The sequence below is a fragment of the Giraffa tippelskirchi genome, chromosome 10 (genome assembly GCF_054371585.1).
Source record: "Giraffa tippelskirchi isolate mGirTip1 chromosome 10, T2T-mGirTip1v1.2.pri, whole genome shotgun sequence".
NCBI lineage: Eukaryota > Metazoa > Chordata > Mammalia > Artiodactyla > Giraffidae > Giraffa > Giraffa tippelskirchi.
In genome coordinates this window covers 21838439-21909304 of record NC_137284.1, presented here as the reverse complement: position 1 = coordinate 21909304, position 70866 = coordinate 21838439, and the positions used below count along the sequence as shown (strand labels likewise).

General features: G+C 41.6%; 4 protein-coding genes and 2 pseudogenes across 10 annotated transcripts; 2 read left to right on the top strand and 4 right to left on the bottom strand.

Moving 5' to 3' along the window:
- LOC145522421 (mas-related G-protein coupled receptor member X2-like) overlaps positions 1–2583 on the bottom strand; it is a 4537-nt pseudogene extending 1954 nt beyond the window's left edge.
- On the top strand, positions 1091–11677 carry SAA4 (serum amyloid A4, constitutive). 3 transcript variants are annotated; one of them, XM_081533638.1, is made up of 6 exons: positions 1091–1274; positions 1437–1612; positions 5719–5835; positions 6248–6342; positions 10849–10987; positions 11370–11677. In XM_081533638.1, the coding sequence occupies exons 4-6, from the start codon at positions 6252–6254 to the stop codon at positions 11530–11532; spliced, it is 393 nt and encodes a 130-aa protein (XP_081389764.1). In that variant the 5' UTR covers positions 1091–1274; positions 1437–1612; positions 5719–5835; positions 6248–6251; the 3' UTR covers positions 11533–11677. The 3 variants fall into 3 exon arrangements, with proteins under 3 accessions (XP_081389764.1, XP_081389763.1, XP_081389762.1); XM_081533637.1 differs by lacking the exon at positions 1437–1612 and having other exon boundaries at positions 5722–5835; XM_081533636.1 differs by lacking the exon at positions 1437–1612.
- Positions 11678–17767: 6090 nt separating this feature from the next.
- Positions 17768–31305, top strand: LOC145523405 (serum amyloid A-3 protein-like). 5 transcript variants are annotated; one of them, XM_081533633.1, is made up of 8 exons: positions 17768–17876; positions 18182–18265; positions 19441–19819; positions 20472–20641; positions 22653–22692; positions 27897–27988; positions 30494–30632; positions 31023–31305. In XM_081533633.1, the coding sequence occupies exons 6-8, from the start codon at positions 27898–27900 to the stop codon at positions 31186–31188; spliced, it is 396 nt and encodes a 131-aa protein (XP_081389759.1). In that variant the 5' UTR covers positions 17768–17876; positions 18182–18265; positions 19441–19819; positions 20472–20641; positions 22653–22692; position 27897; the 3' UTR covers positions 31189–31305. The 5 variants fall into 5 exon arrangements, with proteins under 5 accessions (XP_081389759.1, XP_081389757.1, XP_081389761.1 ...); XM_081533631.1 differs by lacking the exon at positions 20472–20641; XM_081533635.1 differs by lacking the exons at positions 17768–17876; positions 18182–18265; positions 19441–19819 and adding an exon at positions 21523–21564 and having other exon boundaries at positions 20472–21417.
- An 8612-nt stretch (positions 31306–39917) lies between these two features.
- LOC145522420 (olfactory receptor 6M1-like) lies at positions 39918–40865 on the bottom strand. Its single transcript, XM_081531153.1, has one exon. It carries the CDS (start codon positions 40863–40865, stop codon positions 39918–39920), a length of 948 nt encoding a protein of 315 aa, XP_081387279.1.
- Positions 40866–54039: 13174 nt separating this feature from the next.
- Positions 54040–54986, bottom strand: LOC145523086 (olfactory receptor 6M1-like; annotated as a pseudogene).
- Positions 54987–64676: 9690 nt separating this feature from the next.
- On the bottom strand, positions 64677–65624 carry LOC145522419 (olfactory receptor 6M1-like). Its single transcript, XM_081531152.1, has one exon. The coding sequence runs from the start codon at positions 65622–65624 to the stop codon at positions 64677–64679; it is 948 nt and encodes a 315-aa protein (XP_081387278.1).
- Between the last annotated feature and the right edge of the window lie 5242 nt (positions 65625–70866).

The following is a 70866-nucleotide window of genomic DNA, read 5'->3' as shown; positions in this document are numbered from 1 at the left end:
CTTTTCATATCCCCACAGTGTGTTCTCAATAAATATTCAGTGTGTGAATGAATGAATGAATGCAGGAGCCTAATGAAGTTGAGGATTTGGAATAAAAGTTAGTATAGATGTACGGTTAAAGGCATTAGGACACACATTTGTAACACGATGAAGATCTCATTCTTGTGGAGAGCTGTGTGTGTTTAGAATGATATTTCTGCCCAAATAACCTACATTGATCACTGAGGTACCTTCCAAGTGAGGACTCCACAAGGCTTTGCTGAGCACCTAGAATCATTTCAGTGCACAATTTAGGCGTAGGATTTGGGGCTGAGCTGCATACAGTGGAGGAAGAGTAAGTGAGGGGAGGTCAGAGGGCCACTGAAAAGAGAAATCTGAAGTTTGGGGATGTCTGGGGGGACTGTGAAGTGGGGTGCAGGGTGTGAGCAGCAGAAACCCACTCCATATTCTCTCCTGGGGGATCATTGGGAGAGTTTGGTTTGCTGAGTGAGCTTTTGTGCAGGATGAGTCTGTGAGTCTATGAGGGGAAGCGAAAAAGCTGCAGGGCTTGGAATGTAGAGACGCTGCTGCAGAATTCACCCAGAGAAAGAGCATTAGCTCACCTCTGGGGGTCGGAGAGCTGATTGAGTTTATCAGGTATGGTCTCCTTTAATCCCATGAAGAGTCCTATTGAGATAAGAACTGGTATTGTTCCCATTTTACAGAGGATGGAATGGAGCACAATAATGACGAGTGTTTTGCTCCTGGTCTCACACAGGGTGAATCTGAACCCAGCAGGGCTCCTTCAGGGTCTACACTTTTGATCAGCCCTCCAGACCCACCACCACTATGGTGCTGATTATACGTGGATGTGGAGGAAAAGCAGAGAAGTGACTTCCAAAGGAAATCCAAGATGGCACTCAATATTGTGGCCTAAAAAAACCAAAACCAAAACGAAAAATGACTAACATAAGCAAACTCCAAAACACAGAGGTAGAGAAGGCAGTCAAACAGAGAACACAAGATGTGAGTGGAAGTCATTTAGGAACAGATAGCAGAATGCAGAAGCCCTTTCTTGCTTCACAAAGGCTCTGGAATCCAGAAGACTCATAGGGGCAGGAGACCTCCAAGCGGGAAGAGGACATGTCCTCTGCTGTGGCCCAGAGAGAAATCAAGGGCAGAATCATCCGTGTTTCCCTCTCTTAGAGAAACAAGATCCCACAGCAGTGGCTGACCATGGAAGGATGTTGGGGGGAAGCCAGAACCTCTGCCATCCCCGCTTAGGGCACTTAATGGTTTGTGAATCTATTTTCTTTGGTGTGATATATATAGAGAGAACTTATATATATATGTATATAGACCAAACCGGAAGCTCCGTAAGGACTAAGTCTCGCCTGTTGTTCACTATTGTACCCCTGGCACTTAGCATGTTCCTTAAAGATCATCTGTTGTCATAGCCTCACTTCACAGAGGAAGAAGTTGAGACCTAAGGAGTCAAAGGATGTTCCTGGGGTGTCACTGCGAAGAGCAGGCCCAACACCACCCCGTCTCCTGCAACCCTGTCCCAGGCTTTCCTACTGTTCCCTGCTCCGTCATTCATTATTTGTGAGGAGCGCCTGAGAAAAATCTTCATGTAAGAATTTTCTTCAAATATGCCCCCAAAACCTGTTCTCCTCTTCTGTCACATACTCTCTGGCTAACTGCTCCTTCCTTGGTCCCTTTAAACCTCAAGGTGGAAATGTTTCACGACTGCTTGCCTTAGGGGGCTTCTCCATGCATTGTCACTTTCCCTAACCCCTGCCTGTCTCTGCAATTAGCCCCCTCATGCAACACTCCTCAATTATTCTAGTTTGGGCTGTTTCCTCCTGGACCCTGCCAGATCCACAAGAGAAGAAAACTTTGAAAAGCCACGAAACAATGGAATCTGGGTACCAGCAGTCCAGCTCCAGGAAACAACACCTGCGTGTGACCTTGTTCCCTAAATTAATGGAAGAGGCAACATTCTCTCCAAGACAGCAGATCTGAATGGTTGGAATGAAGGGGAGAGTGTGGGGAGATGGATGAGAAGGGAGAAAGGTTCTGGCTGACCCCATTTGGATCTCCCACCATCGGAGCTGCCAGCAAGCAGAGATGCTAGTAGAGAGCTCCATGTCCCCTGCTTTTAGACGAAGGAAACACCATGATCCTCTGCATGTAGCATCCCAATGTGAAACAGAGACATGGAAACTTAGAGCAGAACCCATGACTGGCTTTGGCAATAAGACAGTTCTTGGGATTTATCCTTATCTTTCTTCTATTCTTCTGGCCAGAGGGGGAGAACTGACCTCCACCTGTGCTGAAGGGGATAGCCTCTTAGGAATTGAGCGATGCCAGAGGACACGTCTCTGTCCTCTAAACTAGAAGATGTGGTCAGAAGCTGGAGTGGAGACCAAGCAAGATTTATCAAGATGCCGGACAGACTTGTGATTTCCTGTACAGGGCTTGGGAGCCATTCAGAGACCAGAGCTGTTTGAGATGTGATCCCTGATTGAGACATATCTCCTCATTTGCCCCACTTCCACTCACCTCATCCTGCCCCACCTGGTCCACTTTCCAGTGAGTCATTGCTGTTCTGAAACCTGTCATTGACAACCGTGAGCCTGGGTAGCAATGTCAATCAATGTGAACTTGCACAGTGAGGATTTACAACTAGAGAATACAGTCTATTGTAGGATGATTGAAAGTTCACCATGGCCTGACCCCATTTTTTTGTTTTCTTTGTTATAGCAGTAATGCATTGTTTCAGAATGATTGAGAAATGTATGCAAAGGGAAGTCTTCCCAAATCCCACTCTCCAGAGGCCACCATTTGTTATACTTTCCATTCTTCTTACTTCTTTCAAGTATTATTAACTTTGAATAGTAGAATTATATTTCTATTTTTAAATTTACCAATATTAACAACTGGATAACGAGGCTCCCTTTATGAAATGTGAAGAATGCAGCATACATAACACGTCTTTTTCCTTCCTCCCTCCAATTCACAGTATTTGCTATTTTTTTAGACAAGATAGTCTGTGTATCCAATCTTTGCAGCCTTATGTCCTATGACTTCAATCCATCCTATAGCCTTATTGAACTACTTATCATTTTTAAACATGTGATTTGAATTAGGAACTGTTTCAAACATTCAAACAAGTTCTTCCATGCATTCATTCAGCAAATATTTAATAAGTACTTGTGTGTCCCAGGCATTGTTTCAAGCAATGGATTTTTGGTGTGAAGAGCAATCACAGATAAGATCTTGGCCTTATGGAGCTTACACTCAAAGGCCTGGCTGAGCTCCCTCAGAATGTGAAAGGCTGAAAAGAGAAGAGGTGAAGGTGCAGCAAAGGGTCTTCATCTGTTAGAAGTCTGGAGGAGGAGGAGCCAACAAAAACACTGAGGAGGAACAGATTTTGTGGATGGAAGGAACCAAGGGGAATGTGGCATATCCAAATCCCGGTGGACACAGTTATTGATCAGCCGTGTCAGATGCTGCCAAGTAGTGGAGAGAATGACCTTTGGATTAGCAGAATGGAATCCTTACCAATCTCACCAAGGTGGCTGCAATGAAGAGTGGCCTGAAGGACTAAGTGGAGTGGGTTTAAGAGAGAATATAGCTGTGGAATGGGACTCCTGGACACCCCAGATACCAGTTGAAACATCGCTACAGTCAAGGAGAGCATTGGGACAGCTGCGTGAGCCACAAATATTGTTTAATCAATCAGCTGTGCTTCTGGATACAAAAATAAGTTAAAAAAATTATAGAGAGTAAATCCCAACTACTTCCTCTGAAAAGGAAGAATGATGAAGGCATTTAGAGCATTGAATAAAGCCTCAATAAATAGAACGAGGTAGTACTGACCCAAACATAGAAAAATTGATTCTTGCAACTCAGAATTAGACACAAGAGTATATGGTAATTTAGCATTAAAGGTTGCCTGTCAAACTAATGGGTAAACCAGGGACTAGTCAATGAATGGGATTGAGACAACTGGGTGGCCATCTTAAAATAAAATTGAAAATATACTTTCGAAATGATGTTAGGTCAAGTTCCAAATGTACTAAATATTTTTGAATAAAAAGAAAATATATAATACATAGAGAAAAATTATTTTATAAATCAAAGCAAGGAAAGCCTCTCCAGCTATAGGACAAAATTCAGAAGGCACTAAAGAAAAGATTAAAAAAAGACAAGAACATAAAGAAAATTTTGGTAAACATGAGCAACCATAATCAAAGGGTAAATAATAAGCTGGGAAAGTGTTTGTAACTCATAAAGTTCTAATTTTTTCTATATAAAAAAGTTCTTACAAATTGATAAAAAAAATCCAATAAACCAATACAAATATTAAAATACAAGAAATGAATTCACATTTGCTAGAAAATACAAATAGTTCTTATACAGAGGAAAAACTGTGAAACCAAACTCATAACAATAGAAATGCAAATTAAATTACACTGAATTATATTTTATTTACCAAAATTTCAAAGACCAAGAAGTTTGATAGAGCGTTGTTTGGGAGATGCTGTGGAACTTTTCTTGTGGGAGTGAAGATTTATAGAGCTACTGACAGGAGGCGATTTGCAACATATATAAATAAATGTAAAGAGCCACACTTTTCCCCTATAATTCCTTTTTTAGAAATTTATCATATATACATGTATATATGTGTATCTCAGAGAAGGCAATGGCACCCCAGTCCAGTACTCTTGCCTGGAAAATCCCATGGACGGAGAAGCCTGGTAGGCTACAGTCCATGGGGTTGCGAAGAGTTGGACACGACTGAGCGACTTCACTTTCACTTTTCCCTTTCATGCACTGGAGAAGGAAGTGGCAACCCACTCCAGTATTCTTGCCTGGAGAATCCCAGGGACGACGGAGCCTGGTGGGCTGCCGTCTATGGGGTCGCACAGAGTCGGACACGACTGAAGCGACTTAGCAGCAGCAGCATATGTGTATCTATCTATCTATCTATATATATACACATACGCACACACCGAGTTAAAAATTCATGGTTATTTGCATTAACAGAAGACTAGAAACATCTAAAATGGCCAGCAGTATTGTATAAATTATGGCCCATCCATACAATGGAATGCTGTGTAGCTATTTTTTAAAATAAGCAAAAAACCAGTGAGGCCCTCCAATATATATTTAGTTAAAAGAGTACAAAACAATGTATATTTGTACGAAAGGGATGTACACACACACACACACACACACACAGATTTTTTTGTTATTTTGTTTTAATCTGTATCAAGGGTACTGCCTAGAAACCCTACTTCATGCCTATCCTTCTGTTCTCCCAGAATAATTAATCATTACCTCATATCATTGCTGGTGGAGTTGACAAATCTTGCTTGTCCTGTGTCCTCACGTACCTTAGACAGAAACCCCAAGAAAGAAGTAAACATTTTCTTTGCTAATCATATTGATCACCTCTTAACAGCATAATACCTACGTGTAATCCTGTTGGGGAAGGGGGAGATCCCTTTTCCAAACAGGGATGAGAAGGGAGTAAAGTGGAGAAGGACTTGTGTCCTCCCACACTTGATTCTTCAAATACAACTCTCTTCTGTTCAAATACGACTGAAAAGAGAATAAGTCAATTAGGAAAAACTGCCAGAACACAAATGTCTTGAATGACTCATTCGAAAAAAGCTGCTTGAGAATAAGGAAAATACTATTATTCAATATGCTAATTTGTTTACACAGAAGAATTGAGCAAGAGGGACATCACCGATGCACACTGGATTTAAGACCTCTCTTCCCACTATCACCAAAGCCAGGAGAGATACCAACTGCTGAATTTCAGCTGGAGAAAGGGCACAGGTGAGACTCTCTTCTGGGGAGTAATTCTGTCGTTTTTCTCTTTGGAGAGTCTTTTCTCCCATAACTGATAAATTTCAGTTGGGGAGAAGTGTTTTCTACTCATTATTGGGTCTGCTGGGCAGAGCAGGAAATGCTATGAATCTACTTTATTCTGCTTTATTGGATGACAGATTGGCCACGAGCAAATAAAACACTGATAGAACCCTCTTAGTCTTTCTAGAGATCTGGACTGAGAATTAAGGGTTTATGCTTCTTCCTAAAACCCATTTCAAGCTGTCCTACAGTAATAATTCTAAAAAGAGTAAATAGGAATTGGGAACTAAGCTATCTTTGAAATTCAAAATCACAAAACATATCTCTATCTTATATATCATAGTTGTGTGTCTCTGATCTTCTCTTTCTTTCATATCAGCACAATGAAGCTTTTCATAGGCATTCTTTTCTGTACCTTGATCATGGAAGTCACCGGTGAAGGCTGGTATTCATTCTTCAAGGAGGCTGTGCAAGGTAAGAGCCCCGGAGGATGAAGGGCACACCCAGCTGACCCCAGGATTCACTCTGAGCAGAGGCCACACAACACGGATGTGGATGCTCCTTTGAGAAACCACAAATGGGTGAGAACTGGAGGGTTTCTCCTTCCATGCTGGTCTGACTCAGCACCCGCCATGGGCTTCTCCAGATCCCAGGTCAAAGACGCTTTGAACCCAGCCTGTCCTTGCTTGTAGTGGGCAGCGAGTAGGACTTCCAAGGCAGCCAGGACTTCCAAGGGGTGAGCTCCTTGTTGTTGCTGTTTAGTTGCTAAGTCATCTCCAACTCTTTTGCAACCCCATGGACTGTAGCCTGCCAGCTTCCTCTGTCCATGGGATTTTCTGGGCAAGAATACTTGTGGGGACTCATAAATGACAAATTTTTCAGTCTTGAAGTTTACCTGTGAACTCGGTACATCCCCAAGGGTGGAATGTCCAGTGAAAGGGCAAGCTGAATAAACGTCATGCCCTACTCCAGGGAGAGAGGGTGCCTGGGAAAGAGAAGACCTGTGCTTGGAAAGAGGATCCCATCCTGTACCCAAGCAAATGACCAATGGTTGCAAGGCAGAGCTCATGGAAATGAAGCCCTAATGTCTATCCACCCAATAAAAAGAGCAAATTCCCAGTGATCTGCCACACTAGAACTGAGATAGGGCCAGGAAGCAAAACTAATCTGCCATTCCTTTCAAATTATTATTAAAGATGTATTGATTTACTTATTTTGGTCGTGATGGGTCTTTGCTGCTGTACGGGCTTTCCCTAGTTGTGGTGAGGGGCGGGGGGCTCCTCTTTGCTGCAGTGTGTAGGTTTTCTCATTGCGGTGGCTTCTCTTGCTGCAGAGTGCTGGCTGAAGGTGCGCGTGCTTCAGTAATTGTGGCACAGGGGCTTAGCTGCTCTGAGATATGTGGGATCTTCCTGGACCAGGGATACTTGTGGGGACAATGGGTCCCTGCATTGGCAGGCAGATTCCTCACCACTGGACCACCAGGGAAGCCCCCAACCTGCCATTCTTGATGGGAAATGAAGCTTATTGGCTACTTGAAAATTATGCGGTCAATTGTTGTAATGCTTTGATCTGCATGTATTGTTCTTAATTTTGTTTTATCTTCAGTATTTCTTCTTCAGTGCTCTTCCTTTTTTTTATGTACATCTGAGTTTCTGACCTATTTTCCTTCTCTCTAAAGAACTTCTTTTAACATTTCTTGCAAGGCAGGTCTATTGCCAACAAATTTCCTTCATTTTTTTGAGAAAATCTTTCTTTCTCCTTAACTTTCGAAGTGTAACTTTACAGGGTACAGAATTTTAGGTTGGTGGTTTTTCTCTCAGCACTAAATATTTCACTCTATTCTCTTTCGTTTGCATGAGTTCTAAGGAGAAGTCATGTAATTCTTGTCTTTGTTCTTGAATAGGTAACTTTTATTTTCTTTTGACTTCTTTCAGAATTTATTTAAAAATCATTGCTTTTCTGTATATGCCCAAGTGAGGATTTTTTGCAGGGGAGGTTGAAAGGGTTTTTTTTTTTTTTTTTTTCCCATTTATTCTGCTTGGTGTTTTCTGAGCTTCCTGGGTCTGTGATTCGTCTCTGACATTAATTTGGGGACTTTTCGGTCATTATCATTTCAAAAATTCCCTGTCTTCCTTTCTCTGTTTCTTTCCTTCTGGTTATCCCACACATGTATGTTATACCTTTTGTAGTTGTCCCATGGTGCTTGTGTATTCTGTCCTGGTTTTGGCAATCTTCATTCTCTGCCCTTTGATTTTTGAGGATTCTATTGAGATATCTTCTGTCATGGAGATTCTTTTCTCAACTGTGTCTATTCTGCTAATAAGAATAGAATAGAATGCATTCCTTATTTCTGTTACGGTGTTTTTTTCATCTCTAGCATTAGTTTTTTCTTTCTTAGCATTTCTATCTCTCTGCTTACGTTACCCATCCATTCTTGCATGTTGACTACTTTGTCTTTTGATCTCTTAGAGTATTAATCATACGTGCTTTAAATTCCCAGTCTGGTAATTCCAACATCCCTACCAGGCCTGGTTCCGATGCCTTCTATGTCTCTTTTAACTGTGTTGTTTGCCTTTTGGTATGCTTTGTAATTTTTTGTTAAAAGCCAGACTCGATGTACCTGATAGAAAGAACTGCTCTAAATAGGCCTTTAGTTATCTGGAGATTGGGGAAGCATTACTGTGTGCCGTGTGCTAAGTCGTTTCAGTCGTGTCTGATTCTTTGCGACCCCATGGACTGTAGCCCGCCAGGCTCCTCTGTCCGTGGGATTCCAATAGTCAAGAAAGCTGGGGTGGGTTGCCATGTCCTCCTCCAGGGGATCTTCCTGACCCAGGGATCGAACCCCTGTCTCTTATGTCTCCTGCATTGTCGGGTGGGTTCTTTACCACTAGCACTACCTGGGAAGCCCAGTCCTATGACTAGGTCTTAGTTTTTTTTGATGAGCCTGTGGCTCTAGACTGTGAACTTCACAGGTGTTTGTGGCTTTTTCTACCCTTCAACTGGGGCAGGATGGCAGGAGTGGGCTGGAGCTGGTTATTTCCTTTCACCAGGTCACTTAGATTCTGATAATACAGAGTTTTTTGAGGGAGGCCTATTGAGAACAGAGAACTCTGGCATGTTTCAAAACGGTTCCTTTTCCTCTCCTTCTGCGAGAAGCCCAAGGGAAATTTTTTTTTTGGGAAATTTTTTAACAATATTTTCTGTGAGAATCTGGTTGAGCTCTTGAAGGTAACTCTCACAATATTATGGGGCCCAATAATGGTTGGGCCCCCCAGGAGGTTTACTCTCAGAGTTGTGTCCACCGAACCTCCCACAACTTGTCAATTCTGGTTTGGGTCTTTCTACCTCCACACGGGTTCCCTCACCAGTTTCTGCTCCTGAGCTTCTGGTCCAAAAGGCCTCCCCTCTCTACGTCCACCTGTTCGTCTCTCCAGCCTTGGAAGCAATGCTATGCCCTGTGTCCTCCCCCTCTTATGGATCCAAGAAGAGTTGCTGCATTTTCAATCTGTTCAGCTTTTTAATTGTTACGACGGGGTGCTGACATTTAAGCTCCTTGTGCAGGACTGGAGGTGATGCTATTAATTTTGCAATTGAATTCTTGGTAATTTTTGTGTTGATATTTGACAAATTCAATCTTTCTGATTTTGAACCCATGTGCTATTCTATTTTTCATTGTATTCTCTGAATTCCAGGGTTTTTTTTAAAAAAAGATTTCCATTTAAAAATTTTTTTTTATTTTTATTGAAGTATAGTCAATTTACAGCGTTTCAGGTATACAGCAAAGTGATTCAGTAGTGTGTGTGTGTATATATATATATTCCTTTTCAGATTCTTTTCCATTATAGGTTTTACAATATATTGAATATAGTCCCCTGTGCTATATAGTGGGACTTCCCAGGTGGCTCAGTGGTAAAGAATCCGCCTGCCAATGCAGGAGACACAAGAGAGGCAGGTTCGATCTCTGGCTCAGAAAGATCTCCTGGAGGAGGAAGGGACAACCCTCTCCAGTATTCTTGCCTGGGAAATCCCATGGTCAGAGGAGCCTGCTGGGCTACAGTCCGTAGAGCTACAGTCCACAGGGTCACGAAGAGTCGGACACTACTGAGCACACACACAGGTACTATATGGTATGTCCTTGCTGTTTACCTATTTTATTTGACTATCAGGTTTTAAAAATTATTTATTTCTGTATTTTGGTTGCGCTGGGTCTTCACCGCTGCACGAGGGCTTTCTCTCTTTATAGCGAGCGGGGGCTGCTCTTTGTTGCCGAGTACAGGCTTCTCATTGTGGTGGCTTCTCTTGTTGCTGAGCACAGGCTCCAGGCACACAGGCTCAGAAGCCGTGGCTTGCAGGCTCTGGAGCCTGGGCTCAGTAGTTGAGGCATGTGTAGTTGCTCCGTGGCATGTGGAATCCTCCCAGACCGGAGATCGAACCCGTGTCCCCTCCATTGGCGGGTGGACTCCCATGCTTGTACCACCAGAGATATCCTGAATGTCAGTTTTTAAAAAAGAGTTTTGGGGGGCCATTGCAAAGTTTTTCTGTACATAGTAAAGAATATTTCATCCCTTAGGTCAGTATATTTCAGAGTTTGCGCTTTTCTATTGGACTGTGGTAGCTGTAAAAAATGGAAAACCCTCTCCTCTCACCTCTTCCTTCACATAGTCCCTGATCGTACATATGAAGCATCATTCTCCATCATCACATGCCTTATATGACCATCACCTCTTTGTACACTGCACACACAACCTCGTATCAGACAGCCCAGAGCACCATTCTCCTACTCAGTCCGACCCAACTCACTGAAAAGGTCTCTCCTTACAGTTACACCGAGATCCGATCCACAGTAAGGAATATGCATCTCAATCTATGATTTCAAAGAACCACTTTGTCAAGAGTCAAAATCTGAAAAGTAGGGGAGAAGTCTCATTCCCCCACTTCTCCAATATGTGCCTATGTTACTGCTGTTTTGTCTCCTTACAGGGGTTTCGGACTTGTGGAGAGCCTACATGGACATGACAGAAGCCAATTTCCAGAATTCAGGCAGATACTTCCGCGCTCGAGGGAACTATGATGCTGCTCAAAGGGGCCCTGGGGGCGTCTGGGCTGCAAAAATCATCAGGTAACAGGGGCTCCTGAGGGCGCTGAGCGGAGCTTGTCTGTTTCCAGAGAGTCAGAAGGCTCTGTGGCCCCTCCTCCGCTTGCCCCTTCTCCTGGCATCCGCATGGCCAGCAGAGCCAGGGCAGGATATAGATGCGGAGGTGTCTTCCCTTACTGCTAAGGAGAAAGCGAGGGGTCACTAAAAAAGCCAGATTCAGGGCATTTGAAGAACAAAGAACCAGGGCTTTGGCCAAGAGGGTGCATATTTTAGCCCTTCTTCTGAGGATGGGCTTTTCTAGCCTCCTCTCAAAGACACTGCTTTGTCTGCAAGAGGAGAGAGGAGTCAGAGGACAAAGCTGTCTCAAGTGACCCAGCTGAAATTCTCCTGTCTCCCTTCCTTCCAGCAATGTCGGGGAGTACCTTCAAGGATTCTTACACCAGATTTACCTTGGAAGAGACAGCTATGGGTTGGAGGACCAGGTGTCCAACCGGAGAGCTGAGGAATGGGGCCGCAGTGGCCAAGATCCAGATCGTTTCAGACCTGCAGGCCTGCCGAAGAAATACTGAGTCCTGCTCCCGCTATTCTCCAGGGACTAAGCTATGAGCCACCCATCACTTCTCCAAAAACAGGGAAATAGTGTCACTGAGTTCTGTCACCCCAGGAACTGAGACATGTACCCAGAGGTGCCCAATAAATGTTTGTGGAACTGAACATGTTGATGGAAACTGGAGTCTTCAAGTCAGACTCTGGGGAGAAAGGCCTCCTGCACCATATGGAAGGTTAAAGCTCTGTGGAGGGTGGGCCTGTGACTGTAGGGTCCCAGGAATCCCCGGTCACCTGTACCCCTTCCCTGTGCTCACATGACCCCGTTGAGCCCCGGTACTCTCAGGACTCCAGTTTCTCCTCCTGAGTAAGCCTGAGCTGGGAGAGCACTGGCCATCACGCTGGGCTCCTCAGTGGCTGGGAGCCTGACTCTGGCACAAGCCTGGGCAGCCCCACTGCCCACTTCTTCCTCCCCAGTCATTGTGTTGCTGCTTCAGGCCTCTCTGTGTCCAGACTCTCCACTGCCCAGCCGGTGGCATCCTGACCCCACCTCACTCAAGGCCTTATCCCCAGAGATCTCTTCCCAAATCAAGAAGGCACATTTGCTTTAGGAAGCCCAGTCTCATGACACCTGTCCTGGAAACTGCATCTTTGACTCCAATTATTTCTCATCAACACCAGAGCCAACCCCTGACTCAACTGTTAATTAATTTCAGCTCATTTTATCTAAGAAATCATTCTCAGATGAGTTTCCCTTACCTTTATCCTCACTATCTTTGGGTCAAACAAAACACTATTTTCCCTTCTAGAGTGAATGTCAGCTATGAAGATACATATTTCCAATGCAATTTAAGAGGAGCCTCCTCAGAACACAGACCGATGGCGATCCAAACTCCGCTGGGGTGTGGGAAGCTGAAGAATAGTAATTATAGAGGCCACCACTTTCTTTCATTGCAAATATTCTAACTCTACATGCTTTATTTGATTTACCACAAAGGCTTTGCAGTTCTCAGTTGAAGAAATGAGGCTTAGAGGTAAGTGATCTGGACTTTGCTCAAGGTCACACCTGAGGTAGGTGAGCAGCCAGGACTGCAGGCCGGTGTGTCTGACCCCAGGAGAACAGGGATGTGCTGTCAAGACCGAGAGGTTCAGAGGTGGGGACACTCTCCTCCACGGATCTCCAGCATGAGAGCCCTTGTGCTCAAGAGATGCCTGACTGGTTACAGACACACCACAGCTTGTTCTCCTCACGTGAACAGTGTCTTGCAGAGTCCTTACCCTCAGTATCTGCTTCCTTAATAAATTCCCACATTGAAAACCCAGACTTCAATCCACATCACTTCTCACTCTTACATGTTTTCCTCTTCCTTTAGTCATCAAACTTGCAAGTCTGCTCACCTGCATGTTCTGCTTCCTCACTTCTGACTCACACTAGAACCCACACCAGCCTCACCTCTGTCCCCACCACTCAGCAAAACAGCTCTGGTCACCGCTGACCTCCATGGTGCCAACTGACAGGCTCCTGTTTCGTATCACGAAGGCTCTGAGACACGCTCAGCACAGTTGTCTTCTCCCTCCTTTCTGGTAGGTTCTCTCTTGGCTTTTGTTACCCTCCTTTTGTTTCCCTTTAATTTTCCTTTATCTCCTTAGTTGGGTCTTTTCATCTCCCCAAACCCTAAGGGTACTTCAGACTTGGTTAGGGGTTCTTACCTTTTTTTTCACTTTTTATGTCTATATTCTCCCCAACAAGTATAGCAAATAGTACCTATATGCTGATGGCTCTGAAAATTACACCTCCCCGCTCAGAACCTGATTTCCCAGATCTGTGCTTATACATTCGATTGGCCTCTAGACACCTCTGCTTGGACGGCTTCCAGAGATCTCACACTCAATGTGTCCCAAAGGGAACTCTCATCTGCCTCCAGAACTCTTCCCCCGCAGGCCCCTCCATTTCAGCAGATGACATCATTGTTTCCTCTGTTGCTCAGCCCAGAAATGGAGGAATGTCCTTGATGATTCCTTTCCCTTTACCCCACATCCAGTCCACTAACAAGTCCTGTGATTCAACTTCCAAAATTCATCTCTAGTCCATCAGCCTGCTCTCATATGCATCTCCGTGCTCCTGGACACACCATTTCTCACCTGGGTTCCTGCAACAGCTGTCTAACCAGTGTCCCCATCTTCGTGGCTTCCCACTCTGCTTACGTTGACTGTATCATTTTTCATCTAAACCAAGTCACTTTCTTGTGAGGAAAAGGGCATTACTGATGATTATACATGGATGGCAGGAATAAACTGAAACTGCCTGGGTAAAACAGAGCTTGTATTTACTCTACCTCTCAGTCTAGCAAACAAATCAGATCATGTCTCTTCCCTGCTTAAAATTCTTCCATGGGTCCCCATTTCCCTCAGAATGTAATCCAGCGTGAGCTGTCCCTGGCCACCCTCCAGCATCATCTCACGCCACACCCTCCCAGGCTCCCTGTCCTTCCATCTCACCAACAAGCCAAGCTTTTATTTGGCACAGGACCTTTGCATATGACATTTTCTCTGCTCAGAACATTCTTCTGCTTGCTCTTCACATGACTGGGTGTTTCTCACCTATGGAGGTCCCCTGAGATCACTCTTTCTTGAGAGAGGCCTTTCTGATCATCTTGGCTGATCTACACTGGTTATTCTGTACTTTTTGCCAATTTCAACATGTGGAATCTTTTATTAATTTTTTGGTTCATTCTCCTGATTTCTTTTGGACTTTGTTTTGGTCCATCTTCCTCCCTTTTATTATAGAATCAGTGAGAGAAGTGACCATTTCTTTCTTGTTTATATCTGAATATCCAGTCCTGGCACAGAATGGAATTTCAACGAGTGCTTATTGGAAATTAATAAATGAATAATTGAATTCATGTATTGTTTATTAGTTAGAAGTTTTCTGTCTAAGAAGGTCAGACTAGCTTTAAGAAACAGGAAGGAGCTAAGGAAGAGGGAGACGCTGAGATGAAGAAGGAACAGTAGAGCCAGGGGAAGCAGGAGGCAGGGGATCAAGCCCACAAGGGATGGTGGACCCCCAGGGGAGCAGAAACCTCTCTGGCTCTGAGAAAGAGACCAAGGTGAAGATCCTGGGGTTGGGGAAGCGGCACATGTGAGAGGAGCACATGGAACTTGTGAGAAGCCGTTTGTAGCTGCTCTTATTGCAGGTGACTCTCCCTGGGACTCGTTACACTCCAGGATATCTGCCCATTTTCTTGTCTGTCTTTAGAGCAAGTAGGTAGGAAACCCAAAGCCAAAGGCATGTCTCTCCTCCTGTGTGTCATCCTTGTATCCACAGTGCCTGTCACAGTGCCTCACAGATAGTCGTTGCTTTATGAATATATGTTGAATAAATGAAGTCTGAGAAAAGGTAGGGTTCAAAAGAGGTCACAACTGGTAGAGGGGTTTGAGAGTTGTAGAGAATATGGATGTTGGATACAAATTTGGATGTGCAGAATATGGTAATGAGTCACTTTGAAGTGACTATTAAATCTGTACTGAAAACATACTAAATACCAGCCAAAATGATATAATTTTACTTCATCATAAAAATAGTCATGTATGGATGTGAGAGTTGGACCATAAAGAAAGCTGAGTGCCGAAGAATTGATGCTCTTGAACTGTGGTGTTGCAGAAGACTCTTGAGAGTCCCTTGGATTGCGAGGAGATGAAACCAGTCCATCCTAAAGGAAATCAGTCCTGGATATTCATTGGAAGGACTGATGCTGAAGATGAAACTCCAATACTTTGGCCACCTGATGTGAAGAACTGACTCATTTGAAAAGACCCTGATGCCTAGAAAGATTGAAGGTGGGAGGAGAAGGGGACAAAGAGGATGAGATGGTTGGATGGCATTACCGACTCAATGGACATGACTTCGAGTAAACTCCAGGAGTTGGTGATGGACAGGGAAGCCTGGCGTGTTGCAGTCCATGGGGTTGCAAAGAGTCGGACACGACTGAGCGACTGAACTGAACTGAACTGAAAAATATTTTTTTCTAGTGATGCTTTGCATATTCCCTCACAGATATGAAAATTAGGAATCCTATATGCAAGAAATTAGTAGTCATTGTGGTAGCTGATGAGAAGTCTTAAAGAAGGAATAAATATTTTGAATGTCTGAGGTTCTGTGTCAACTATCTGAGGGGCAAGTTAGCAGAGAACACTGTGAGACTAAAGAAAGGCAAAAGCACACACTGGTTCTCTGACACTGAGACCCTTAGACTGAAAGATGTGTTACTATTTATATACCACCAAGAAAAATGTTACCATTTAAATTCAGACATAATGTTTTCTTATCACTGTGAATTTTTACTTTACACATTTTGAAGGGGTTCTTTTGGACTTAGATTTTAATCTTACATCACTCTTGTGTATAAGCAAAAAGGAAAGTATACACAAACACTAATCCTAAAGCAATGACAACTGTTTCACCAGTGCTTCCTGATAATTGGGGCTTCCCCTGTGGCTCAGTTGGTAAAGAATCTGCCTGCAATGGTGGAGACCTGGGTTCGATCTCTGGGTTGGGAAGATTCCCTGGAGAAATGAAAGGCTATCCGCTCCAGTAGTCTGTCCTGGAGAATTCCAAAGGACTGTATAGTTCATGGGGTTGCAAAGAGTTGGATCTGACTGAGCGACTTTCACTTTCACTTTTCACTTCCTGGTAATTAGTGAATGTAAGGCACGACCTAATTTCAGAAATAATCAAGAGATGTGTGTCTTAAAAAAACATAAATGTGTGTTATAAATTATGTAATATGTGTGTTATAAATTATGAAACTGTAATAAACCTAAACAGTTTCTCTCTCTCACTACATTTACTGAGAAGAAATAATAAGCTTCAAACTACTATTAATCACAAAATGTTTAAACATCTCGTAGGAATGTTAACCATTATCCTTGAAGCATGTGAGGACTGTCAGCTTGGCAAGCATTGCAGTGCTTACCTCATCTATGAGAACATCGGTTATAGAATGTGGAATTTGTTTGCTTACTATAACTGGTCTTGATTCATTGATTGGTGGCTGTACAAAGTTGTACTCCTTTTATAAGGCACAAAAATCCAGATTCTGTGCAGCTCTCTAAGGCTGCTGTATCTTCAAGATCCTGGCAGGAAAAGAGGACACCTTCAAAGAGGGTAATGTGAGGAAAGTTTCAGTTCAGTTCAGTCGCTCAGTCATGTCCTACTCTTTGCGTCCCCATGGACGCCAGGCTTCCCTGTCCATCACCAACTCTTGGAGCTTGCTTAAACTCATGTCCATCTTGTCGGTGATGCCATCCAACCATCTCAGCCTCTGTCGTCCCCTTCTCCTGCCTTCAATCTTTCCCAGCATCAGGGTCTTTTTCAATGAATCAGTGCTTCTTGAGGAGAGATTAATTAGAGTCTATTCCCAAGGCGTCGGTACAGCCTCAGGAGATCAGAAGAGATGGTGCAATTCCTTGATCTAGAAATTACCTGTGGGCTTCCCTGCTGGCTCAGACGGTAAAGAATCCGCCAGCAATGCGGAAGACCTGGGTTCGATCCCTGGGTTGGGAAGATCTCCTAGAGAAGGGCATGGCAACCCTCTCTAGTATTCTTGCCTGGAGAACCCTATGGACAGAGGACCCTGGTGGGCTACAGTCCATGGGGTCGCAAAGAGTTGGACACGACTGAGTGACTAAGCAGAGCACAGAAATTACCTGTGGGGGTGGGGTGGGGTTGGTGTAATCTCCCTTAGTCCTGAAGGGCTAGAGGAGGGAGTGATTACAGATTCTGTGGGTGCGGGGGAGTGGGAGAAGGAGAGAGACAGAGACAAGGACACAGAGAAGTGTGTGGAGAGGGGTGCTTGACAGGAGTTGTGCCTTTGATTGAGGGGCGCAGCCAGTCTGTGGTGATCCCTCCCTGAAGAAGTTGTAAGACTGAATCAACAAAAGCCCCTCCCCTCTCTCCCCAGCTCCTGGCCAGGTTCCCTATTGTCCAAATCCAGCCAGGGCCAGAGCAAAGGGCTCAGCTGACCTAGTCTGGACAGGCCAGGGTAGAAAGCGGGATGGAGAGTGAGTGATTGGTGGGGCAAACAGGAGATGCCCACACAGCTGAAAAAGCTGATTTCACAACTGGAGGATTTAGGGTAATGAACTTGTGTCCAAGACTCTCTTGCAGCATAATAGTGATGTGAGGACTGCCTGCCCACCCTCCCCTCCCAGGTCACAAAGTCCAATGCTGACAGATGTTCCCAGTGTTGCAGTGCAATCAGAGGGCAAGGTGGGAGGACATGGGAAAGAGTGGCTATTGTTTGGATGGCCCTGCAACTAAGGCTAACTCTTACTATGTACAGATTCAAAACACTCTAGTTCTTCAAGAGTACGTATTATCTTCATATACCCAGTTTACAGAGGATTCTCAATTTAGGGGACTTTTAACTAGTGGATTTATTTTCCAAACTCTGCTTTCCACTGTGATTTTTCAAACGTTCGTCTTGATCTTTATCATTTGGGTCATTTTCATTACAAGTCATTGCAGCACTGTTTCAACCTTCAGCATTCTATCTGCTTTAATGTTTTCCATCCCTCCCCCTCCTACCAACCTCCTTGTTGGCTAGATTTGTAGCTGGAGGCACTTGGAGGGTGAGGGTACAGACAGCTCTTTCTCTATTCCTCCTGTTCCAGCAATGAGGAGGCGTGCATAGAAGGCCAGTTCTGAGGTATCTTCCCACCACACCTCTCAGATTCTGCACTGGGAGGTTCGTAAAGGTGAGATGTGTTTCTAACTGATGTTGATATTCTTTGTCCAGGTGAGGGCCTCTCAGAGGTGGTGGACATGGTGGTGCTCCTGAGGTGAAGTCCAGCTTCACACCACCCATAAGCCATGGGGAACCTTCCCAGAGAGGAGGTTATCCACAATGGGTTCTGATGACAGTGCACATTCCAAGGCCCCTCCCTACCTGAGGTGTCACCTCACCTGGCCCAGTACTGCCTTTTCTCTAACCTCACTGGTCTTTCCAGCGGAATCCAGTGGACCCCCCCAGAATGTCCGGGGGCCTCTTCTCTTCCTGCAGAGATGGCAGAGGGGAAAAGGCTCACCCCATCTCCTTCCTAGTCACACTCCACCACTGCCTTTTCAACTCTACTGGCATGGGTGCTCCATCTTTAGAAACTTCCAGAATATTCACAGCTCCTACACATGTAAACTCTCTCAAGAACTCACCACATTGCCCTCTGCTTGGAGAGGGGCATCAGAATGAGCTGGTAGTGTCTGCAGTGAGCACACACCTGGGCTGAGAGATGAACAGGCATTTTTGTTTTCTTCTTGGCACTCTGAATCAATCTCCAGAAATCACCTGCCTCCACAAATACCGTACTCCCCAGGAGACTGACAACCCTGCCGTCTCCCCTCCCCCTCCTTGGGCATCTCCTGCGTGGACCAGAGGTGGGATGGAGGGGGGGTGTTGACTGTGGAGGCCGGCGCTGCTGCCTCTTCCTCAGCTTTGGGAGCTTACCACGTCTGGCGCTGCTTCCTGGATGCCCTCTCTAGGGGATGGGGTACTCAGAGCCACTGTCCTCAGCTGTGGGTGATGGAAAAGAAGCAGCACTCAAAAGCCTGTTTTCACACCTGGGTGCCAAGGGAGCTCTTGCACAATTCTCTAGTTTCCCAGGTTCACTTTTTGGAATCTGTAATTATGGAAAAGAGCCCAGTCCTCTCTGAGAACAGTGTGTTCAGTTTACACACACATTTAGTATCGATGGAGTCTTGTCAAACCACACTGTGTAACACATGTTTGCAAACCCTCCTGTGAATGATTCACTCGTATGTTTCCTGAAAGAATTGGGCAAATGGACAAGAACTCGGGCTGGCCAGAGTGCCTTGTTCCTGAACCATCTGACCTGGGAGGAGCCAGTGCACTGAGACCTTCCTTTACTCTCTGCAGGGTGGACTTAGGACTCTCCAAAATAGTCTCACGTGGCGTCTGAAAAAACCTCACTTTACCCTTCCAGTAAAGATGTGGACAGAACTCCTTCATCCTTCTGTTGACTCTTCAGCTCCCACTTCATGCTCCCCAAGGACACGGCAGGAGCTGGGCCAGGTCCTGGGGATCTGAGACAGACAAGACCAGTGCTCTCACGTGAGGAACATTCCACTGGAGAGTTATGATTAAGCTAATCAGGATTTAAGAGAACTGAATTAAAATATATCGTATATTTATTTATGTGCCAAAACATGCAATGTGTGCTCTGTGACCTGAGGCTAAGAATCCCAAGGCTCCATCCTCACAGACTAGATCTGAATTTCAGCTTTCACTGTGACAGGTAAGGGTAGTAAAATGCATACATCATCATGGTAAGTTGTGCAGTGAGAAAGCAGAACATAAAATGATAGTATTGTTCATATGTGTTCATATGTCTACATCCACTTAGATAATGGACTGGAAACATAAAGTTTCTACAGAGGTTCTTCCTGCCCCTCCCCCTCTCATCCAGGCTCAGGAAATTAGTATTGCTTTTATTTTCATCTTTATACTTATTTTATATTGTTCAATTTTCCTTGCTGAAGATGTTCATTCAGTGAGATTCATCAAGCCTGGCTGTGTTGAGGCTTTTCCTAGGCACAGGGTATGGTGGTGGAGAAAACCAACAACTTACTTCCTGTCCTCATTGGGATGAGATACGGAAAAACAGCATCTGTCCATTTACACTATAGTTTACACATATATGCTTCTCTGTCTACACACAACCCCACAACATCACTAAATGTGCAAACACATATATACACATAAATAATGCACATGAATTAATAAAGATTATGATAAGATAAAAATTGATAAATGTGTCAGAATCACAAGTAAGAATTCATAATGGAAAATAATAGGGAAAGGATATCAGTAATTTCATGTTCCATATTCCATCTGTTAATAATCCTATTGTGACCTTTTGTTTTCCATATGATTTCTTTTTCTCTCAGGAACCTCTTTTATGGTTAAACACTGTGGTTTTAGCAGTTGGCCTGGGAAACAACAGGCCCTACTAATCTCTGGAGAAAGAATTTTCCCCAAGATAAGAAGTAGAAAATGTTCCATCTCTCCTGCAACTGCAAGAATAGCAAATAGAAGAACAAAACCTGTATCGACAAAGGTTATTTCTATCAAAGGAGTTTTTTTTTTAAATAACAACAAAAGCGATGTCAGAGATAGTCACTATGTCCTGTGACAGCAACCCTCTAATATTTTATTTATAATTTAGATATTAATTTATGTCTTTGAAGCAAAATTCTTTTCTGATGGAAGCTGTTAGCCTGTAAAAGTGGATAGCTGGTTCATGCCAAGGTAACAGCACAGAGCCATAGAAATCCTCACCATTGCTGTAGGGTGTGTGAGCTGGGCTGCCTTCCTGGACAGCAGAGTGACTCTTAACTGTGAAACTAAGGGTATGCACACTTGCTCTGTCCCTCCTGTGATACACATGGCACAACGCAGATATCGTTTGTATTGATCTGACACTTACAACATGGCCGCTTGTCAGTTTATTTCTCTGGTTATTTTGTGAATTTATCTCTTATTGCATGTTGTCTGTAAACTATTTTTTTTCTAACACTTCATCCATTTTTCTATTGGGGCTGCCATCTTTTCCTTACTGACTCATAGAAGTTCCTTGTATTTTTGAAATATTAATCCCTTGCCATATTTTAAATATCATCTTTTCCCATTCTCTATCTACAACTATGTTCTTATTGTTGATGTAATCAAATTCACCACTTCCTGATTTTGGGTTTGTGCCTTTGAAATTTAAGAATTTCTACACCATCTCTAGATCACAAATATATTCTTTGACATTATTTTTTATTAACTTTACAGTTTATCTTACATTTACATATTTAACACATCTGAAGTCGACTTACGTATGTGTATTAGGTAAGGATCTAATTTTCTAGGCAAGAATACTGGAGTGGGTTGCCATTCCCTTCTCCAGGGGATCTTCCCAACCCAGGGATTTAACCTGAGTCTCCTGCATTACAGGCAGATTCTTTACCATCTGAGCCATCAGAGAAGCCCTATTAGGTAAGGGCCCAGCTTTATTTTTCTCTTTCCAAAACTATCAAACCATCCTATCTTTAATGATTTGTGATGTCTTCTTGATCATATACTAAGGTCCTATACATGTGGCCCTAGCTCTGCACTCTCTATTCTGTCCCATTGGTAGATGTGTCTTTAGTTGAGCAAATACTATTTATATTATTGTATTTTGCTGTTTATCTTAACACCTGGTGTGGTAAGTTCCTCCTCTTAATACCTTCTGTTTTTGAGGCTGACTTTTTTATGCATCGACTTTTATTTCTGTATGTGAATTTTGGAGTAATCATTTTCTGTTCCAGAAAAATTCAATGGAAATTTTCAATATTACATGTGTGGATTAATCTGGGGTCAAATTAACATCCTTAATGTTAAGTCATCCCATAAGTGAGCTAGAAACTTCTTTCCATGTTTGAATCATCTTTAAAGGTGTTTGTTAGAGGTCTGACACCTTCTCCATTGCAGTTCTGTGAATTACTGGTGAAAGTAATTGCTAGGAATTTTATAGTTTTGCTGTTACTATAAATAGTTTATTGTTTTGGTCACGCTTTCTATTTGGGTATTTCTACTATGGAAAAACCTGTTGGTTTTTGGATCAAATGTGAGCCATCTTATTAAATTTTCCTATTAATTGGAGTAATTGGTTGATTTTGAGGTTTGGGGAGTTGATGATTATAGTAATGGAAATGATGACAGTTTTATCTCTGCCTTTCCAATCCTGATATCTCTTCTTTCTTTTTATTTTCTATGCATTGGTCAGGGCTTCCAGAACTGTGTTAGACAATAGTGGTGACAGTGGGCATTCTTTGCTCATTCCTGATTCTTCAAGTGATGGGCTAAAAGTTTTTCCATTATAAAATCTGTTAATGTTATGTAATTAATTTAATTTTAATTTTACTTCATCTTAATTTTATAAAATTAAGAAAGTTCCCTTTGAAATGTAATTTTCTAAAGGATTTTTCTCTTTTAAAAAATTCTTCTTATTGTTGATTTATAATGTCATGTTAGTTTCTGTATACAGAAAGTATAGCAATTAGATATATAACCACTAATTTTTACATTCTTTCCACATATAGGTCATTGCAGAGTATTAAGAAGAGTTCCCTCTGCTATATGGTAGGTCCTTATTTATCTATTTTATATATACAATTATGTATTTGTCAATCCCTGTCTCCCAATTTATTCCTCCCCACCCCTTGCTTTATCCCCTGGACAATACGAGGTTTTTTCCCTACATCTGTGACTCTATCTTAAAGGATTTTTTAAAAGAAACATAACCTCGGCTTCATCAAACTCTTTTTTGATCAATCAAGATAATATTATTTTTCTCCTTTAGGCTAATAATGTGATGAATTACATTAATTGTAGTCATAATGTTGATCAATTCTTGAATTCTAAGAGGAAACCTCACTCAGTTATGAGGAATTTTTAATGCTCATATTTGGTTTGGTAACACCATGCTCTGTTTGAATTGTTTGCACCTTTAGAGGTAAAATGGGACTACTGTTTTCTTGTATTGCCCATCTCTTACTTTAGAATCAAGTTACTCTACTTCTTTAAAATGAGCTGTGTATTTTTACCCTTGATTAGTTTTCTACACCAACCTGTGTAACATACTGTTAACTGTCCCCTGAGATTTTAGCAAACTCTCCTGGAAAATCACTGGTCTTAGTAGAGAGTATTGGGGAGAAGAGATCTGTGACAGCCACTTTTGCTTATTTAATACTTAACTAACTCCCTAAAGACATCTATGTCTCTTTGCAACAACAACAGCAACAACAAAAAAGGTGCTTACTCAAAGTTTGAGGCTGTTCCTTCATCTAAATTAGCAAATGATGTGTCACTGTGAGTTGATTAAATGGAGATCTGAGGCTCCATATTAAGTTTAACTTTGAACCGGGAAAAGAGGAATTCAGATTAATCTGACTCACTTGGGTCTGTGTGGAGAGTCTACCTCTGTGAACTGGTTTTAACCAGCTCAGAATAATGCTGCTGAAGACCTTTTATGCTGAGAGATACTAGAGTCATTGCAAAGGGTTTCATGTTGTGCTGTGTTGTAGCTGTTGTTGGTGTTGACTGTTGTGGCCTCTGCCAGAAGTCACTGGGTGTACAGGCGTGGAATGCAGGTGTTGTCCTAGGTGTGAGTCGCCAGCAGTTGGCTGAGAGGAGAAACGTGGTGGATCTGGTCTCTTAGACGGTTGTTTCCAGGTTTGGAGTGACGGGCGTCAGATTTGTGTGCGATTCTAGGAAGTCGGTTTTTCCTTATGACACCAGAAGTCAGTGGAGGCTGTTTTCCTACATTCTTGGACCAGGGGCAGAGTGAGGAGCCCCCCAAAGCAGAGATGACCCCCTCCTAGCAGGTCACCTCAGAATCAGGGTCTGCTGCCCTCTACCAGATAAACATAGAGATCCTCAGGAAGCTCTGAGCAGCTGTGTAGTATGTTTCCTTCTTCTGATGTGTCGATTCCAATACTCATGTGTCTTTTCTTTTTTTGAGGAAAAAAAAACATGAAGCCATGTAATCAATAATATACACAGCATTAATAATTTCTTCAGTGCTATTTTCTTTCAATCTCCCTGGTGAACTGAAGGATGAAGAGGAGGGAAGCCAGCCTTTCTAGTCCTAAAGCTGTGTTTCTTTTCCTTTGGTAAACTGTGAACTTCACAGGCCTGTCTCTCTCTCGGGGCTATGTAGTAGAATTCCAGGGTTTGGCTTTAGAGAAGCTACCCGTCCTCCCAACTGCTGGTGAAAGAAGCACTGTCAATGTGAGGAGAGACTATCCCCTCTTCTCCTGCAGCTGCAACAAATACAGGAGGTTTCTCTATACCATAAACTTTGGGACCTAGGCCCCAAGTGTTATTCATGATCAGGGTATCCTGTGGGGTTGTGGTTTTTGTTGCAAAGCTTTGGTGTTCTTCTCTTCCACTTAATTATAACAGAAAATGAAGGTCTCTTAAACCTCTCAGTAGTCTTATCACACATGGCTATTAGGGGAGGGGTACTTTCTAATTTATTATATACACCAAAAATAAAACAATTTGCTAATTGTCACTCACTATTAACTATTAATTGGAGACAACAGACATTAGCAGAGTCCATCTCTGCAAACCAGGACACAACTTCACATGGAGACTCCTGGGAAATCCCTTTAAGGCCTGAAGGTTCTGAAATCGCCATGACAGGATGGTTTTCTTCTGTGGGACAAACAAGTGAAAAGAGTTGACTTCCCCTGTTGTCTATTGTTCTAAGCATGGCCCTACAATGAACTGGGTGTTCCTTCCAGGAAGACTGAGTGCCGTAAGTGACAAGGAAGAGAACTTGCAATGCTTGACTTGGTGTCTAGAAATTTTTGCTTTGTCTCTAATGATTTAATCAAAGAACAAATGACCGTAATGATGCAAGAGAGTGGGAAGTGGAATTCCAGTATTGAATGGCTCCAAATAGAATCAAAGAGTTGCAAAAGAATGTGATCACTGGCCCATGATTTCTGCCCCAAGGAAGGTAGAAGGGATGTGGACATCACAGCCCCGGCTCTATGGAGCAGCCCCAGGGCACGTCCAGGGCCGATGACTATAGATGGTTGACAACATCCCCTCTCCCCACCATGTCTACTCCTGGGACCAAGTCAGCTAAGCCAGCTCAGGGACCTAGACTACCCTGACCTCAGGGAACCCCAACTTTCCCAAGGAGTGTAAGTTCTGTTCAGAAAATTTAAATATTGCTTAGCTTTGCCCTGGATAAAAACCAAACAGACAGAGCAATCCTTTAGACAGTTATCTGCCCTATACGTTCATCTCACTACACCTACAGGAAATAAAATATGTCCCAGACACAGAAAGAGGCATCATCCTATTTCTGAGAAGTTCTAATCTAAGACAGGGCTTCTCAGGTGGCTCAGTGGTAAAGAATCCGCCTGCAATGCAGGAGACGTGGGTTCGATCCCTGGGTCAGGAAGATCTCCTGGAGAAGGAAATCTTCACGCACTCCAGTACTCTTCCCTGGAAAATCCCACAAAGGAGTCTGAGGGGCTATAGCCCATGGAGTCACTAAAGAGTTGGACACGAACTTAGTGACTCAGCAAACAACAAATCTAAGACCACGGTTCCCAGCCCATGTGTCATCCTCGCCTGGTGATCTTCCTCCTGGGCCAGCGCTCTTCTTTCTAATGCCCTGCTCATATTTCCCTGAGTCTTGTAACAAATTGGAAATGCTTCACCCTCCTTCCTCTTGGGATTACTACTTGAGCACAAGTCCCATGTCCTTCCAGACTCTAATTTACCATCTCCCCACGTCTCAGTTCGCACGTCCCCGAGATTTGCTTGCATCTGTCTTGGAGATCGCTTCCCTGTGTCTCCAACGCACGGCTCACATCCTTCTCTCCTGTGAGCACTCCAGGCAAGAATCCTGAGGCGGTGCTCCTGGGCTGGGCCTTACTTGCCCTCCTGCTGTCCTCAGGCCTCCAATCCAGGGTCCCACTGTCAGGAAGAGCAGTTCCATGTCCTCTGGGTCCCCACCATCTCTGACATATTACACATGCATCATCCCTTCTCCTCTGGGAAATCCAGTGACCTTTGAGATTTCCCTTTTGGATGAAGAGGCAGAGATGGGGCAAGGAATTCATCAGAGACGCCATCCCTGTGAGAGCACCTGCATGAAATTTCCTCCCAAGATTATCTTCCTGAACTCACAGAATAAAGCCCAGTCCTGCTTTTCTGATTGATACAGCTATTCTCTGCCATCATATGCTCCAGTATTCTTGTGATAAATCAGTTTTCTCTGTATCCTTCCTGAATCTTCTATCCTGGTAATTTAACAGACACCTGAACTTTTCCTGTTCATTTTTATGGTGTCATTTCTATACAGTATCACAGCAGATTTCTACACTATAGTTCATCCTTCCTGGGATTACAATGACCTCTCAATATGACCTACTGTTACGACCATCAACAGCATCTGATCATGAATACCCTTGAATTTGGAAGACTCCCTTTTCCAGTGCTGAATACACCCCATGTGGGTGCTGGAAGTTTGATTTTCCCGAGTTTGTGTCTCCTTCCTTTCCTGCTGCTGTAGCCTGAGATCCCAGCTTCATCCTGAGCTGTCCCTTATAAGGGATCCGTTCTGCTGTTCCATTTGCCCTGTTGCTCACATTCTTTACTCAACTCTCTCTTTCTAATGTTAGTCTTTAGAATTCCCAGGTGGCTCAGGTGGTAAAGAATCCACATGCAGTGCAAGAGACCCAGATTCGATCCCTGGGTCAGGAAGCTCCCCTGGAGAAGGCAATGGTTACCCACTCCAGTATTCTTGCCTGGGGAGTCCCATGGAGAGAGGAGCCTGGTGGATTACAGTTCATGGGGCCCCAAAGAGTCAGATGCAACTGAGCACCTAAGCACAAACACCCTTCACAACAAATGTCAGTACACTACTGTGGGAGATGAAAAAAACATTTGCCACTGGAATGAGACTTGAAATGGAAAGAAAAGCTCAACATGCTACATTCTGAAAACTTCCAGATTGCACAATCTTGGAAAATTAGACGTGAGTGAAAAATAACTCTGTTGTTTTGGATATTGTGTTCTGGTCAGGGGGGATTTCCCAAACTTTCTTTCCTTCTTTCTCTTTTTTTGCTTCCACCCCATTTCTCATTTGCTCCACTGGCCGAGTGTCAGTATATAAAGCACCGGCCCTGTCTCCCAGGCAGGCAGCACAGGCAGCTCAGCTTCAACAGGAGCCTCAGCAGGAGGGCACGGCCAAAGGTGAGGTGCTAGAACTTTCCAACACTTTTCATCTTCGGAGACTTTCTCTGCACCAGCATTCTTGTGCTGCAGCCCAACTCTCTGCTTCCTTCTTGAATCTGACTTATTCATTCTGACCATTAGAATCCACCAGATATGAGCACTTCAGGGAGTAGGGCTCTCCTCGTCTGCTTCTTCTGTGAAGGCAGTGATGAGGTGAGTACGCGGTCCACAGACACCTGTGCCTTGTTCACCTCGTCTCACATCACAGAGAGGCGGCATGAACACACTGCTCATGGCTTTGGGAAACCTGCAGTGCAGCTGTGTTTCCAGCTGATAGAGGATGACTGGACTGGAAAGTGGTTTATGCTAAAAGCACGTTGCAATCCTTCATGCAGGAAATCACCAGGATTCCCAGGATTCAGTGAAAATGAGAGCTGGATCCTCTGTGTTACAAACTATCATCTATCTATCGAGATAAAATTCAGAGGGATTTATGTTTGAAATGTAAGAGTGTATCCACATTACAACCCAGCCCCAAGCCCTATCATTCTTGGTTGAGTTCGCTCATCTCTCTGTTGCAGGATGAAACTTTCCACGGGCATCATTTTCTGCTTCCTGATCCTGGGCGTCAGCAGCCAGACATGGGGGACATTCCTCAAGGAAGCTGGTCAAGGTAAGGACCAAAGGATGGGCCAGGGGAGACTGTGTCTGCTTTCCCAGGATTCACCTTAGCAGAGGACACATCCCCACAAGGCAAAGGCCACAGGTGGGCAGAAAACGAGCTTAGTTTTCATGGTAGCACTTCTCGAGGCTTTTCTGGTCAGCTTTGCACTCTTTTTGGGGATCTCCAAGCCAGAGGCCATATAAAGTTTGAGCCCCAACTTTCAGCAGGAGTGAGCCTGACTTTCTGTAGGAGTGAGGAAGACATCTGGGGGGCGGGGTGCATGTTCCCAAAATACCAGGAAGGCTCTGCTGCCCCCTCGCGGGCAACTAGAGATGGCTCATTTCCAAGTCTCCTGTAGCCATGAAGTGGGAGCAACCGCGGAATACTTATAACTAAAATACCTGATTTTTTAGTAGCTAGTCCGGACTGTCTAAGGGCTTTACAAGCAGGAATCGACTCGTTTTCCTCCTCAGGGTTTAATCCTTGAGTCCTGCAATGTAGAGACCATTACCCCTTATCAGAGAAGCTGCGGCCCCAAGAGATTAAGATAAGTTCCAACGTCCTCCAGCAGAGCGGGATTGAACCCAGCATCCTGAGACCTTGCTGTTAACCTCGGCCCTTCCACTGCCTCCCAGACAAGAGTACGTGTGGAGGGTGAGGGGTCTGTGAACACGCGTCCTGCTCTTTATCTGAGCAAATGGCAGAGAATGGGCGTTGGTGCCTTTGGAAGGAAACCCGGTAGAGTTCCCCTCCCCACAGTAAATGGCACCATGAGTTTCCTCAATGATGGTACTACTGAGGCCGAGACCTGGCGAGAACCCTACAGCAAGAGACATAGACCTGACTAGACAGAGCAAACTGGCCGTAATTTATTTCCCAAAACTATTTGGTGTTGTTATTTTTCTGATAATTACTGAATAATTGTTTTAAGAGTTTGCTCTAAATTCTGTCTAAATTCACACAGACCCAGATAGAAATATCTTTTCATCTCTTGGGTCAGTGTTGTTCAAGGGGCCCTCTAGGATGACTTGCATGAGAATCACCCTTGGTCTGGGTGCTTTGTGGAATGCAGGTGCCTGGATGCACACACAGTTCCTTCCCTGAACCACAGTCCCTGGGGCTCTCTGCAAATCTGTCCATTATTAAGCACCCCACTTGATTTTGTGCACAGTAAATATTGAGAATCACTACCTGGTTTTGCACCCAAGGGACAAATACTGTGCATTTGGCAGTACTTATTAAGTGACTCTAGACTCCCGGGAACTATTTAAATCTGTAACTCAGGATGAATAGCTATAGAAAGAATATTATACCCCTTAACAAAACTACGAACTTCCCTAGTGGCTCCGACAGTAAAGTGTCTGCCTACAATCTGGGAGACCCAGGTTCGATCCCTGGGTTGGGAAGATCCCCTGGAGAAGGAAATGGCCAACCACTCCAGTACTTTAACCTGGAAAATCCCATGGATGGAGGAGCCTGGCGGGCTACAGTCCATGGGGTCGCAAAGAGTCGGACACGACTGAGCGACTTCACTTTCTTTCTTTCAACAAAACTATTTTTCTGAACGCTGGAAATAGCTAATACCTAAAATAAAGATAAGTTATCTCAGAGATATTACATAAACTATGATTATAATCCATGTTTTATTTTCCTCTTTTCCCTAATGAGCGAATCTTCTAAACCTTTGCCATTTTATTCTATCTAGGTTGGGTTTTCTGCCCATGTCTCCCTGATCTTCATCCTACTTTAGTTACTTTATTTATTTATTTTTTGCCCTACTCTTCTAAGGGCCAGAGGGGTGATAGTATAGTAAGCACCTACAATGTTCTATAAACTCAACCTGTATTTCCCCAGTTCTTCTGCATAACCACCCTGAGGGAGGCATTACTCCTCCACTTTACTGGAGAGGACACTGAACTTTAGAGCTGGTGATTAAGTTGCCCTTTTTCTGCATCTGATTACCCTGTTTCTTCAAAGCCCTCTTAGGGAACTCACCTTTATCACCTGCTGATTGAATTCTGACGGTTGCCCATGTGCAAACATGTCCTGAGTATTCAGATGTACTCAGGCCCGAGTTAGTCCCCAGGGCTGGATTTCTCCCCTTGATCAGGCTGGGAGTATCCTATATCCACAGCTTTTCTCAGTATCGTCCTTCTTCTCAAGCTCTGGTCAGAGCCTTTCCTGCATCTTTCCAGGTGGAGGTTCATTGTATAAGCAAACATCCCTTAAAGAAAGAGCGTTGACCTCTCTTCACACACCACACACCTCCAGAAACAAAGTTCCAACAGACTTAGAATGAAATCAAACAGCATAAAACTTGCACCAAGGGTGATACTCACAGCTTCAGACCAGGGAGGTAAGTGAGAAGTAAGGAAACATTCATTTCAAGCCAATATAACAATCTCCAAGGGATTAGTCGAAGGCTGAGACCTAGAATCAGTGGGAGAAATTACTTATTTCTCTCTCTCACCAAAACATGATCACATTCATCTCATCATTTTCTTTTCTTCCCAGGGGCTAAAGACATGTGGAGAGCCTACTCTGACATGAAAGAAGCCAACTACAAAGGTGCAGACAAATACTTCCACGCCCGCGGAAACTATGATGCTGCCCAAAGGGGACCAGGGGGTGCCTGGGCTGCTAAAGTGATCAGGTACCAGGGCCTCTGGGTTGCGGGGATAGGTGAGCAGAGCTCGGCTGCCTTGGACAACCTGGAGGGGCCAAGCCCTGGAGAACTTTCCTGTAGGGCTGTGGGCCCTCCTACTATTAAACACCCTCCTGCTCTGTGCCCAGTGTGAGGGCTGAGAGGTTGAGGAGCAGAGCAAGGCTGGTGGGACAGGCGACTCTCCACCCTCCCCCTATGGGTGCTGTTCACCCAGCACAGGGCTGAGGTGGGCTGAGCCCAGGGAGCCTCAGGGTTGTAGCCCCTGTTTCCTCGGCTCCTCTCAGGGTCATTGATCCCTTGGAAAGAGGAGAGATGGGGAGGGTGGGGCTGTGGCTCATAGTCCTGGATTAATCCCCTCCCTGCCTTCCTCCTTTCCAGTAACGCCAGAGAAACTATTCAGGGAATCACAGACCCTCTGCTTAAGGGTATGACCAGGGAGCAGGTACGAAAGGACTCGAAGGCCGACCAGTTTGCCAACGAATGGGGCCGGAGCGGCAAAGACCCCAACCACTTCAGACCTGCTGGCCTGCCTGACAAGTACTGAGCTGCGTCTCTGTCTGCTCAGGAGACAGGGCTGTGAGTCCTCAAGGGCAGGACACTGACCTGGAGAGTTTTCTGTCCACAGAAGACAGCAGATCTAATAAATGCTTAAGAGATGGAATATTGAGAACTGTGTGTCATTCTTTGGTATAAGGACAGCCTGTTAGTTCCAGGACTGATGGCAGGACACCCACGTGAAGGCTGAGCCTGTGGCTGTGTGTTTGGTTCACAGACACAATCTCAGCATCATTCAGGACAGACCCCCTCTCCAGCCTTCCTCTAATCAGACCCGCTCCCTCTCCAGGCCCCTCTGGTTACACTGGGGCTATCTCCAGGCCCTTCTCTGTCAGGCCTTCTCACTCCCTGCAGTTGTGTCCTATCACCTTCTCTGTCCCGGGGTCTAGTCCCCTAGCTTGTCCCTGGTGCTCTCTGTGTCGGGGCATGGATGCAGCCACAGGAGGATGGACGGTGGGATCCTGCTCCAGAAACTGCCACCTTGATCTTCTGTTCATCACTCAGCAGCACCTACAAGTCCAACTATGAACCACTTTCTGTCTGTGCATCCAGAACCGCCTCCAGTGCTGCTTCCCTTTACTCTATTTTCCTTGCTTTATAGAAGTTCCTAGGAACAAACATGTCAAGAAGTGGAGGAATAGTTACAACATCAAAATTCAAAGTCAGGAGGCTTTGTTTGCTTTGGATATGATTCACGTCCTTGAGAGGAAGTCATTTGCCCCTCCTGGTCCTTTCTCAACCCAGGGACGCCAGCAGCAGTTACTTCTTATTGAGGGAAACTGTCTCTTATGGAAGGCGTCTGGGTCTGTTAGAGCACAGGAATTACGAGTGACTCTGTGAATCATAACAGTACTGAATATGGAAACACATCATACACATAAATAATGCACATGAATTACAGAGATTGTGATAAAATGAAAATTGATAAATGTAGCAGAATCACAAGCAAAATTCATAGTGGAAAATAAAAGGGAATGAATGTAAGTAATCTTCATGTTCCACATTCCCTGTTTTGTTGCTGTTGTCCAGTCTCTAAGCCATGTCCGACTCTTAGGGACTCCATGGACTGCAGCATGCCAAGCTTCTCTGTCCTTCACTATCACTTGGAGTTTGCTCAAACTTGTGTCCATTGAGTCTGTGATGCCATTCAGCCATCTCATTCCTCTGTGGCCCCCTTGTCCTCCTGCCCTCAGTCTTTCCCAGCATCAGGGTCTTTTCCAGTGAGTCAGCCGTTCCCAGCAGGTGGCCAGAGTATGGAGCTTCAGCTTCAGCATCAGTCTTTACAATGAATATTCAGGGTTGATTTCCTTTAGGATTGACTGGTTTGATCTCCTTTGATCAAAGGATTGATTAAAGGAGTTTGATCTGCTCTCGAAAGGACATTCCATATTCTGTCTGTAAATGTTCCATATTCTATCTGTTAATAATCCTATTCTGACCTTTTCTTTTCTATATGATTTCTTTTTCTCTCAGGACTGAATCTCTTTCAGGGTTGAACAGTGTGTTTCTAGCACTTAGCATTGAAGACTATGCTGCTGCTGCTGCTGCTAAGTCACTTCAGTCGTGTCCGACTCTGTGCAACCCCATAGACGGCAACCCATCAGGCTCCGCCGTCCCTGGGATTCTCCAGGCAAGAACACTGGAGTGGGTTGCCATTTCCTTCTCAAGTGCATGAAAGGGAAAATTGAAAGTGAAGTTGCTCAGTCGTGTCCGACTTTTAGCGACCCCATGGACTGTAGCCTACCAGGCTCCTCCGTCCGTGGGGTTTTCCAGGCAAGAGTACTGGACTGGGGTGCCATTGCCTTCTCCAAAGACTATAGGCCCTACTAATCTTTGGAGAAAGAAGTTTCCTCAAGATAAGAAATAGAAATGTCCCGTCTCTCCTGCAGCTGCAAGAATAGCAGATAGAACAAAAACTGTATCTACAAAAATTATTTCTAACTAGGGAGGTTTTGTTTTTTAGAACAACAACAAAAGAGATATCAGAGATTGTCACTATGTCCTGTGAGAGCAACCCTGTAATAAAAGATTTAATTTTATTTAGACATTAATCTGTGTACTTGAAGCAAAATTATTTTTTGATGGAAGCTGTTAGACTGGAAAAGGCTTCCTAAGTAACTCAGTGGTAAAGAACCCACCTGCCAATGCAGGAGACATGGGTTTGATCCCTGGGTCAGGAAGATCCCCTGGAGAAGGAAATGGCAACCTGTTCTAGGATTCTTACCTGCGAAATCCCATGGACAGAGGAGCCTGGCAAGCTAGAGTCCATGGGATGGTGAAAGGGTCAGACACGAATGAGCAACTAAATGGCAACAACAACGACATTAGACTGGAAAAACAGAGAGCTGGCTCATGCCCAGGCAAGGGCAGGGAGTGGGCTGGGCTCACTCCTGGACAGTAGTGTGACACTTCACTGTGAAACTAAGGTGGTGCACACCAGCCCTATCCCTCCTTTGATACACACGGCATGGTGCAGATATCATTTTTTTCTGGTCTAATTCATATAATGTAACTGCTTATTTGCATTTTTATGGTTGCTAACGATTTGTGCATCTGTTTGTAAGCTTATTGCTTATTATGTGAGGTCTGTAAACTATTTTTTCTATCCCTTCACCCGTTTTTCTTTCGAGGTTGTTGTCTTTTCCTTAACGACTCATGGAAATTCCTTGTATATTTGAAATATTAATCCCTTGCCATATTTTAGACATTGTCTTTTCCCGTTCTCTATCTGAAAATAAATTCTTAATTTTCATAAAATTCACCATTTTCTGCCTTATGTTTTGTGCTTTTGAAGTTTTATTTAAGAATTTTCCCCATCTCTGGATCACAAATATATACGTTGATACTCGTTTCTATGAAGTTTATAGTTCTACCCTCACATTTACATATTTAACACTTCTATAATAGAGTTTACATTTATGTGTAAATTAGGATCCAGTTTTTCCTCTTTCCAAAACTAATAAACAAACCATCCTGTCTTCAGTGATTTGTGATGTCTCCTCCATCACATACTAACATCCTACACATGTGGCCCTAACTCCATGCTCTCTGTTCTGTCCCATTGGTCAGAATGGGAATATCCTTTACCTTTTCATTATTACATCCAGGTCTGACAGCACATTGTACCAATGTTCACAGCCCCAGCAAATCTTCTTCATCAGGCTGTTTCACTTGGGCTGATGCAAACTGACTCCAATCTTCTGCTGGGTTTTGTGCCAAGAGACCTTGGTTTTCCTGTCAGTCAGATTGCCTCATACCGGGTTAATCAGCACTAGTACTGAAGATATTATACATTTTCTCCCATTTAAAATCTTGTCGAAGTTAATATAAATTGAGGGAATCCATCGTGGTTCTTTTACAAGTTTGAGGAGTTGGTAGAATATCGAGGTTACCTAACATCTTACAGGGATAAAGTAAATAGTAGATACTCCATCTATTGTCTCACCCTTTTCATGCCATTTACAAAGTTTATTTATTTATTTTGACTGTGCTGGGTCGCCAAGGCTGCTCTCAGGCTTTCTCTAGTTGCAGCGAGTGGGGGCTCCTCTTCTTTGCCATGCTCAAGCTTCTCATTGCAGTGGCCTCTCTTGTTGCAGCGCACAGGCTCTAGGCTCTCAGACTTCAGTAGCTGTGGTGCATGAGTTGCCCCAAGGCATGTGAAATCTTCCTGGACTAGGGATCAACCTGTGTTGCCTGCATTGGCAGGCGGACTTCCAACCACTGTACCACCAGGGAAGTCCGCTTATTGTTTTAAATTAACCAAGATGTGGACAGTCTTCTCTTGATGGATGTCTAATTTCAGCCTTTCATTTGTGAGGCTAACTCCTTTCCAGTGATGGTACTTTGCAGGCTGTATTATTGGAAATAGTGTCCTAGATTACTGTAAAAAATTTAAACTATGTATCAACACAATAACTGTCACATATTTTCTGCAATGCAAGAAAAGGGAAATGGCCATTAAAGAATACTCCATTTAGGTCTTTTCAGAACACCTTCCTCAAGTTCTGTTTTCTAATTCATAACTTCAAGAATAAAAACATTCAATTCCTGAAACATTTAATCACATTAATAATTTAAAAATAACTGGGCTCTTAAGATGCAGAAATTTTCAAGGATTTGTTATCGGTCTTTATGAAGGGGATCTCAATAATAATTTTTTTTTCAGAATCTATTTTAAAAATAAACTCAGAATTTTTCTCTTTAATTGTAAATAAGTTATTAAATGTAACTTCTGCTCCAGGGAATACCTGAATTTGATTATCCTTCTAATATATATTTTATGGTGTGTGAAAATTATGTTTATTATTTTTTTCTATATTATAAATTAACACAGGATTCCAAAATTTTAAAAGCTCCAAAAATTTAAAAGCTCTAAATAAAGGGAAAGTTACTGTATTAGACAAGGTTCTTCAGAGTAACAGAACCAATGGGGTATGCATGTGTGTGTATATATATATATATACACACACATATAAATATCTATGTGTATATATGATGACTTGTTTTATATATATATATAGATTTGTTATATATTTATATTTGTTATACATACACATATATATGTATATATATATATTTGTTATACACACATATATATGTATATATATATTTGTTATGAAAAATTGGCTCGTGTGATTATGGAGGTTAAATTTCAATTCTGCTAACTGCAAGCTGGAGACCCATGAAAGTTGGTGCTATAATTCTAGACCAAGTCTGAAGGCCTGGGGATCTGAGAGCCAATAGCATAAATCCCATTCCAAGGGCAAGAGAAGACTGATGGAGAAGACTGTTACTCTTGACAAACCCCAAAATAAATTATTTGGCACATTCTGCTATAGTCCTTGAGAATCCGTGTGATCTTGTGGGACAGATGATCATGTTTATTACAACTGGGTCGGGAGAAAGGAATATGTGAGAATTAGCTGGTAAGTGGAAGGATCAATGAATTCATTACATAACACAGTGGTTCTCTGGTTGGATGCCCTTCACCCATAGTTGGAGGGATATAATTTATCTAGCAAGTGGATACTGTTTAAAATCTCTACAGGTCAGGTTATTTTGGTATATTTTCCCCTTCTATCTCTGATAATGAAAAACAATAGTTTGAAACATCTATTCACAGGCGAGTATAAAAAGAGTGAAGAATTTTCTAGCTGTCTCCAAATTTGGGACAAGTAGTTCCCATTTTCCAAGTAACTGAACTAACTAAATCAATGTACTGTCACATTGATTAAACAAATATTACCTGCAATTATAACGATGTTGGTGATAATAATCAACATAAAAGTGCAACAGTATATTTACACTATTTTTAAGAGCTTATGAAATCTTTGTACTTTCAGTTTCAAGGCTGGTCCAACCCCAGGCAAGCCCTACTTGGATACCTGAATTATGTTAAAATTACCTTATTTGTTGAAGACTTTCTTTGCTATATTAATGATCTCAGAATGGGACTTTTAAGTAACATGGGAATTAAAAAGTTAAAACAGCGAAAAGTGCCAACTATGTTTATTGTCACCTAACAATGATTTTTTTGTTGTTGCAAAATCATTGTATTTTAATAACAATTCAGATTAAATAATGGCAATGGGTTTACTAGTGAATTAGGATATAAGCAGAGTTACAAGAATTGATCTCCAACCTTCATTCAGGTATCTTTTACCTGTATTTACCTTTGGTTTTCTGATTTAACACCTCAGTTAAAATAGCATTATATAAAATTAATTTCCATTTTGCATATAAATTAAGTTTTTCAAAAGCATAAATGTAGGCCACTGGAAATGATGAATCAATTAGAAGGTGATCAAAAATTTACAGATAAAGTTTTTCTCAAATATTGGTCAATATGAATTTATAAAATTTTACCTAACCCTGATTTAAGTATAAACAACATAATGGTTACAATATGAATTTCCCAGATATTTTGCTGCTTTTCACTAATCTTTCATATTCTGGGGCTTATGAATTCTTCTGGTTTCAAGTGATGAAAGAGAATTTAGAAGTTAGTATTGGCTTTAAAAAAAAATTGTTCTTTACTTTTACATTTTTGCATTATTAGCACTAGCAATTTAACATTGGTGGAGTGGGTAGCCATTCCCTTCTCCAGGGAATCTTCCTGACCAAGGGATTGAACCCTGGTCTGCTGCATTGCAGGCAGATTCTTTACCATCTGAGCCACCAGGGAAGCCCTGGTAAGTAGAATAATGGCACAATAAAGGTAATCCTTGTTCAATCTCCAGAATCTATGAGTACATTGGTCCCCTGGTATTTGAAGGGGTCAGGTCCACGACCCTTGTATAAAATAGCATAGTTGTTGTTTTTATTATTGTCTGACTCTTTTGTGACCCGCATTGACTGTAGCCCACCAGACTCTCTGTCCATGGGGTTTCCCAGGCAATACTGGAGTGGGTTGCCATTTCCTTTTCCAGGGGATCTTCCCCACCCAGGATTGAACCTGTGTCTCTTTTGTTTCCTATATTGGCAGGCAGATTCTCTACTGCTGAGCCAGGGAAGCCACTACATATAAAATGGCTTAGTATTTGCCTAAAAACCTGTGCACATCCTCCTGAAGCTTTGCATCATCTCTAGATTACGTATAAAACCAAATAATGTAAATGCTATGCCAGTGTGTGGTAAGTTTAACTTTTGCTTTTTGGTAATTTCTGGAATTTAATTTTTTTTCTAATATTTTGATTGACGGTGGGTTGAATCAGTAGATGTAGAACCCATGTATGTGGAGGGTCAGCTGTATGCTACTTTAGTTGCAAAAGGGACTTTACAGAAGTAACTCAGGATGTGGACTTTGTGCTGGTGACATTATTGTGGATTATTTGCCTGGGCTCAGTTCAGTCAAATGAGTCCTTAAAAAGGAAGAACCTTTTCCAGCTGAGTCAGAGAGGAGATGGAAGAGGAAGGAGCAGAGATCTGAAACATCAGAGAGAGGCTTGCCCCGACTGTTAGCTTTGAAGGTGGAGGAAGAGGGGGCCATGAGTCATGGACTGCAGCACCTTCTAGAAACTGGGACTGGTCCTTGGCTAATAGCTGGCAGCAGCAGCATGCTAGAGCCTTGGCCCTAAACTTCAAGAACAACCCAAAATAAGAACTAAATGGATTTTCCTCTAGGGCCCCTAGAAAGGAATGCAGTCTGCAGATGTTAGTTTGGTGAGACCTGTATTGGATTCCTGAGCTGCAGAACTCTAAGATAGTGAATTTGTATCTTTTTAGCTGCTAATTTTGTTACGGTGTCACTAGGACACAAAGGTAGCAGCTTTCAAAACCCCATATTAATTAATGTCTGTGTATGAATACAGAGCAGAAAATTATGTGAATGCTTTATTCCTGGTGATACTGTTGTACTTTTGCAGGACTGAACCCAGACTCTCAGCAGTGAAAGTGCAGAGTCCTAACCACTGGACCACCAGGAAATGTCCCTTCTATCTTCCTGTGATCTGTAAACATTTGTATACGGTGCTCTATATTTTGACAGACAATATTCTTTCTTTTTGGATATTGTTCTTTTATAATATTCTGAATCCATTTTGAAGATAGTACTTTCTCTTCCTGTTCTCCCATGACAGATTCTCTGCTGATTCTTAAGGTCTTCACCTTTGTCTATGTAGCTAGAAGATTCATGACCACACTGGTAATGACCTAATTTTGATCTCTGAGATGCCTCATCTTCTCTCTCTTCCTAAACTCTCTCTTTTTTTTAATTTAATTTTTATTATTTTGGCCACCCCATGCAGGATGCAGGATGTTAGTTCCCTGACCAGGGATTGAACCCTTGTTCCCTGCTTTGGGAGCACAGAGTTTTAACCACTGAACTGCTCAGAAAGTCCCCTAGGCTTTCTTTTTAGATGCTTGTCCCCATTGTGCCTGTGTGTATATATATATATATAATTTTTTTTTCTTTCAAAACTAGTGATGTAGTTGGGGAAAGACACTTAATCTCAGTGAATCTCAGTTTTCTCCTCTGTAAAATGGAGATAAAAACATCAGCTTCTTAGGAATTCCTTGACAGTCCAGTAGTTAGGACTCCATGCTTTCACTGTCGAGAGTTCAATCCCTGGTTATGGAACCAAGAGCCCACAAGCTGAGGTGGTGCATGGCCAAAAAAAAAAAAAAAATCTGCTTCTCAAAGTTGTTAAGAGGGTTAAATGTACATACTTAATTACATATACAAAGACAAGTTTATGTTACTCCTCTTCCCTGTTTTTGTATTATTATTATTTACAGTATTTGGCTGTTAGGGATGATTCCCATCATCTTGTAAATTCTTAAAACACTCAGGAGATTCACTTTTAGTTACATGTAGTTGCGTGACTTAGATTATCTCTGTTAATCCTACTTTAACTAAAAAAAAGTAAAAGGAAAAGCACAAACCATATTCCCCATTCCACAGATGAGAAACTAAGATCAGAGAGGTTCCTTGTTACCTGATTAAAAAAGTGATAAAATTCAGGTTTTCTGACTCTAGTTCAGTATTTTTCTTTAATTCATGCAGTTCTGTGTGTGAGACGGTCCAATTAAGGTTCAGACCATGTTATTTTCTTGATGTCTGACTTGTCTGCTCTGGACCTTGACTATAATACTTTGCATCAGATGAGGCACAAAGCTTTTTCATTTCTTCTTACATATTTTTGATCTTATGGTCTTCATGCATGCCTTACTCCATATTGTGTCCAAGAGTTGGAAATGCCATTCTTAGCAAGCAACCTTTCAAAGTTTCCTGTGCAATAAGGACACAATTTTGTTGATTGCATCTCTCAAAACTTCCTTTACCTTTTCATTCCTTAGACTATAAATGAAGGGGTTCAGGAGAGGGGTCCCCATTATGGTGAGGACAGCAGTCACTTTATCAAATTCCAGGGAATGACTCTGACTTGGTCTCACATACATGAAGATGTTGCTCCCGTAGGCAATAGACACGACAGTGATGTGAGAAGCGCAGGTGGAAAAGGCTTTCTGACGCCCTTGGGCCGAGGGGATGCGCAGGATGGTAGAGATGATGTAGGTGTAGGACACGGTGGTGATCACCAGCGAGGTCAAGAGGATGAGAGAAGACAAGAGGAAGTTTATCATCTCAATAAAATGAGTGTCTATGCAGGCCACCTGCAGCAGAGGGGCGATGTCACAGAAGAAGTGATTAATCTCCTTATGGCAGAAGGGCAGACTGGACAGCAGAATAACTGGGCAGAGCACGGACAGGAAGGCCCCCACCCAGCAGCCCAGAACCAGCAGGACACACACCCTGCTGTTCATGATGACGGTGTAGCGCAGGGGGTTACAGATGGCCACATAGCGGTCAAAGGACATCACCACCAGCAGGATGAACTCCACTGTCCCCAGGAAGAAGAAGAAGTATGTTTGGCTGATGCAGCCTGCAAGAGATATGGTCTTCCTGTCCTTGAGGAGAAAGGATAAGAGTTTTGGGGTAACTGAGCTAGTGAATAAAATGTCCAAAAATGACAAATTACTGAGGAAGAAGTACATTGGGGTTTGGAGACGATTATCAGCCCATATTAGGGAAATGATGACACCGTTTCCAGTTAGAGTGAGCAAGTAAGTAAGCAAGAGGACCAAGAAGAGGAAAATCTGAAGCTTCTGGAGAGCAGGGAAGGCAGTCAGGATAAATTCGGTCACCGTGGTCCGATTCTGCACATCCATTGAGTGTAGTGCAAGGTGGGTAGCATGTCTCTGAAAAGAAAAAACCAGAATATAAAGATGAAAGTCAGATTAAATAAGCTTTAAACTCCAATATCATCGAGAAGATGCAGTAGAAAGAGCTCTGAATAGAGAATCAAGAGTGATTTGTTTCCATCCTGTCTCTGACCCTAATAAATGTAGGATCTTGGATAAATCACACGCGTTCTCCAGTCTTCCCATATTAAAAATTTTTGGTTGATGGAAATTATCTTCATAGTTCCATAAATCTTGGTGACTTTTTTATTCTTTTTTATACAATGCTTCTTTTCTACTTCCCTCTTCCTGACCTACTGTTTTCCAAGCTAAGTTCTGAGCATAAGAGGAGAAACTTACCTGAGAATCCAGTCAATCAATTTGGAAAATGGAGAAAACGGAAAGCTAATAAAGCTGAGTTAGTTTTCCTGAGATTTTTTCAAGTTTTCAGGTATTGCTTAAATCAAAGAGCAGAGAAATGAAAATTGTCAAATGTTGCAAAAGAACAAAATCCATTATTCCTTACATTCTTGTATTGCTTCAACTTTGAATTCCATATAAATTCCTCTCAGTCTTCCTCTGAGACTCTTCTCCATATAATATACATTTCTTTCTTCAAAATCACACCCAATGGTTATTCAGTTTTTGCTGAAGTACTTCATCCACCTCCACTGAATGAAAATCTGTCCTTCTATAAACTGATGATTTTTCTCAGTTTTTTCTTATTCCCAGGAAAAAAGTCTAAGTTTTGACTAATACTAAATTCCAAGTATTATTTTATCATTTAATCATCTATTTTACACATTCAGTGAATCTTAATCCAGAATATTTTCCTGAGTTTCAAGCAGTCTGTTGTCTGGATCACATTTTCGCCAACAAAGCAGAATGGTGAGTTTCGTGATAAAGTCAGACCCAGAGCATTAAGAGCAGATTCTCTGACTTCCAGTTGCTATCTCTGGCAAAAAGACGAAAGACTTTCTGACTGAAAATTTCCTAAATCTTAGATTTTTTTTTCTCACTTGTAGGGATGTAATTTCCTGTCTACTCAGTTGATTTTTATATCTTCTGTGGCTCCATCCAGAACCACAGACTCTTAGGTTAGAAGAGAACTAAAGGGCATATGAGATAGTCTGGTGCTAAAATATTCTGTACTGTCTCTGTTGTCTAGTGATGTGAAACTATTTTTAAAGGCACATCATTTCACTTCAATGATCTTGATCATCAAAAAATTCATATTTGCATTTGAACTGTCTAAAAACTTCCTCCATTTTGTTTAGTCACTCCTGTTCATTCATCAGGCATATTGTGACTTGATTTTAGACATATCTACCTTATTTTCTTTCCCCTGGAAATAACATTAGTTTCTGGATATTGAAGTGATTCCAGTATTAAAGATTTTACCGTCACATTTAGAGATTTGGTCTAGAATGGCTCTTGGGATTCTGGGATTAAAAAAAGGTTAATTATTATTATTGCAATCCTGGGATGTTAGAACTCAAGTTACTAATCACAGTTAGAAAGTTCAGGTCTCCTGAGTGACTCTCTTGGGTGTTTATTTAAAGTAAAACTTAGAGATATGCTTAAAGCCTTAATGAACTAAAAGCTGGAACACTTGCATAAGAAATGTTCACAATGTATTGAAAACATATTAAGATGCTTTTCAAACTGAGATTATTTATATGCTATATGTCTACATACATATTTTTAGAAAGTATTTTATTGAGATGTGATTTATACACAATAGGAACTTTTAAGGATATAATTTGTTGATTTTTGACAAATTTATAGTCACATAGCCACCACCACCATTACATAAATGGTTTAAAATATTTATTTTACCTCAAACATTTCATGTGACCTTTTGCAGGTCTATGCGGTCACGTCCCTACCTCAGCACCTGACAACAACTGATGTGTTTTCTGTACATGTAATTTTGATTTTTCTAGCTTTTTGAACATAAATTCAACCTGAAGAATATAGTTTTCATTTAATCTGGGGCTTCAGGATTAATCTGAGTGTTTTAGGCATCAGTAGTTTGTTCATCACACAGTTTCCCTATTAGTTCACCAGAAAATGGGCACCTGAATTATTTTCAATTTTTTTTTATTATGAATGAAGCTTCTATGAACATTTGAGTTCTGCTTCTATATGAATATTTGTTTTCCTTTCTTTTGGACTCGTTCCTAGGAGTTTAATTACCGAGTCACATGGTAAATATGTTCAATGCTGTAAGAAACTGTCAAGGTGTTTTCCAGAGTTGTTCTATTATTTTTTTGTATCAGCCACTGTGTGAGTCCCATAGTTCCACACCATTGCAAATGCTTGGTCTTTTCAGTTATTTCCTTTTTTAAGTGCATAGATGGTGGAATCACCTAATTTATCTTCATTTTTCATCTTTGTTGAGGTATAGTTGACAGTAAATTGTACATGTTTACAGTGTACAATGTGATGATTTGGCATACACATCTTCTATGAAATGAATATCACAGTCGGGTTTTGAACAGATCCTTCCCCTCACATAGTTATGATTTTTGTGTGTGTGAGGTCTTAAAGTCTACCATGTTACCATGTATCAAGCACATAATACAGTATTATTAACTACTGTCACTATGATCTATGAATGCCCGGAGGTTATTCATCTTATAATGGAAAGTTTATGCCTTTTGACCAGCATCTTCTTATCTGCCCATCTCCTAGACACTAGTAACCACCATTCTACTCTCTTGTTTTTATGAACTTGATTTATTTTTTATTCCATGTAACAAGTGAGATCATACAGTTTTTCTCTTTCTCTTTCTGGCTAATTTCACTTAGCGTAATGTCCTCTAGTTTCAGCCTCTCTTTCTGGCTAATTTCATTTAGCATAATGTCCTCTAGTTTCATCCCTTCTATGGCAAAAGTCAGGATTTTCTTCTTTGAAAGTCTGAATAAATAATAAATAATATTGTCTATCTATACATCATCTATCTCATCTTCTTTGTCCATTCATCCATAAGTGGACACTTATGTTGTTCCCATATCTTGGCTAGTGAATATGGAATTACAGCTATCTCTTTGAAATACCAATTTTGTCCCCTGAATATATACTCAGGAATTGAATTACTGGATCTTATGATTATTCTATTAAAAAATTTGAGGAACCTCCATATTATTTTCTATAGTACCTATATCAATTTACGTTCCCACTAACAATACACAAGGGTTCCCTTTTTCTTCATGCTTGTCAGCATTTGTTACCTGTTGTCTTTCTTGATGACAGCCATCCTAAGAGGTGTTAGGTGTTATTTCATTGTGGCTTTGACTTGCCTTCCCTGTTGGTTAGTGATGTCAAGCACCTTCTCATGTACTTGTTGGTTATTTGTATGCTTTCCTTGGCTATTTAAATAGATAAAGCAAGAAGTGTCACTTGTCATCCAGTTCTACAAGGATTAAGTCACTAGCCACCTTCTACTATAATATATACTGGATTGTACATAGCCAAAAATCATGTATATACTGGACTCTACCCCTACCTCTTTGGAGCAGTTTCAATTCTTGGCCATTATCACTTTAAAGTATTGCACTTGCCTTTTTTTTTCTTCCTTCTATCACCTCTCTTTCTGAATTTCTAATTACATGTCTTTCAGTTATCAATTTATACTTCTCAGCTATTTTCTTGGGCTCCAAAATCACTGCAGATGGTGACTGCAGCCATGAAATTAAAAGACACTTGCTCCTTGGAAGAAAAGCTATGGCCAACCTAGACAGCATATTAAAAAGCAGAAACATTACTTTGCTAACAAATGTCTGTCTAGTCAAAGTTATGGTTTTTCCAACAGTCATGTATGGATGTGAGAGTTGGACTATCAAGGAAGCTGAGCACTGAAGAATTGATGCTTTTGACCTGTGGTGTTGGAGAAGACTCTTGAAGAGTCCCTTGGACTGCAAGGAGATCCAACCAGTCAATTCTAAAGGAAATCAATCCTGAATATTCATTGGAAGGACTGATGCTGAAGCTGAAACTCCAATACTTTGGCCACCTGATGCAAAGAACTGACTCAATGGAAAAGATCTTGATGTTGGGAAGGATTGAAGGTGGGAGGAAAAGGGGACGACAGAGGATGAGATGGTTGGATGGCATCACCAACTTGATGGACATGAGTTTGAGTAAGCTCCGGGAGTTGGTGATGGATAGGGAAGCCTGGTGTGCTGCAGTCCATGGGGTCGCAAAGAGTTGGACACGACTGAACTGAACTGGGCTCCATCTCTACCTGTTATCATCTGATCTGTGACACTGGATCAGGATCATAAAGAATTTTTCCTTTATGGCAACTTGATGTGGAGACATCTGGTGTATCTAGATGAAACGGACAATCTTGAACCCCCAGGTCACTCTCAGCCTTCCTTATAAGAGTGAATAGCTTTCACTGTGATGTTTGAGGAAATCTCATGCACCCATGTTCACAGTTCATAGTAGCATTATTTACAATTGCCAAGATATGGAATCACCCTAAGTGCCCATCAGCAGATGGAGGATGTGATACACACACACACACACACACACACACATTGGAATATGACTCAGCCTTAAAAAAGAAAGAAATTTTACCTTTTGCAACACCATGGAGGAATCTGGAGGACATTATGCTAAGTGAGACAAGTCAGACAGAGACAAATATTGTATAATTTCACTTATGTGTGAAATTGAAAAAATACAACAAAGTGAATTTAAGAAAAAAAGCCACATACTCATAGATATAGAAATCAATCTAGTGGTTGCCAGTGGGGAGAGGGATTGGGAGAGAAGGAATATTGGGGTAGAAAATTCAGAAGTACAAACTACTATATACAAAATGAATAAGCGATGAGAATATATTGTACAACACAAGAAATATAGCCAACATTTCATAAAAAATATAAGTTAACTATAGCTGTAAAAATTGTGATCACTATGTTGCATACGTGGAACTCACATTATATTGTACATCAAGTGTACTTCAATAAAAAATTTAAAAAGTCAAAGAATACTTAATTTAGTTATGAATTTGAAAATGGAACCTGAGAGAGATGTTCAGAGAAAAACTAAATTAAGTATATTGTGTATATAATCAGTAGATTTAATGTATTAAACTCACACACACAAAAAAATCAAAGCCCACCAGAAAATATACACTGAGTTCCTTTCAGAGTGAAAGTGAAAAGTGAAAGCCACTCAGTTGTGTCCGACTCTTTGTGATCCCACGGACTGTAGCCTGTCAGGCTCCTCTGTCCATGGGGATTCTCCAGGCAAGAATACTGGAGTGGGTAGCTGTTCCCTTCCCCAGGGGATCTTCCCAATCCAGAGATTGAACCCAGGTCTCCTGCATTGCAGGCAGATTCTGAATGGTCTTCCTTCCAGAGTACCAGGCACTTATAGGCCATTTCTGTTCTCAACTTGGGAACTCATGTTGACCATGCACAGCTTGTAGTGGGTCTGTTTCCAGGTTCCAGCTGCTTCTATCCCCAAGGACTCACTGCAAACCATCAGGATTCATGGTGCTGGGATAAAAGGATTCAGCCATGTAACCCAAAGGGCTTCCTGGTGGCTCAAACGGTTAAGTGTCTACCTGCAATGCGGGAGACCTGGGTTCAATCCCTGGATCGGGAAGATCCCCTGGGAAAGGAAATGGCAACCCACTCCAGTACCCTTGTCTGGAAAATTCCATGGACAGAGGAGCCTGGTAGGCTACAGTCCATGGGGTTGCAAAGAGTCGGACACGACTGAGCGACTTCACTTCCTATGTGATAAAAAAGCCTGAACTGTGCTCCAAAGGCCAAGTTTTCGGAATCTGTTCTATTTCATCAACTCAGGTCAGACCAAAGCATGGAGCAGTTAGTGCCACAGCTTCAGTTAACTTTTTTTTTTTGGCCATATTGTATGGCATGTAGGATCTTAGTTCCAAGAGCAGGGATAGAATCCATATGCCCTGCAGTAGAAGCACAGAGTGTTAACCATTGGACCACCAGGGAAGTCCTCCAGGCAGTCTTGTTAAATTACTCTAATTTAGGAAGACAACATTAAACAGATATCACAGCCCTTTGCAGCAACTGGCCTTCCCCCTCTGCTAAAGATAAGTTAGAAATTGCCTTCTAAGTTAACCCACCACCATCCCGGTGTCCAAGGCACAGATGAACTGGGGCCAGGTGATCATAGGTGGTGCCTGACAAGGGTGGTGACAGTGTCCAAGAAGGGGGTCCAGAAACGGGGTCCTGGGAAAGCAGCCTGGGAGGTCTGTTACTGAGTCCAAGCTCACTCTGTCAGCTGGTGACACAACAGTCCAGTAAGTCAGGAGATGAGGTCTTGAGGAAAGGAATAGAACTTTGTTTGGAAAGCCAGCTAACCAAGAAGATAGTTGATCAAAATAACCACCTTACTGGGGTCTAGATGCCAGTTTCTTTTACTGAACACAAAGCAGGAGGAGGTGAGGAAGTAAAGTAAAAAGACTATTAATCTTGCAAATATCTCCTGGAATGGCCAGCCCTGAGGCAAGGGTGGGGGGTGAGGTGTTAATTTCTTCTCTCTTGCAGCCACCCACAGGTGTACAGGGTCCTGAACAAAGGCACTTTGGTTTAACCTTCAGGCAGAGAGGTAGGGTTCCTCGGGGCAGGCCATTAAGTTTGGACAGTATCCTTTTGATAAACAAAACCAATGGGAAGCAAAGGTTAAAGTAAAACAAAACAAAACAAAATCCTACCTGTAGTCAGATTGTGTTCTTGGCTATAACAGGTCCGGTGAGGTCCAGTGATTCTGAGAGCCTTTCTCAGAGGGGGCAGGTTAGCTCAAGTGGCCACAGTCTGTGGTGGAGTGTGGGAGACCTGAATGAGGATCCCAGTAAGGTGACTTAAATCACCTACTTACGACAGTCCTTCTGGGTCTTCGTTTACATTTGACCAATTATCTTGTTTCTTTCTTCACTCCTGACTGGTCTGTGAACTGTCCTCAATATATATGAGCAGCTTTTCTCTAGGATGGATCCCACTGCAGAGGCCTGTGGGTTCCTCTCCACACTTACTATGGGGTGGGGCCCCCTCCCTTTTTGACCCGCCAGAAGCCTTCCTGCGCATGTGCAGACAGGGAAGTCTTCCTTGACCTTTGGGGGTAGACATCTTATCTCTTTACCTTAACTGAGCTCAGCTTTTGCCACTAGCTTGTCTTTGGACTTTCTGGGTGAGAACAAAGTTTGAATTTTACTCCACGTGACAAACACCGGGTGTCTGGCCCAGAGGCCCATCCGTCTCCTACCTCATTCCCATTGTTGGAGCTGAGATTCTATCTTCTTCACGCCATCTTTGACAACACAAAGTTTGCTTTCCAGTCAGTTTAATGAAGACCTGGGAGCCCACTGGTGGTGGGGCCTGCAGGTACGGTGGACAGGACACCTGAACCCATAGGTGCTTCAGTTTGCAATTCTCTGCAGAAAAGTGGCTTCCAAGCATGGACGTCTCTTGCCTGTGCCCTTGTTGCGGGAGAGGTCGCCAGCCTGGTGCAGGAAGGATGGAATTGCTCTTGGAAAGGCTCAGCGTTTGTAGCTGAAGCTCTTCTGCCCAGTGAACATGGCTCTGAAGTTCTCTATCTCTGAGGATGGTTGCCTTTAGCTCCAGCATCATGCAGCCCAGCGACTGCTCGTCCAGGTACAGGAGCAGGTTTCTGAGGAAGAGGGTGGGTGGACGGCAGGGACCGTGGGGATGCGCCTCAGAGAGGAGCCCGGTTGCTCCAGGGGGGCAGGCAGAGCAGGTGGGGCCCCCGTGAAGCGCAGCATCTGGGGCGCAGGTCCGGGTGGGACTGCAGGGCAGGGAGCGGAGACCATAGAAATCAGAGTCATGCGCGCCCAGAGGGCCTACTGCTTAGCTAAACTTTGGACACACCCCAGATAAATGCCTTGGTATAGTTCACTGAGTCCTTTGAGAATTTTTGTGATTTGATTGGGATGTATGTTCACAGTTCTCCTTACTGAGAAATCTGTTACAGCTGAGTCTGGAGGAAGGAATGTGTGAGAATTAGCTGATAAATGGATAGATGAGTTCCTTACATAACACAGTGGTTCTCTGGTTAAGATGGACTTTATCCATAGTTGCCTATGTTTGCATACTCAGTTCTGTCGGACACTTTTAGATCCCATGGACTAGGCTTCCAGGCTCCTCTGACTCCTGGTCTATGGAATTCTCCAGGCAAGAATACTGGAGTGGGTTGTCACTTCCTTCTCCAGGGGATCTTCCTGATCCAGGGATGGAACTAGCCTCTCTTGCATCTCCTCCATTGGTAGGCGGGTTCTTTACCACTAATCCCACCTGGGAAGCCCCTCTCCATAGTTAAAAGGATATACATTTTCAAGCAGGTGGATACAGTCTAAAATGTCTACAAGTTAGTTTGGTATATTTTCTGTTTCCATTTCCCATATTGAAAAACAATAGTTTGAAGCATTTAGCTACAGGTGAGTATAGGAAGAGGGAAGAATTTTCTAGTTGTCTTAAAATTTGGGGCAAGCAGTTCCCATTCTCCAAGTTAATCTAATTAGAATCACTGTAGAAATAAATATCATTATCTGGTATTGTAAGAATTGATCTTAAGAATAATATCAAACAACATAAAAAACAGTATATTTATATGATTTCTCAGAGCTTATGAAGTTTTCTTGTACTTTCAGTTTCAAGACTGGTCCAACTGGAGACTCGCTCTATTTGGGTACCTACATCATATTTAAATGACTTCATTTGTTCAGGATTTTCTTTTTTGTTTAAACGATACCAGAATGGGTTTATGGAATTAATGGAATTAATGAAAAGTTAAAATAGCACATAGGGCCAACTATAGTTATCTTTACTTGACAATAATTTAAATAAAAGCAAACACTTCCATTAAAATAGGAACTTCCCAATAATTTTGCTGCTTTTCAGTCTTTCTTTATCCTCTGAGGGTTGTAAATTCTTCTGGTTGCAAGTGATGAAAGACAGTTTAAGATTCAGTATTTGCTTTAGAAAAAAGCATACTGTGTCCTCTTGTTTACTCTTACATTCTGCATCATTACTACTAGCAATTTAACATTGGTAAGCAGAATAATGGCACCTAAAGTTATCCTTGTCCTGTGAATATAATATACCCATGAACTGTAAATAAACTCATCCCTTTGGTATCCAAAGGAGATTAGGTCCAGGATCCCCATACTAAAATTTCTTGATGCTTCAGACCCTTATATAAAATGGCATAGTAAGGGCTTCCCTGATAGTTGGTAAAGAATCTGCCTGCAATGCAGGAGACCCTAGTTTGATTCCTGGATTGGGAAGATCTGCTGGAGAAGGGATAGGCTACCCACTCCAGTATTCCTGGGCTTCCCTTGTGGCTCAGCTGGTTAAGAAATCCACCCGCAAAGCAGAAGACCTGGGTTTGATACCTGGGTTGGAAAGATCCCCTAGAGAAGGGAACAGCTACCCACTCCAGTATTCTGGCCTGGAAAATTCCACAGACTGTATGGGGGTCACAAAGAGTCGGACATGGCTGAGCAACTTTCAGGTTTTTTTTTATTTGCCTCTAAACCTGTGCACAACACTCTTGAAACTTTGCATCATTTCTCGACTACCTATAAAACCTAATAATGTAAATGTTATGCAAACAGTTGTCAGCGTGAAGCAAATTTAAATTTTGCTTTTTGGTAATTTCTGGAATTTAATTTTTCCAATGATTTTGATTGACATTTGGTTGAATCAGAGGATGTGGAACTCAAGGATGTGGAGGGTCAGCTCTATACTACATTAGTTGCAAAAGGGACTTTACAGAAGTAACTCAGGATGTGGACCTTGAGTTGGTGATGTTGTAGTGGATTATTTGAGTGGGCGCAGTCCAATCAGATGAATCCTTAAAAAGGAAGAACTTTTTCCAGCTGAGTCCGAGAGGAGATGGAAGAAGAAGGAACAGAGATCTGACACATCAGAGAGAGCCCTGCCGCCCTGTTGTTGGCTTTGAAGGTGGAGGAAGTGGAGGAATGAGCCAAGGACTGCAGCACCTTCTAGAAACTGGGACTGGTCCTTGGCTGATAGCCAGCAACATAATAGGGCCTTGGTCCTAAACTTCAAGGAAATGAATTCTGTCAACAACCCAAATGAGAAGAAAATTTATTTTCCCCTAAAGCTCCTAGAAAGGAATACAGCCTGTGGATGTTAGATGGGTGAGATCTGTATTAGACTCTTGACCTACAGAATATAAAATAATGAATCTATATTGTTTTAAGCTACTAATTTTGTTATGGTAGCTTAGGACACTAGGATAGCATTGTTCAAAATTCCATCTTAATTAGTGTTTGATTATGAGTATAGATCAGAAAATTATATGAATGCTTCATTCCTGGTGATCCTTTTTACCTTCTTTTGATCTTTACACATTTGTCCATTGCTCTATCTTTTGATGGACAATATTCTTTTATAATATCCTGAATCTATCCTGAAGACAGCACTTTCTCTACCTGCTCTCCCATGACGGATTTCCTGCTAATTCTTAAGGTCTTCATCTTTGTCTATGAAGCTAGATGACCCAGGACCACACTGGTAGTGACCTATTTTGTCTTCTGATGCCTCTTGTTTTCTCCCTGTTCCTAAGCTCTCTTTTGGATGCTTGTACCCATTGCACCTGCTCAGTGACTGTGCGGACAGAGGGCAGTTTAACTCTTGCCAACCCCTTCCTCTTACAAATAAGTGAATCAGGTGAGGACATCATGAACCTCAATTAGACCAATCTGATCCTCTTTTCAGAAATTTTGATTTAGAACTCAGATAATTTCAAGTAAATGTTGATATAAATAATGTATGGGGCTTCCCAAGTGGCTCAGTGGTAAAGAATCTGCCTGCCAACGTAGGAGATTCAGGTTCGATCCCTGGGTGGGGAAAATCCCCTGGAGAAGGAAATGGCAACCTACTCCAGTATTCTGGCCTGGAAAATCCCATGGACAGAGGAGCCTGCAGGCTAAAGTCTATGGGGTTGCACAGAGTCGGACACGACTTAGTGAGTAAAAAACAACAGCAACAACAAATAAATAATGTATATCTCAAATGTTTGAATGTATCCTATATATATGTATATATATAGTTATATATTTGTTGAATATATTTATGATTGAAATATATATATATTTGTGAATGACTGAAGCAGCCATTACTTTCTATGTGCAGAGAGAAATGGAAGTAAATAGTCTGCAGAGAAAGAAACATGAGTCAGGTATGTACTAGTTTTCTGTGATGCCATAACAGATTACCACAAACTTGGTGGCTTAAAGTAGCACTAATGTGTTCTGTTACAGTTCTGGAGGACAGAAATCCAGTCAGTTTCACTGGGCCTAAACTTGGTTGTCAGCTATGCCATACCAGAGCCTTTAGGGGAGAAAGAATTCATTTCCTGGCTTTTTTTCCAGCTTTTGAAGGTGCATTCCTTGACTTATGGCTCCTTTCTCCATCTTCAAAGCCATCAGGACAGCATCTTCAAATGTCTGCTTCCACGATCACATTACCTTCTTTTGTGTGGTAAAATCTCCCGTCTGCTCTCTCATATAATGATGCTTGTGATTAAAGTTAGTACCCATCTGGGCAATCCAGTATCCTCTCCCTATTTCAAGTTCTTATTCACTTTTACAAAGTGCAAAATCCCTTTTACTTATGTGCTCTGTGTGTTACATTTGCAGGTATCAGGTATTAGGGGTTCTTTGGGGTTCATCATTCATTCTGCCTACCACAAGATATTTGGAAAAAATCTGATAATGCAGAGATCATTTAAGCCCCCCCACCCACCCCCGAGCTGGAGAGAGATTTTAAGGGAAGAGAGTATCTGCCTTGTGTTTTTTAAAGGATTTCTAGATCCTGATCCTAGCTCCTTTGCAGACCTTGCTATTTCTTACCTCCTAGCGTTTTATTCGGTAGTCTTATTATAATAAGTACCCATTTTACTTAAGCTCGCTTGGTTACTTTTCCCCATTTGTTTTCCCCCAACCAGGTGAATTCTAGGATATTAATTCTTCTATAGATGATGACCACATTGGCCAGTTGCCACAGATGATCAGTCTACACTGTCAGTTACTGCCCTTGAATAATTGGTTTTCCTTTCAGTCCGCCGCTTCTCAAAGTCTGTTCTCACTCATCCTGATACTTCTTGGTTTGCAGGTTTTCTAGATAATGAGGACTGGCAGGGAATGCTCTTATCTCAGATAAAGTGGATAACTTCCATGTTAACTTGTTTCCTGTCTTAACTTTCTTCCCATTTAATATTTCATGATATAAGGAAGTGCTGAAGTAGGCTGGAGTTCACATATATCTGCACATACATAGTCAAAACCAGTGATGTAGTTTGGGACAAGATGCTCAGTGAACTTCAGTTTTTTCACTGTAAAATGGAAATAAAAATACCTGATTTTCAAGGTTGTTAAGAGGATTAAATGATATATATATGTACATTTAAGTACACTGTACAACACTGAGATATGTTATTTTCTTGTTTTGTTGTTATTTTTTGCAATTATTATCTACAGTATTTGGCTGAGAGGGATGAAGCCAATAGTATTGCAAATGATGAAATGCCCAGTAATAAGAGTTCACTTTTAATTACATGTGGTTGCATGTCTTAGACTATTTCAGTTAAGCTTCTTTTAACAAAAAGGAAAAGCACAAGCTGTATAGGAAATGAAGGTCGGAGAGGCTGTGTCATCTGCTTAAAAAAACACGTTAGAGTCAGGCTTAAAATTCAGGTTTTCTGACCCTGGATGGTATTTTTCTTTAATCAGTGATATTCTGTGTGTGAGACAGTCCAGTAATAGAGCTCAGAGCAAGTTTTTTTTTCCCTCTGTGGCTGAATTACCTCCTTTAGACCTTGACTTTGCATCCGATGTGGCATGAAGTTTTTCATTTCTTCTTACACATCTTTGATTTTATGGTCTTCAAGCATACTTTATTCCACATTGTGTCCAAGATTTTAAAGTGTCATTTTGCTTTTTTTTTTTTTTAATATTTATTTATTTATTAGGCATTAGGCATGTAGGATCTTTAGTTACAGCATGTGGGATCTAGTTCTCTGACCCGGGATCCACCCTGGGCCCCTGCATTGGGAGCACAGAGTCTTAGCCACTGGACCACCAGGCAAATCCTGAAAGTGTCATTTTTGGGAAACAGACTTTCAAGGTTTCCTGGGCAATAAGGATATAATTTTGTTGACTGCATCTCTCAAAACTTCCTTTACCTTTTCATTCCTTAGACTATAAATAAAGGGGTTCAGAAGAGGGATCATCATTGTGGTGAGGACAGCAGTCACTTTATCAAATTCCAGGGAATGACTCTGACTTGGTCTCACATACATGAAGATATTGCTCCCGTAGGCAGTAGACACGACAGTGATGTGAGAAGCGCAGGTGGAAAAGGCTTTCTGTCGCCCTTGGGCCGAGGGGATGCGCAGGATGGTAGAGATGATGTAGGTGTAGGACACGGTGGTGATCACCAGCGAGGTCAAGAGGATGAGAGAAGACAAGAGGAAGTTTATCATCTCAATAAAATGAGTGTCTATGCAGGCCACCTGCAGCAGAGGGGCGATGTCACAGAAGAAGTGATTAATCTCCTTATGGCAGAAGGGCAGCCTGGCCACCACAATAGTTGGGCAGAGCACGGACAGGAAGGCCCCCACCCAGCAGCCCAGAACCAGCAGGACACACACCCTGCTGTTCATGACGATGGTGTAGCACAGGGGGTTACAGATGGCCACATAGCGGTCAAAGGACATCACCACCAGCAGGATGAACTCCACTGTCCCCGGAAGAAGAAGAAGTATGTTTGGCTGATGCAGCCTGCAAAAGATATGGTTTTCCTGTTTTCTAGGAGACAGGCTAACAGTTTTGGGGTAACTGAAGTAGTATATAAAATGTCCAAAAATGACAAATTACTGAGGAAGAAGTACATTGGGGTTTGGAGGCGATAATCAGTCCATATTAGGGAAATGATGACACCGTTTCCAGTTAGAGTGAGCAAGTAAGTAAGCAAGAGGACCAAGAAGAGGAAAATCTGAAGCTTCTGGAGAGCAGGGAAGGCAGTCAGGATAAATTCGGTCACCGTGGTCTGATTCTGCACGTCCATTGAGTGCGCTGCAAGGTCGGCAGCATGTGTCTGAGAAAATAATAATATATAAAGATCAAATTCAACTTAAACTTTCAACTGTTGATATCATTGATAAGACTTCCCTGGTGGCCAAGTGGTGTAGGAGCCACAGGAGACACGGTTCAATCCCTGGGTTGTGAAGATCCCCTGGAGAAGAGCACGGCAACACACTCTGGTATTCTTGCCTGGAGAATCCCATGAACAGAGGAGCCTGGCAGGCTACAGTCCATGGGGTCGCAAAGAGTCAGACACAACTGAAGTGACTTAGCACTCACGAAATATCATTCATAAAATGCAGTAGAAAAACATCTGAATAGAGTTGAGTGATTTATTTTCATTCTGCCTCTTACCCTTATAAGTGTAGCATCTTATATAAATTACATGACTTCTTCTAAGCTCAGTATTCTGGCATTTAAAGTTTTTCTTTGTATTAAGTTGTCTTAATGGTTCCATATAACTCTAGTCTTAATGATTTTGTTGTTTTTTATACAACAGTCCTTCCCTTTTCTATTTCACTCTTCCTAAAGTTCCATTTTCTTAGCTAAGTTCTGTGTCTATGAAGAGAAATCTACTTCACTGTGATTTCAGTCAGTTTGGAAAATGGAGAGAATGTTAATAAAAGTTGAGTTACTTTTTTCAAAGTTATTTCAAATTTTCAGGTGTTGTCTAAACAGCGTAGGATTGGGGGCAGGAGGAGAAGGGGACGACAGAGGATGAGATGGTTGGATGGCATCACCAACTCGATGGACATGGGTTTGGGTGGACTCCGGGAGTTGGTGATGGACAGAGAGGCCTGGCGTGCTGCAATTCATGGGGTCGCAAAGAGTCGGACACGACTGAGCGACTGAACTGAACTGAACTAAATCAAAGAGCAGAAAAATAGAAACTAACCAGGACAGTCAAATGAAAGGGAATCTGTAATGTCTGTCCTCACTTTTGTTATTGATATTGAGTATCAGATGGTACCCAAGTGTTTTTGATATAATAGTAGTTGAGTTCTCGGTTAAGGTGTATAATTTTTCTTTGTTTTTTCTATAATGATAGAAAGTTTTATGTCTACACTCTTATAGAACAAGGAGGTCAGTTATGCATATTTCATTATTTGCAAAATATTTTATATATTTTGAAACACGTTTTCTTGAAAATGATCAATGTGTGTCTTTTTATTCTTTGCAATTCTAAATCTATGGCAGCATCCAGTGGAGTAACTTTCACCTCCTATTTCCCAACTGATTCTTGTAGGTTCTCTCAGAGAGGACTCTGATACCTTATATTCTTCTCAGCCATTTGAAGATCAGGTTATTAATAGTAGTGGAAAAAGTGGATGCAGATAGATGGTGTTCGAAGCCCTCAACTTAATCTTTGGATACTGTTCAGCTTTGCTGAGCATTTATAGCATGTCTATAAAATACAGTTGACCCACTCCTTTGGTGTATAATTTAGTGGCTAATCCTTTAGTTTCAAGTTAAAGCAAACCAAATATAAACCAGTGCTGGGTACTTTATAGTGGCTCAGTGGTAAAAGAATCCACCTGCCAATGAAGCAGATGCCAGAGACACGGGTTCAATCTCTGGGTCGGGAAGATCCCCCGGAGGACGAAATGGCAACCCACTCCAGTATTCTTGCCTGGGAAATCTATGGACAGAGGAGCCTGATGGGCTACAGTCCAAGAGGTTGCAACGGGTCCGACACGACTGAAGTTATGGAGCATGCACTCACGCATAGATGACTGTGGAATAGATATACTTACATCATTTTGATTGTAGAACAGTTGGGATTTTCTTCACTCAAATATGTTAAGAACCATGAACTTTGGCTATTCCTACTGCTTTCTGTCCATTTTCTTTGAATTCTCTTACTGCTTCATTTGAATTCCATATAACTCTTAGTTTTAGTCTGAGATTCTTCCCTGTATGATAACACATCCCCTTTTACAAACCACATCAAATGGTTCTTCAGTTTTTGCTGAAGTACTTCATCTTCTTCACTTGAATGAAAAACAGAAACAAACAGATAAAACATAACCTGTCTTTTTATAAACTCTGATTACTTTTCCCAATTCTTTTTCTTATTCCTGCAGAAAAAAATCTGTCTCGACTCACACTAAGATTAATTCCAAGTGTTATATTATCATTTAATCTTATATTTTATACATTCAGTGAATCTTAATCTTAGAATGTTTCTCTAGGTTTTAAGTAGTATGTATTTTGGATCACATTAAAAAAAAAAAAGCCAGAATGGTGAGTTTGGTGATGATTCAATGAATTAAGAGTAGGTCCTCCGACTTCTAGTTTAGGTCTCTGGCAGGAAGACTGAAAGACTTTCTGACTGAAATCTTTCCAAGTTTCAGATCTTTTTCTTTCACTTATAGACATGTAAGTTTATATTTGTTCTGATAATTTCTATGTCTTCTGTGCATCCATTCAGAAACTTGGAGCTATTCAGAATCATAGACTATCAGATTAGATGAGAACTAAAGGGCATATGAGACAGTCTGGTGCTAAAATAATCTGTAATGTCTCTGTTGTCTAATCACGTGAAACTCACTGTTTCTTAAAGGATCTCATTCTGCTTTACTGGTCCTGATAGAAAATTTCATTTGTATTGACTGAACTATCTCTCTGAAGTTTCATCTTTTATTTTTGTCACTCCTGTTCATTCATCACTCGTATTGTAACTTGATTTCAGATATATCCACCTAATTTACTTTCTCCTGGAAGTAATACTACCTTGTGCGTATTAATGTGGTTACGACTAGATGAATGTGATATTTAATGATTCTTTAATTCACTTTTGAAAGTTTACTTTAGAATGGCTCTTGGGATTCTAGCATAAAAAATGTTTAATTATAACTAGTGCAATCCCAGGATGTTAGAAGTGAAGTAACTAGTCACAGAAAGTTAAGGTCCCCTGGGAGACTCTCCTGGGTGTTTATTTTATTTACTTAAAGAAAAACTTATAGCTCTGCTTAAAGTCTCTGGAAACTAAAAATTTGGATAATTTAAATTAAAAAAATATTCATCATATATTAAAATAAACTGCTTTTCAAACTGAAACTATTTACATAGATATATGCCTATGTACATATTTTTAAAAACCTGTAAATTGAATATACTTCAATAAAAAACAATATCCATTGGGGAAAATATTTTATTGAGCTATTATTTATAGACAACAGATAAATTTAAACATGTAACTTTTTGAGTTTTGACAAATGTATGCATTCATGTAGCCACCACCACCAGTAGATCAGCGGTGTGAGATATTTAACATCACCTTAAACATTTATGTCTTTTTGAAGTAAATTGCTGTCCTCTCCCCTCGTTATCTCCTGACAACTATGGATTTGCTTTCTGTCAGTATAAGTTTGAATTTCTAGGCTAATGTATAAATTCTAAATTACAACATATAGCTTTGATTTGTTCCACTTAATCTGATGCTTTGAAATTAATTTGAGTGTTTCAGGCATGAATAGTTTCTTCCTTTGTGGTATTTGAAGATTTATCTACTCTACAGATTGTGTAGCTATATGAGTGTATATATTCACCCACATGATAGACACCTGAATTGTCTTCAATTATTAGTTATTACAAATTAAGCTTCTCTGAACATTTGAATTTATGCTTTTCATGAATATTTGTTTTCATTTGTCTTGGACATGTTCCTAGGAGTAGAATTACTCTATTGTTTGGTAAGTATGTCTAACTGTACCAGAAGCTGACAAAGTGTTTTCCAGGGTTGATGTATTGTCTTCCTTTCTACTAGCCATGTGTGTGAGTACCATAGTTCCACATTCTTGCTAATACTTGGTGTTGTAAATCTTTATTTTTAGCCATTAGATCATATATAGTGGGATCATCTAATTAACTTTTGCTTTAGCTTTATTGAGGAATACTTGACAAAATTGTATATAAAGTGTGCTATGTGATGATATGACATACATGTATTTGTGAAAAGACCATCAAAGAGGTTAAGTATTAACACATCCTTCACCTTGTGTGCGTGCTTTATCGCTTCAGTCGTGTCTGACTCTTTGTGACCCCATGGACTGTAGCCCACCAGGCTCCTCTGCCCATGGGATTCTCTAGGCAAGAATACTGGAGTGGGTTGCCATGCCCTCCTTCAGGGGATCTTCTGACCCAGGGATCGAACCTGTGTATCTTAAGTGTCCTGCGTTGGCAGGTGGGTTCTTTACCACTAGTGCCACCTGGGAAGACTCCTCCTTCACCTTACATAGTTATAGTTTTGTTTTTTTTTTTTTTGGCGAGAGTGCTTAAGATCTCTCTTTTTAGTAAATTTCAAGCATGCAATACAGTGTTATTAACTATAGTCACTGTGCTGTACATTAGATAACTGGAGCTTATTTGTCCTGTAACTGAGGGTTTCTAGCCTTTGACCAGCATCTCTGCATCTCCCTTTTTCCTCAGGTCCTGTTCACCACCATTCTACTATCTATTTCTGTGAGCTAGATTTTTAAAATTCTGTATAAAAGTGAGATCATGCAGTTTTTTTTATTTTTCTCTTTCTGACAAATTTCACTTAGCATTTAGCATGTCCTCTGGTTTCATCTATGTTGTGGCAAATGTCAGGATTTTCTTTTTTAAGGGTGAATAAATAATATACCATTGCATACACGTATGTTTCATCTTCTTTATCTGTTCATTCATCATTGGACTCTTAGCTGTTTCCATATCTTTACTATTTTGAATATTGATACCATGGATATGGGAGTCCAGATATCTCTTTGAGATGCTGATTTCATTTCCATAGGGTATATACCCAGGAGTGGAATTGCTGAATCTTATGATTGTTCTATTTTTAATTTTTTTTCAGGAAACTTCACATTGTTTTCTATAGTACGTGTATCCATTTACATTACCGCCACCAATGCACAAAGCTTCCCTTTTTTCCACATCCTTGTCAAGGCACTGTATGCTCTGATTCTCAGATGATATTAGTGACTTCAGCAGGGCACACTTAGGCAGACTAAATCTTTATAAAGTCCTGTGACATCACATAGAGGTAATTTGGACCATGAAATCACTGGAGGCTATCTTCAGGTGTATTCTTTCATTTATTTTTATTTTTGGCTGTGCCAGGTCTTTGCTGCTGTGCTTGGGTTTTCTCAATTGCAGCAATCAGGGGCTACTTTCTAGTTGCTGTGTGCCAGACTTCTGTTTGCAGTGGCTTCTCTTGTTGCAGAGCATGTGCTCTAGGGCACATGGGCTCAGTAGTTGTGGTGCATGGGCTTAGTTACTCCATCTTCCCAGACAAGGGATGGAACTCATGTCTCCTGCATTGGCAGGTGGATCCTTAACCACTGAACCACCAGGGAAGTCCCTTTAGATTCTCTCTTGGTGTGCTGCTTTGCACATTGAACTCCAGTGTATCAGATTGTGCTTCATAAATAATCATAAAAAATACCATACTTTCAAAAGTTTACAGGATTGCCACTTGAGGTAGAATGCTGCATATCATGATAATCATTCTTTGTTGAAGGATTGGTTTGACTTTTATATTAATTTCAATTCTACTTTGTAGCTATGATTTATTAATATTGGATATGGGGTCTAGAGTCCTGGATTAATTACTGTATTCTTTAGTAGCTCAGCTGGTAAAGAATCCACCTGCAATGCAGGAGGCCCTGGTTTGATTACTGGATGAGGAAGATCTGCTAGAGAAGGGATAGCTACCCACTCCAGTATTCTTGGGCTTTCCTGGTGGCTCAGCTGGTAAAGAATCTGACTGCAATGTGGGACACCTGGGTTCGATCCCTGGGTTGGGAAGATGCCCTGGAGAAGGGAACAGCTACCCACTCCAGTATTCTGGCTTGGAGAATTCCACTGACTGTATAGTCCATGGGGTCACAAAGGATTGGACACAACTGAGCAAGCTTCACTTTTAGTTACTATGGTCATTGCAGAACTTCACTGCTAACTTCAGTTGGAGATAGTCTGAAAATAGTAAATGTTGCAATCAGTTTGGTTTGTCTTAATACATTTCTCTCAGGATTAATTTTCAAACTTAAGGGAAAAAAAAGGAATTCCTTAGAGTGTTTAACTTTAATAATAAGGCAGAAAATAATTGGGATTTTAAAAGAAAGTTTTAGATATTTTTGTTCCTACTTCTAAAATGGACATTAACTTTAAGATCATGACCTGAGTTTAACAGATTGAATAAAATAATTTCCTATTTATATACCAAATACCAAATATGCGATTCACTTCTTAGGTTCCAGTGCATTAGTATAGAGATAACTTTAGCCTCCAGAAAAATTCCCATTCCAATATTTTAAAATTAAAACATGCATTCCAGGCATAGAAAATGTAGAACAGCAGAGTGTTAAAAGATGTCACCTAAAGCATCACTCAAATTAATCAGTATTGATTATTTGGAATATTTTCTTTCAACCTTTACGAAATTTTCATGTGCAAGATAACTATGAATGAATTAAAGAATTTTGAAACTTCCTATTCTATTTAGTTTCATGTTTACTCATAGGCTTTCTCTAGTGAAAGCGTAAGCACCTTCCTCTTTTCATTTGAACATAGCCCCTCCTCCAGGCTTCTACTATATAAGTTAAATGGGATGTAAGCCTTCTTAAAGTAAGGAAGACCATCCTGGACATTTTTAAATGCATGAGTGAAATTAGATACTGCTACATCAACCCAATTATCACCAAGATGTCAAAACCATAAATAGGAAAAAAAAACCTGTCACCATAAATAAGAGTCTCTTGATGAGGGTGAAAGAGGAGAGTGAAAAAGCTGGCTTAAAACTCAACATTCAAAAAGCAAACATCATGGCATCTGGTCCTATTACTTTATGGCAAATAGACAGGGAAATAGTGGAAACAGTGGCAGTATTTTATTTTCTTTGGCTCCAAAATCATTGCAGATGGTGTCTGCAGCCACAAAATTAAAAGATGCTAGCTCCTTGGAAGAAAAGCTATGACAGACTTAAACAGCGTATTACAAAGCAGAGACATTACTTTGCCGACAAAGGTCCATATAATCAAAGCTATGTTATTTTTCAATAGTCACATATGGATGTGAGAGTTGGGCTATAAAGAAGGCTGAGAGCCAAAAAATTGATGCTTTTGAGCTGTGGTGCTTGAGAATACTCTTGAGAGTCCCTTGGTCAGCAAGGAGATCAAAGCAGTCAATACTAAGGGAAATCAACCCTGCATATTCATTGGAAGAACTGATGCTGAAGCTGAAGCTTCAATATTTTGGCAACCTGATGTGAAGAGCCGAACTCACTGGAAAAGACCCTGATGTTAGGAAGGATTGAGGGCAGGAGGAGAAGGGGGCAACAGAAGATGAGATGGTTGGATGGTGTCACTGACTCAATGGACATGAGTTTGAGCAAGCTCTGGGAGATGATGAAGGACAGGGAAGCCTGGTGTGCTGCAGTCCACGGGGTCACAAAGAGTTGGACATGACTTAGCGACTGAACAACAACAACAACAAATAAATAATTTCAACTCAGGCTTTTAGTGTACAGAATAGAAGCTTGTGTTTATAGAACTGATCTCTAAGAAATTTGGGGTAATTGTCTAACAGCTCTCTTAGAACAATGATGAAATGTTGAAAATATGGAGGGAAACATAGAAAGAAAAGACATTTAAAAATGATTGATTTTATAACTGGCAAGGCCTTAGATAACTTAATATTTTCCAATTATCACAAAATTGCATGAGAAAATCTAGTAAATTGGATTTGTAATGAATTCCATCAGATCTCTTTGGGTGTAGAGTGCAAGCAAAATATAGTAGGATTTAAAAAGTGGGCAGCTCCAAAGCAGAAATAAAAATCTAAATAGGATTTGAGGAAGAGGTAATAAAAATAGGGCTTTTCTGATGTCAGAGTATTCAGTATAACATAGATTTATCTGCAGTTTCTTATTAGATCTATTATCTTTTCATAGCAGATGAGTTAAAAGTATTTTGGTAACTGGTGCTCTCATGGAACTTTGGCCTCAAATTCATAAGCAGATAATGACTCTGCTCACTTCTGTTTACACACTCTGCATGAACAGTACCTAAATGGATTTTTTAAGCCAAGGATTTAATAACATAGTTATTATTGATAACTGAGAGAATAAAACTCTTTTTATGTGTAAACAAAACCCAGTTTTATATACCTTTTATTGAGGTATGCAAAGACATAACTAATACAATCTGCATATTTTGGTACCTTAATGGCCTATAGTCAATACTCTGTAATGGCCTATATGGAAAAAGAATCTAAAAAAAAGTGGGTATGTATATATGTGACTTCCCTCGTGGCTCAGTGGTAAAGAATCCTCCTGCCAATGCAGGAGAGGACGATTTGATTCCTGGGTCTGGTAGATCCCCTGGAGGAGGGCATGGCAACCCACTCCAGTATTCTTGCCTGGAAAATCCCATGGACAAGGGATCTTGGCGGGCTATAGTCCATGGGGCTGCAAAGAGTTGAACACAACTGAGAGACTAAACAACAGAAATATGTATACGTATAATGAAATCATTTTGCTGTACACCTGAAACTAACACATTGTAAATCAACTCTTCTCCAATAAAAATTAAAAAAAGACTGCCAGACACACATCTATAGTTGAAAAATTGGGGTTTATTATTCACTGCCTATGAGAAAGAACTCACACTTCGGAGAATGTGGAATGTCTCAGTGAAACAATGAACCTAAGGAAGTGGGGGCTTGTTCTGGATTAGGTGTTATCAGAAAGATGTGGCAATTCTAGAACTGGGTAGCTCAGTAAATCTTTCCTGCAATGAGGGTAGACAGAGTGAGATGTAGTTGGTATATAATTGGTATGTAAAAGATGTAATTGGTAAAGAGGTAGCAGTCATTCCATTTGGCAAAAAAGGAGGATGTTTAGTATTTTGTGTTGCACAGTGACCTTGTGCAAAATGGATGTTTTGTCAGCTTTTGTCCAACAAGTGAAAAGCATGACTATATGTAAGCATTGTATCAGTTTGCAGTAACACAGACCTATTTGTGAACATCAGATGAGTTCTGGGTCAAGGATTGATTTTTTTTTTTAAATGTTATTATTCATATAATCCTCCTTACAGTGGCAATGTGAGGCTCCCTTCTCTAGGACAAATCTGCTTTGAGTTGAGCCCCTTGGGCTTCTTATCTTCTAAGATACTCAGCAACAGGGTCAGAACTTCCAGCATCTCAGGGTTGATGAAAGCTTCCTTTTCTATCTCAACAATCTCTCCATGTGAAAACAATGTTACTTTTACAAAAATCATCTCATTTTGTAGCCACAAGTGCCATGAAAGATAAACAGAGCAGAAGTTCTTGCCTCCATTTTACAGATGAGCAAGTGGCAGCTTAAAGAAGTAACTAACCGAAGTCCATTGAAATTAGTGTCTGAACAAATGTTAGACATCAGCTCCTAGAACTCAGAGTCTGGAATGTTTCTGCCTTTCTACATTGATTTATGCAAAATACTTCAAGGACTAAGGAGCCAAAGAGTCGTTATTTATTCCTGGTTTTCCATAGCAAGATCATAATGCTTGACTTTTGGTGATGTGTGATGCTTTCTCATCCCGCCTATGGACTGCGAGACTTCGGTCACGATTCTGTCATTCTTCACTTCACGCAGAGCAAAGTGACATATAGAGGAAGCACGTCTTAGATGTCCTGAAACTGCTGAGTGTCATGTTCCTTTGGAATGTGGTAGAACTATCCTGCTAACTGATTTTCTCAAGACTTCCTTTACCTTTTCGTTCCTCAAGCTGTAAATGAAGGGGTTCAGAAGAGGAGTCACTATGGTAATGAGGACAGTGGCTATCTTGTCAAATTCCAGGGAGTGGTTCTGATTGGGTCTCACATACACAAAAATGTTGCTCCCATAGGCAATGGAGACGACAGTGATGTGAGAAGCACAGGTGGAGAAGGCTTTCTGACGTCCTTGGGCCGAGGGGATGCGCAGGATGGTAGAGATGATGTAGGTGTAGGATATGGTGGTGATCACCAGCGAGGTCAGGAGGATGAGAGAAGACAAGAGGAAGCTTATCATTTCAATGAAATGAGTGTCTGTGCAGGCCGCCTGCAGTAAAGGGGCGATGTCGCAGAAGAAGTGACTAATTTCTGCAGTGCAGTATGGCAGCCCGGACACCACAATAGTAGGGCAGAGCACGGACAGGAAGGCCCCCACCCAGCAGCCCAGAACCAGCAGGAGACACAGCCTGCTGTTCATGACGATGGTGTAGCGTAGGGGGTTACAGATGGCCACATAGCGGTCAAAGGACATCACCACCAGCAGGATAAACTCCACTGTCCCCAGGAAGAAGTAGAAGTATGTTTGGATGATGCAGCCTGCAAAAGATATGGTTTTCTCCTCCTCTAATAGGCAAGCTAGCAACTTTGGAGCAATAGTAGTTGTGAATAAAATGTCCAAAAATGACAAATTACTGAGGAAGAAGTACATTGGCGTTTGGAGACGATTATCGGTCCATATTAAGGAAATGATGACAATGTTTCCTGTTATGGTGAGCGTATAAACTAGCAGGAGAATGACAAAAAGCAATGTCTGAAGCCCCTGGACAGCAGGAAAAGAGATAAGCGTGAATTCAGTGATGGTGGTCTGGTTTCTCGTGGCCATTTCTGTGTGGAAGGAGAAGAAACAAAGGAGTTTAGAACAGTTTAAGATGTCTTTCAAATGTTTTGTGATTTTGCTAGATATAGAAGAGAATGTTCAAGAGGGAGTGGGTTCTAGTCCTGTCTGTGACTCTATTACGTGGCTCCGGGGAAATCACTTGGCCTCAGTTTTCATCTATGTAATTGACGGGCTAGGGAAAAAAAACCCCCAAATCAGCAACTCTGTGAATTCTTTAAACTTTAACTCTTTGATTTTTATTTAATATATTTCTTTTCTTTTTATTTCCTTCCTTAAACCCAAATTTATTCAAACTAGCTGAAATATATAATTAACTGAAAATCACTCAACTTATTTTGATCATACAATTCAAGAATAAAGAAATAGGGACTTCCCTGGTGGTCCAGTGGCTGAGACTTCCTTGCTCCCAATGGAGGGGGTCCAGATTCAACCCTGCTCAGGGAACTAGATCCCACATGTCACAACTAAGATCTGGCAAAACCAAATATATTGTTGTTGTTTAGTTGCTAAGTCATGTCCAACTCTTCTGTGACCCCCATGAACTGTAGCCTGCCAGGCTCCTCTGTTCATGTTCACGGGATTTCCCAGGCAAGAATACTGGAGCGGGTTGGCATTTCCTTCTCCAGGGGATCTTCCTGATCCAGGGATCGAACCCATGCTCCTGCATTGACAGGTGGATTTTTTTTTTTTTTTTTTACTGACTGAGCCACCTGGGAAGCCCTTCCATGAGTAATAAAAATGTGAAAATATTAATATGAAGTGTGGATGTGAAAACTCAGATTTGTACTTCATCTACCTGACTTCTGTCCACAATAAAATCTTTGATAGTGTAAAGACCCTGAAGCTATTTGACCTTGTAAGTCATGTTTCTTCCAGCATATGCTTCTACCACATAATAAAATGGAAGATAAACACACACATTCTTATACCCTGTGGGCAATTCAAAACTGACCCCATAATTCTAGGCATGTGTTTTGTATATTTAGACATAGAAAGAACCTTAACTTTTCAGAATTGTATTTGTTTGATTCCTTCTCAATGCAGTATGATGCACTATTTTCTTGCTCTTTTTTTGAAAGCTTCACAGTCCAGGGGCTACTTGTCCAAACCTGTCATATCTTCCTCTCCAAAAAGTCAAACTATCTATGCTTCAGTTCAGTTCAGTTCAGTCGCTCAGTCGTGTCCAACTCCCTGCGACCCCATGGACTGCAGCATGCCAGGCCTCCCTGTCCATCACCAACTTCTGGAGTTTACCCAAACTCATGTCCATTGAGTTGGTGATGCCATCCAACCATCTCATCCTCTGTTGCCCCCTTCTCCTCCTGCCCTCAGTCTTTCCCAGCATCAGTTCAGTTCAGTTCAGTTCAGTCGCTCAGTCGTGTCTGACTCTTTGCGACCCCATGAATTGCAGCACGCCAGGCCTCTCTGTCCATCACCAACTCCTGGAGTCTACCCAAACCCATGTCCATCGAGTCAGTGAAGCCATCCAACCATCTCATCCTCTGTCATCCCCTTCTCCTCCTGCCATCAAGCCTACCCAGCATCAGAGTCTTTTCCAATGAGTCAACTCTTCGCATGAGGTGGCCAAAGTATTAGAGTTTCAGCTTCAACATCAGTCCTTCCAATGAACACCCAGGACTGATCTCTTTTAGGATGGACTGGTTGGATCTCCTTGCAGTCCAAGGGACTCTCAAGAGTCTTCTCCAACACCACAGTTCAAAAGCATCAATTCTTTGGTGCTCAGCTTTCTTTATAGTCCAACTCTCACATCCATACATGACCACTGGAAAAACCATAGCCTTGACTAAACAAACTTTTGATGACAAAGTAATGTCTCTGTTTTTTAATATGCTGTCCAGATTGGTCATAACTTTCCTTCCAAGGAGCAAGCGTCTTTTAATTTCATGGCTGCAGTCACCATCTGCACTGATTTTGGAGCCCAAAAACACAAAGTCAGCCACTGTTTCCCCATCTATTTGCCATGATGTTATGGGACTGGATCCACAATCTTAGTTTTCTGAATGTTGAGCTTTAAGCCAACTTTTCCACTCTCCTCTTTCACTTTCATCAAGAGACTCTTTAGTTCTTCTTCACTTTCTGCCATAAGGGTGGTGTCATCTACATATCTGAGGTTATTGATATTTCTCCCGGCAATCTTGATTCCAGCTTGTGTTTCATCCAGCCTAGTGTTTCTCATGATGTACTCTGCACATAAGTTAAATAAGCAGGGTGACAATATACAGCCTTGATGTACTCCTTTTCCTATTTGGAACCAGTGTGTTGTTCCATGTCCAATTCTAACTGCTGCTTCCTGACCTGCACACAGGTTTCTCAAGAGGCATGTCAGGTGGTCTGGTATTCCCATCTCTTTCAGAATTTTCCACAGTTTCTTGTGATCCACACAGTCAAAGGCTTTGGCATAGTCAATAAAGCAGAAATAGATGTTTTTCTGGAACTCTCTTGCTTTTTTGATGATCCAGCGGATGTTAGCAATTTGATCTCTGGTTCCTCTGCCTTTTCTAAAACCAGCTTGAACATCTGGAATTTCGTGTAAGCAACTTAGGTGTTTTCCACAAGTGAAGGATCTATGCTAACATCCTTCATTTTTGGAAAACACATAAGTTGCTTATTCATGTATCTTTTTTCATATTTAATCATCTCTAACCCTTAGAAATTCTTTATTAAGTTGAGGTGAAACCTTTTTTTCCAGTAACTTTCACCAGTTGGTCTCAGTACTGTATAATCAGTGTTATACAGATGAAGTCACTCTTCTCAAAGGACTTCATTTCTATTTCTGGGTTTTAAGTAATGGCTGTGATTTTTGTTGTTGTTTAGTCGCTAGGTTGTGTCTAACTCTTTGCGACCCCAGGGACTGTAGCCCACCAGACTCCTCTGTCCATGGGAGTTCTCAGGCAAGAATACTGGAGTGGGTTGCAATTTCCTTCTCCAGGGGATCTTCCTGATCCAGGGATCAAACTCTCATCTCCTGCAGTGCAGTGGATTCTTTGCCACTGAGCCACGAGGGGTAGCTGTGATACTACTTAACACACACTGAATTCCTAGTCATTATATGCTAAGTGTTTTAAAAATGTAGATTCTATTTAAAAAGAATGCAAGAAGGGAGTGGCAGGGAATGAGATGGTTAGATAGCATCACCTGACTCAACAGACAGGAATTTGAGCAAACTTTGGGAGACAGTGGAGGACAGAGCCTGTGTGCTGCAATCCTTGGGTTTGCAGAGTTGGATCTGACTGAACAACAACAGCAAGAAAACAAAAAGTGTATTGCCTACTTAGATGCAAAATTTTCTTGCTGATTTTTAGGTTTGTTAGTGTTTGTTTCCACATCATCTTTTGTTTTGATCTATTAATTTGTGATGGGTGACTATTAAATCATCTCTATAATTGATGTTGAATGTGTCATACTTTTCTTGCATTTTGTCAGTAGCTGTTTTAATCTGTTTCAAGGTTTTGCTATTTTATACCTGCATGTTTGGCAACCTTTTGAAGTAGGGAGTAGATATTGCAATTTACATTTTGCACATGAAAAACTTGAAATTTATGGTATTTAAATAATTTTCCTAATGTCACATAGCTAGTGTGTGAGAAAGCCAAATTCAGTTCCAGTTCTATCTGAGCCAAAGAATCATTCTTTAGTAAAAGTCACAATCTGGATTCTTATTCCCACTTTTGTAGAGAGGGAAAAAAGATCAGAGAGGCCCTAGTCACGGTCTAAATGATACTCAGAAGGACAATGCAGATAGTGGAGTGCAGTTTATTACACCGGCAGGCCCAAGGCAGAGTCTCCTCTTAGCCAAGGACCCCGACCAGTTTTTGTGAAAACCTTATATACCCTAAGTGTACGTGCCCAAACCCACCTCCCCAAATTCCCTGAAACTAGTCTGAACAAAGGAAAAGAAAAATACAATCAAAGTTAACCTGTGATTCATATGCCTTAAGCTTAGGTAGTTAACAGTGGACAACTATCAATAAGCCTGTGGTCATACCCCAATAAGCATAATAGAATTTATGATTCTATTCGGTTACACAGATAATTAGGGTATTCTTTTAGGCAATGGAGAGTCTAGGTACGAGCTCTGGGGCTCTTCCTTCCTGGGGCCTGGTTTTCCAGTTGATATGTTGTTTCCATAGATGCTGGGCATATAGCTCAAAGTCCACAGTCCAGCCCAAGATGGAGTCCTGCTTTCAAGATGGAGCCTGTTTTGTCTATTTCCTCTTTCATTACTACTTTGAATAATTGAGTAACTGGGACATTTTAGATTCAGAAAAGTCTTAGCATTGGAAGGGATATTTAGGATGAGGTAGTTCTACCAAAGCAACCTCTGATGGCTCAGACGATAAAGAATCTGCCTGCAATGCAGGAGACCTGGGTTCGATCCCTGGATCAAGAAGATGCCCCGGAGAAGGGAATGGCTACCCACTCCAGTTCTTGCCTGGAGAATTCCATGGACAGGGGAGCCTGGTGGGCTGTAGTCCATGGGGTTACAAAAAGTTGGACATGACTGAGCACACACACACAGTTCTACCAAAGGCTAAATATAAACATTCTTTTCAACTATTTTTCTAGCCTGAGACCTACTGTGGATCGCCTGTTATATCTTTGTTAAGCTCTGTCACAAAATCCATCATTACTTTGACTTGAAATCTGCTTACCAGTTGTTTTCTGAAACTCCAAATCCTTTATAAAATAAATGAAACTTTGAACTTTTCTTGCATCTAAGATGTGATGTGTCCTTTTCTCTATGAAAACAGACCATGAATAAGCTGTGATATTTGAAGCTCTTGCTTACTCTTAAGAATTTAATTGAGAATGACTCTTGGGAATATGAGGTAAAAGAGGTTAATTATTATTATGATAATCAAAGAATTTTAACCCTGAAAATCAATCACAATTACAAATTTAGTTGGAGATGCCAAATACACATGTTGAGGCCTCTAGGGGAATTACACCATGTTTTTGCTTTATTCAGTTAATAAAAGTTTGGTGGCCTGCTTTAGAGTTTCAGAGAAACTGAAACACAGAAAACTTTTGAGGGAGTCCCCTAGTGGCTTAGACTTCCCTGGTGGCTCAGACAGTAAAGCGTCTGCCTACAATGCAGGGGACCTGGGTTTGATCCCTGGGTTGGAAAGATCCCCTGGAGAAGGAAGTGGCAACCCACTTCAGTACTCTTGCCTGGAAAATCCCATGGACGGAGGAACCTGGTAGG

What these genes read in the sequence shown, in the direction of transcription:
- SAA4 (XM_081533637.1), top strand. Translation starts at nt 6,252, where the DNA reads ATGAAGCTTTTCATAGGCATTCTTTTCTGTACCTTGATCATGGAAGTC. An exon ending in CTTCAAGGAGGCTGTGCAAG is followed by an intron (nt 6,343 to 10,848) that starts GTAAGAGCCCCG and finishes GTCTCCTTACAG; the next exon opens with GGGTTTCGGACTTGTGGAGA. An exon ending in TGGGCTGCAAAAATCATCAG is followed by an intron (nt 10,988 to 11,369) that starts GTAACAGGGGCT and finishes CCTTCCTTCCAG; the next exon opens with CAATGTCGGGGAGTACCTTC.
- LOC145523405 (XM_081533630.1), top strand. An exon ending in CCTCAAGGAAGCTGGTCAAG is followed by an intron (nt 27,989 to 30,493) that starts GTAAGGACCAAA and finishes TTTTCTTCCCAG; the next exon opens with GGGCTAAAGACATGTGGAGA. An exon ending in TGGGCTGCTAAAGTGATCAG is followed by an intron (nt 30,633 to 31,022) that starts GTACCAGGGCCT and finishes CCTCCTTTCCAG; the next exon opens with TAACGCCAGAGAAACTATTC.
- LOC145522420 (XM_081531153.1), bottom strand. Translation starts at nt 40,865, where the DNA reads ATGGATGTGCAGAATCGGACCACGGTGACCGAATTTATCCTGACTGCC.
- LOC145522419 (XM_081531152.1), bottom strand. Translation starts at nt 65,624, where the DNA reads ATGGCCACGAGAAACCAGACCACCATCACTGAATTCACGCTTATCTCT.